The sequence below is a fragment of the Mustelus asterias genome, chromosome 17 (assembly GCF_964213995.1).
Source record: "Mustelus asterias chromosome 17, sMusAst1.hap1.1, whole genome shotgun sequence".
Lineage (NCBI taxonomy): Eukaryota > Metazoa > Chordata > Chondrichthyes > Carcharhiniformes > Triakidae > Mustelus > Mustelus asterias.
The window spans coordinates 79298410-79359357 of NC_135817.1; the positions used below are offsets into that span (position 1 = coordinate 79298410).

General features: G+C 43.4%; 2 protein-coding genes across 2 annotated transcripts in view; both read left to right on the plus strand.

The window, feature by feature from the left end:
- The window catches only part of adamts1 (ADAM metallopeptidase with thrombospondin type 1 motif, 1), a 10029-nt gene extending 5236 nt beyond the window's left edge, over positions 1–4793 (plus strand). Inside the window, exons 6-9 of the mRNA XM_078233021.1 lie at positions 27–213; positions 384–562; positions 1127–1302; positions 2238–4793. Of these exons, the coding sequence (XP_078089147.1) occupies positions 27–213; positions 384–562; positions 1127–1302; positions 2238–2976 (1281 nt within the window). The 3' untranslated portion in view covers positions 2977–4793. The remainder of the gene's footprint in view (positions 1–26; positions 214–383; positions 563–1126; positions 1303–2237) is intronic.
- Positions 4794–27734: 22941 nt separating this feature from the next.
- On the plus strand, positions 27735–60646 carry cyyr1 (cysteine/tyrosine-rich 1). Its single transcript, XM_078232070.1, has 4 exons — positions 27735–28206; positions 29051–29153; positions 50341–50498; positions 60061–60646. The coding sequence occupies exons 1-4, from the start codon at positions 28143–28145 to the stop codon at positions 60195–60197; spliced, it is 462 nt and encodes a 153-aa protein (XP_078088196.1). The 5' UTR covers positions 27735–28142; the 3' UTR covers positions 60198–60646.
- Positions 60647–60948: the final 302 nt, after the last annotated feature.

Sequence of the window (60948 nt, forward strand, 5' to 3'; positions counted from 1 at the left end):
CTAATCTATTTATCCAATTTTTCCAGACTCCAGTGCATGGGAGTTGGGGTTCATGGGGACCCTGGGGTGAGTGTTCAAGGACATGCGGTGGAGGAGTGCAGTATTCATTTAGGCATTGTGACAGTCCAGTTCCACAGAATGGTGGAAAATACTGTGAAGGAAAGCGTGTGCAATATAAATCATGCAACATCATGGATTGCGCAGCTAACAATGGTAAGATCCATAAAATAATTTACTATAGCCAGCAATTCCAGCTGAGAGGGATTTATCCCTTTCACAGACTTGAGAAATTGAATACTTCTTTCAAATTTATCTTTTGACTTTGATGTACTACCTGAATTAGTTCAATGTATTTGATCTTCAGTTTAATGGCTTTGTTGCAGGTAAAACATTCCGTGAAGAGCAGTGTGAGATGCACAATGATCTCTCAAAGTCTACTGCCTTTGGAGGAATGCCTGCAGTTGAGTGGATTCCAAAATATGCTGGTGTCTCTCCTAAAGATCGATGCAAACTTATTTGCCGAGCAAAAGGCACAGGCTACTACTTTGTGCTCCAACCCAAGGTATGTGTTCCAATTGCTTAACAGTTTAATGGTTTTCTTCGTAGTTGGTTTGAGGGAAGGAAGCAAAAATCCATTGGGATCATGGCTTGAGCTCTTATGTTTGTGACCAATAGGAGCAAGACTTGTCATTATTACAATGGACAAAAATTCAAGAAATCTTCAAATTAAGAGTATTGTAAACATACACTCCAGATCTTTTCTATCTTTGTATTTGCCAGCCTGCAAATTGTGCTAATTTTAATGGGTTGAAAATTGCCAACTAATAGGCACATGGGCAGACAACCCACTCATGGACTGGTTCATCTGCTATAGCTACTAATTAATTATCCCTACTTATAAACTTTCTGTAATATGATGCATTATAGACACTCTCCCTTTGAAATTTACATTGATTAAAAATCAGGGAAAATACTCATGCCCAAGAACATTAATATTTTATCAAAATTATTCTAATATAAACTGCAAGTTTCTGTTTAGTGCTCCATTCCTATGCAGTGATTGTTTTACCATTGGGATACTTTTTTCTCCCAGGATTAGTAATATGTATAAACCTTTTCTTCACAGGTTGCTGATGGCACTCCATGTAGCCCAGACACCACTTCTGTCTGTGTTCAAGGACAATGTGTTAAGGCTGGTTGTGATAGAGTCATCGGTTCAAACAAGAAGTTTGATAAGTGCGGTGTATGCAAAGGCAAAGGCTCAACTTGCAAGAAGATTGCTGGTTCTCTTGATCGTTCAAAGTAAGTACGAGCTCCTTGTTTATGCTACCGATATTGGTTAAATGTAAAAGATCCAGTTAGGATTACAGTAGCATCACAAGTACTAATGTTTAACCTGTTTGTTTTAGTAATTTGATTGCCACTTTACACGCCAAGCTAAATTGGTATCTTTCATTATTTCAGAAATTTATTCCAGATACCACACTAGTTTGGATGTAGAGCATTAAACTGTTTTTAGGCAGTTCAGTAACTCGAGCAGGACAGCACCTTTTGAAATTGCCTGCCGGTGCTATGGTTGGACTGTCTAAAGAATATCTATTGTGTCAGATAGTAGACCACTAAACTCATAATCAAATAGCTAGCTTTAAATCAAGGACTTGTCGGATATTCAGACTACCTCAGCTGCCACTTTGGGGAATGTTGCTAGTCTTCACTACGCTTGTACGTTGAGAACCTCATCCAGGCAAGAGACAGGAAATGATAGCTTAATGAGCAAATCATTATGAAAACCTGTCCAATCTCTCAAACGAGGGGGCTCTTTTTGACTGGAAAAGTGACATTGGTATCATTGGACAAAGGAAAGGAAAATAAATAGCCAGACTTCTCGCTGTTGACTGCCATTCAGAGATGGCTGCTGAAAACTGTATTTGTTGTGGGTATCACATAAGTCAAGACAGGACTCTGCTTTGATGTGCTTGTGTGATTGAATAGCTTATAAACAGTCACAGATGAAAAATTACTACATGAATAAGAGTGCCCAAGGACCACGGATACCTATGATAGATACATTTTGTAGGATATAGCTTTCTGAAAACAGAGGAAGAAAGTTTGGATGTTTGGTAGCACGGAAAGGGAACATTGTTGACTGATAAGAGCTCATGCTTCAATTGCCATGCATTGAAACTGAAAGCCAACAGATTAATTTGATCATTTTTTCTTTCCATCTGTTTCAATAGACCTGGATACCAAGAGGTTGTTATCATTCCAGCAGGGGCAACCAACATTGACATAAAGCAACGTAGTCTCCGTGGCATAAGACATGATGGAAACTATCTGGCATTGAAGAAAGTTGATGGCACATACCTGCTCAATGGAGAGTACACTTTGTCAACACTAGAACAGGACATTTCATATCAAGGCACGATCTTGAGATACACTGGGTCATCAGTGTCATTAGAAAGAATTCGTAGCTTTGGTGCCCTCAAGGAGCCACTGATTGTTGAGGTACTCACAGTGGGAGACTCTTTGCGTCCAAGAATCAAATTTACATTCTTTGTGAAGAAGAACCTGCAGCATCAGCCAACTAAACTCATTCCGAAAAAAGAGTCTTTTAATGCCATCAAGGAAACAGTAGACTCTGAATGGGTAATTGGCGAATGGGGAGAGTGCTCCAAATCATGTGGCCTTGGGTGGCAGCGCAGAGCAGTTGAATGTACAGACACCTATGGGAGGCCAGCTACTGATTGCGTGAAAGAACTGAAGCCTGACGACCTCCGATTGTGTGCAGACATCCCCTGCCCACGATGGTTGTTGGGAGAATGGTCAGCCTGCTCCAAGACATGCGGGAAGGGCTTCAGGAAAAGGTCTTTGAAATGCGTCATGCGTGATGGCCAGGTGCTGCCACAGGAGCGCTGTAACATGTCAAAAAAACCAAAACATTTGATTGGGCTTTGCACCATACGGGCTTGCAGTTAAGTAACCAACATACATGAAAGACAGTTCAGATATGTTTTTTATTCAAACTAAATGCACTGAAAATAAGGGTTTCCCAATCCATTTGTCATGTGACACATGATAGTCATCTGACCCATTTTTTCCCTTTGACCATGAATGTTTGATTTAGTCATTACGGTTCAGTAGGAGGATAAAGTTTGGAAAAGGAGGAGCGGATTGGGGTGGGTGCGGGGTGGGGGTGGAATTAGGGAACTCAATGCTAGCATTGTTTATCTCTCAAGTCAGTAGTCGTGTTAGTAACTAGGTGTTTTTTTAAACTGAGAACATTCACTGTTGACAGTGAAATCAGAGGTTTTTCTCATTCTTTGGTAAGCATGTAAGACCCTAATTTACAAGGTGCTGCTGGCAAGATTAGATGTAACCTCATTTTGTTACAGATGAAAGAATACTGTCTTGCTGCAATGAGACATTCTGTGATTCTCTGAGAGGAAGCAGTCCCTGGAAATTGCAAGGAACGTTCTGTTTTAGATTATTTCTAGAATATTCTGCTGGTTCACAAGTTGTTATTGTGGGTTGAATTCTTACACCACTGGGTGTTGTTTCCTCTACAGAATAATATCTAATATTGCTATTGGTACTAAGAGGGGAAAAAAGCATCAGTCAATTGCTGTGCCTCAGATTGGAAGCTGAAGATTCCAGTTTTGCCGCTGATTGATTATGCCCTTCATCCTGTGCCCCATTTTCTTTCAAATCAGAGGAGTCTGCAATTTCATGCTCCCAGGGAATGTGGGTCAGAGAAATGTGGCCCAAACGTGCCAACTCACTGAGTCTGTGAGCTAGACTCCCATCTGGTTTTGCAGAATCATCATAGGCCCAAGATCAGTTTATTTTGCATGTGCTGACTTATCCATGACATTGCCAACTACTGCCTTAAGTCTTTGCATGTAACATGGGTATATAGTTGGCATTAGCTAGAACACTGAAAAACCATGAGGTGGGTACAGAACCTTGGAATGAGAGCTCTAAAAAAAAAAGCAAATATTTGTTTCATTCCCATTCTGTATTGAGTTAGGTCAACTGGAACACCTGTGAGGGCTCTATATTTGTTCTTGCATCTTAGGCTGGGCTGGGTATAGGGGAAGTCATCCAGAATTCCCACTCATTACTTTCCAACGATTTGTGTTGCAAATTTCATAGATATGAGGACAGGACTAGGCTCATTGTGATGTTCCCACAATTAGAATGAAAAAAGGCCACAGAGCAAAATGATGGAAAACCCTGTCTGCCAACAAGGGCCAATGCCTTTGGACAAAAAGGGTGAATTTGATTAGGGAAGGGTGGTGGGGAATGGATTTCTTGTTATAATATCCCTGCTTCAAGGCATTGTCAAATAATATCCTACGGTCCTGACACACAGGTTGATACTGTTCGTTGTTCCAGCTTCTGACAAATTCAGTCCCCACCTACCTCAGTGATGAAGGGCAAGATTTATTTTATTAAAGAGAGAAAATAAAACAGCTTAAACTATGCTATACAAAGGCTGCTATTAATACAAAGCTACAGATTTGAAATCCGCAGAGTTACATGAAGAATGTAAATATTAAACTAGCACCAAGGCCAACGAGGTGTACTTTATAAGTAAGAGTATTTAATTCCTTCTGTGAAGGACTTAGCATTTTGTACAGATTTCAAATAAACTTATTTATTTTTGTAAAGCTTTGTATAATATAATCATTAAGTTATCGCTTTTTTAAAAAGGAACAAAGAACATTTAACAAGAATAGACTATTTATACAATATAATGTGTCACTAGGAGTAATAAAAATGATTGAATTCTCAATTTCTGTGTCTTTCTTGTGTTTGCTATGTATGTTGGATAGAGATGCAAAGAATCCTGCAAAATATTCAATCTCATGAACTCAGTAGCTTTCTGATTTTAGTAGTTTAGTAATTGGACTAAAAATCCCATTACACTATTGAAAATGAGCACATACTAACAAGGAGTAGGCTGTTCAGCTGCTTGAGCCTGCCCCTCCCAGTTAATAACATCATGGCTGAACTGACTTTCCACCTACTCTTATCACCCCCTTGTTTACTAAAAATCTATTCACTTCTGCCTCAAAAATATTCAAAGACTCTGCTTCCACAACCTTTTCAGGAAGAGAGTTCCAAAGACTCATGACCCTCTGACTGAAAAGAATTCACCTCATCGTTTTAAATAGCCAACCCCTTATGTTTAAATAGGGAGATCTCCCAGTGTCTTGGCCAACATTCTTCACACAATCAAAAACAGATTAACTGGTTATTATTTGTGGAATTTTGCTAATATAAAATGGCTGCCTCGTTTGCCTATTTAACTGTCACTGAACGGTAAAGAGATTTATTGTATGAGATTCATTACCCTATCAAAGACTTATCTTACACTCTTCACCCCAGTTCTTTGAAAACCTGATGACTTTACATCATCTCCCTCTTTTCAAAACTTTCTCTAAAAACAGCAAAGGCAGGATTTTGCGGCCACGCTCGCCCCAAAACCAGAAACTCCCGCCCGAGGTCAACGGACCTTTTCATGATCGGGCCCTCACCCCACCCACCTGCTACGTTTCCTGTGGCTGGCAGGATAAGGGAAAATCCCCCCCCCCCCCCCCCCCCCCGGGTTTCTTGATTTGTCCTGTCTTCTGATTGACACCTGCCTTTGACCCTTGTAAAGTATTCTGGTACTGGAACTAGATTTTAACTGCATGTCCTTACCCCATAATTTCCCTGAGTAAACACAGTTATCAATGTGAATATGCTACCAAAAACAAAGTGAGTTCACAGCAGCAATCAAGGGCCTGAAGTAATCTCAGGGAAATGAGCCAATAAATACTTTTGTGACATGGTGAGGAGGGGTGAACTGGCTCTCCTCTATTCAACCTCCTTGTTTGGTCACAGCAAAGATTTAAGTTTATTTTTTTTCATGAGAATGTGCCTTTTCCAAATCAGAATGTGTATTTAACTATTTAAGCTGTGAGTAATAAGTACCCAATCAAAAAAGATTTTCGAGTCCAAGAAAAAGCAAATTTATTAACCATAAACTCCAAAGAAATTGTAAAAACACAATATCAAACATTTGGCAGTCATGCCATCATTTGGGCCCCACATGCTCACAGATGCGTGTATACACACACTCACACATACATACACACACACACACACACGTATCAGAAGGACAATAAAAAGGTAAAATGTACAATTAAGTAACCTTTGATCATTCTTGAAGCATAGATTTTAAACACTGCAGCTGATTTAGATTAACTGGTTTCTTGGATGCGGTCAGATTGTTGGTAGGTGTCTGATAGAGTTGGCTTCTCAAACTGGGCAATATACTTATTCAGAAAGGGAGAGAGAACAGCACTTTATCTGTTTCCTCTGCTGAAGATGTTTTTTGACATTGCCTGTGTCATTTGTAATCTCATGTGGCTGGGCTGTCTTGCCTTATTTTTAAAATGTATTGGCTGTGTCTGTCTGTGGCAGCCATTGTTTCAATATACTGTAGTTTGTATTTTTAATGTCTCTTACTTAGGCAGTTACATGTTTCAACGGGTATCTGGATTATAGGAAATGTCTCCTCCCAATATCCCCCTCAGGGTAATTTATTTATTTCTCACCTTCACCTTTGAATGTGGCCTTGCGTTTTTAAGCATTTCTCTCTGTCTCAGTTTAAATTGAAAAATATCCAGTCAGATTAAGGTTGAAAAATCATATTTTCAAAAAATAAAGAGGCATGGTCTTGTGACACCTAGTCATCACAAAAAACCCTTTCATTTCATTGCAAGTATAAAAGCACAAAATAAAAAAAGCACATTCATTTTTATTCACACGCTTGGCCTTGCCAAGTCTGGGTTATCCCATCATTTCTAACTGTGTCTCTTTAACAGGACATCTGCAATCACATTCAAATTCCCTGCAATGTGGCTGATTTTTAGGGATATGGTTGGAGAAACAAACTCCAACAGAATAATCTTGTATTCTCAGTATTGAATTAAAGGTCAATGGGTTATGGGCTGTATAAACTATGGTCTCTTTGCGTCCATATCTCAAAGTGTCTGAGAGTCATTAATAAACCGAGGGTTTCTTTTTCTACTGTGGAATACTATTTCTGATATTTGTTCTGTGTTTTGAAAAAATGCCTGATTGACCCCTGTATTCCTAATTCAGTCTCCTGGAGAAGGACAGCCTACCCCGAGGTCACTAGCATCGATGGTTACTTTAAATATTACTTTAAAGTCTGAAGCTGCTGGCACTGGTTCATTTATTAAAATGGCATTCAGCTTCTCAAAAGCTGTCCAGAGTTTCTTGGTCCATACTACTGTTTTTTTCTGTAATAGGTCAGAGAGTGAAGCATTTCCCATGGGGAAGGTTGGGACAAACTTGAGATAGAACATACAAATCACTAAAGATATCATGATTTCCCATTTTGTTGTGGGAATGGGAAACTATACTATTCGGGTGATTGAGAGCATCCCGGTGGGTGTGCCCCTACACAACAAGTACTCCTGCCAGAGTACTGTTGGGGGGGACAGCCCATCTGGGGGAAGCAGCAGTGGCTGTGTCTCCGGGGTGGAGTCCGGCCCTGTAATTCAGAGGGCTAAGGAAAAGAGGAGGAAGGCAGTATTAATCGGGGACTCGACAGTCAGGGGGACGGACGGGCAATTTTGCGGAGGCAGGCGGGAGTCTCGCATGGTGGTCTGCCTCCCTGGGGCTGGGATCCAGGATGTCGCTGGGCGAGTCCCAGAAATCCTGAGGTGGGAGGGAGAGGAGCCGGAGGTAGCGGTACATATTGGTACCGCTGATGTGGGTAGGAAGGGGGAAGGGGTCATGAAAAGAGAGTATAGGGAATTAGGGAGACAGCTGAGAAGGAGGAAAGCAAAGGTAGTAATCTCAGGATTGCTGCCTGTGCCACGGGAAGGTGAGGACAGGAATGGAGTGAGGTGGAGGATGAATGTGTGGCTGAGGGACTGATGCAGGGGGCAGGGATTCAGGTTCCTGGACCATTGGGACCTCTTTAGGGCAGGCGTGACCTGTACACAAAAAACAGGTGGCACTTGAATCCCAGGGGGACCAATATCCTGGCAGGAAGGTTGGCTAAGGCTACTGGGGAGAGTTTAAACTAGATAGGTTGGGGGGAGGGGATCAAAATGAGGTGACTGAGAGTGAGGAAGGTAGCTCGCAAACAGAGAAGGGTTATAGGCAGTGCAAGAGGGCAGATGGACAGGGAATAGAGAAGGGGAGAGGTCAGACCAAAGGATTGAGATGTGTCTACTTTAATGCCAGGAGTATAGTGAATAAAGGGGATGAGCTCAGAGCGTGGATCTATGCCTGGAAGTGTGATGTGGTGGCCATTACGGAGACTTGGATGTCTCAGGGACAGGACTGGATACTCCAGGTGCCGGGATTCAGATGTTTCAGGAAGGACAGGGAGGGAGGCAAGAGAGGGGGTGGAGTGACACTGCTGATCAGGGATAGTGTCACAGTTGTAGAGAAGGTGTATGCTGTGGAGGGATTGTCCACCGAATCTCTGTGGGTGGAAGTTCAGAGTGGGAAGGGGCCGGTCACTTTGCTGGGAGTTTTCTATAGGCCGCCCAATAGTAACAGGGAGGTGGAGGAGCAGATAGGGAAACAGATCCTGGAGAGATGCAGTAATAGCAGAGTTGTTGTGATGGGAGAATTTAATTTCCCAAACATAGATTGGAATATCCCTAGGGTAAAGGGATTGGATGGGGAAGAGTTCGTTAGGTGTGTTCAGGAGAGTTTCCTGACACAGCATGTGGACAAGCCTACAAGAGGAGAGGCTGTGCTTGATCTGATACTGACCAATGAACCTGGACAGGTGTCAGATCTCTCAGTGGGAGAGCATCTTGGGGATAACGATCATAACTCTATCTCCTTTAGGCTTGCATTGGAAAAAGAGAGGATCAGACAAGCTAGGAAAGTGTTTATATGGAGTAAGGGGAAATATGAAGACATTAGACAGCAAATTAGAGGAGTAAATTGGAAGGAGGTATTCTCGGGGAAATGTACTGAAGAGAGGTGGCAGTTTTTCAAGGAATGTCTGTCTAGAGTCCTACAGGACAACGTTCCGAGCAGACAGGGAGGTGTTGGTCGGTTAAAGGAACCGTGGTGTACGAAAGCTGTGCGGATCCTAGTCGAGAAGAAAAGGAAAGCGTACAAAAGACTCAGAGAGCTTGGCAAAGATAGGGATTTAGAAGAGTATACGGCTTGTAGGAAGGGACTAAAGAAGGAAATTAGGAGAGCTAGAAGGGGTCACGAGAAGGCCCTGGCAGGTAGGATTAAGGAGAACCCCAAGGTGTTCTATAAATATGTGAAGAGTAAAAGGATGAGACGTGACGGAATAGGGCCTATAAAAGGTGAAGGTGGGAAAGTCTGTACGGAACCAGTAGAAATGGCAGAGGTGCTCAATGAGTATTTTGCCTCGGTTTTCACAGAGGAGAAGGACCTGGGTGGATGTACTGCGGGCGTGCGGTGGACTGAAAGGATTGAGTATGTGAACTTTAAGAAAGAGGTTGTGCTGGAATCTTTGAATGGCATCAAGATACATCCAGATGGGATGTACCCCAGGTTACTGTGGGAGGCGAGGGAAGAGATTGCAGAGCCTCTGACGATGATCTTTGCGTCGTCGATAGAGACGGGAGAGGTGCCGGAGGATTGCGGATGTGGTTCCTATTTTCAAGAAGGGGAATAGGGATAGCCCAGGTAATTACCGACCGGTGAGTCTAACCTCAGTGGTTGGTAAACTGATGGAGAAGATCCTGAGGGACAGGATATATGAGCATTTAGAGAGGTTTAGTGTGCTCAAGAATACTCAGCATGGCTTTGTCAAGGGCAGATCGTGCCTTACGAGCCTGGTGGAGTTCTTCGAAAATGTGATTAAACACATTGACGAAGGGAAGGCGGTAGATGTGGTTTATATGGATTTTAGCAAGACGTTTGATAAGGTCCCCCATGCAAGGCTTCTAGAAAAAGTGAGAGGGTATGGGATCCAAGGGGCTGCTGCCCTGTGGATCCAGAACTGGCTTGCCCAAAGGAGGCAGAGAGTGGGTATAGATGGGTCTTTTTCTAAATGGAGGTCGGTCACCAGTGCTGTGCCCCAGGGATCTGTTCTGGGACCCTTGCTGTTTGTCATTTTCATAAATGACCTGGATGAGGAAGCGGAGGGATGGAGTGGTAAGTTTGCCGATGACACGAAGGTTGGTGGGGTTGTGGATAGCCTGGAGGGATATCAGAAGTTACAGAGGGACATAGATAGGATGCAAGACTGGGCGGACAAGTGGCAGATGGACTTCAACCCAGATAAATGCGTCGTGGTCCATTTTGGTAGGTCAAATGGGATGAAGGAGTACAATATAAAGGGAAAGACTCTTAGTACTGTAGAGGATCAGAAGGACCTTGGGGTCTGGGTCCATAGGACTCTGAAATCGGCCCCGCAGGTGGAGGAGGTGGTTAAGAAGGCATATGGTGTGCTGGCCTTTATCAATCGAGGGATTGAGTTTAGGAGTCCGGGGTTAATGATGCAGCTATATGAGACCCTCATCAGACCCCAGTTGGTGTACTGTGCTCAATTCTGGTCGCCTCACTATAGGAAAGATGTGGAAAAGATTGAAAGGGTGCAGAGAAGATTTACAAGGATGTTGCCAGGATTGAGCGGCATGCCTTATGAGGATAGGCTGAGGGAGCTCGGTCTTTTCTCCTTGGAGAGACGAAGGATGAGAGGAGACCTAATAGAGGTGTATAAGATGTTGAGAGGCATAGATCGGGTGGACTCTCAGAGGCTTTTTCCCAGGGTGGAAATATCTGCTACGAGAGGACACAGGTTTAAGGTGCTGGGGGGTAGGTACAAGGGAGATGTTAGGGGTAAGTTTTTCACACAGAGGGTGGTGGGCGAGTGGAATCGGCTGCCGTCAGTGGTGGTGGAGGCGAACTCAATAGGGTCTTTTATGAGACTCCTGGATGAGTACATGGAGCGTAATAGGATAGAGGGTTATAGGTAGGTCGAAGGGCCTGTTTGTGCTGTAGTTTTTCTATGTTTCTATGTTCTATGTTCTATTGCTTGTACCTTTGCAGATCAGGGCAGTGCTTTCCTTGACTCACCATGTGGAGTTTCACGTTCTCCCTGTGTCTGTGTGGGTTTCCCCCGGGTGCTCCGGTTTCCTCCCACAGTTCAAAGATGTGCGGTTAGATTGATTGGCCATGCTGAATTGACCCTTAGTGTCGGGGGGACTAGCTGGGGTAAATGTGTGGGGTTACGGGAATAGGGCCTGGGTGGGCTTGTGGTCGGTGCGGACTCGATGGGCCCAATAGCCATCTTCTGCACTGTAGGATTCTATGATTCTATGTGTCCTAGGTAGGAGCATTAGTGAGCTCGCTTTGAGGTCAGTTAACTGTAATTTCTGGAAGAGAACTTCTATTACTGTGCGTTTCCCAGTTGTCACTGTATGCTAGAAGTGTCTAGGTTAACTACCCAGTTGGATAAGCCTGCCATCACCTAGTCGTCAGCCTTTGAAAGATGGCTAGAGCATTTCTGAGTCCAAATGATATGACTCAAATTGGTACAATCCATCCAAAGTTACGAAGGCAGAGATTTCATTTGTGTCGATAGTCAAGGGAACCTGCCAGTATCCCTTGAGTAAATCTGTCTTGGAAATGTAGACTGTGTTACCTACCATAATAATACAATCTTCCAGACAGGGGGATGAGTGGAAATTGGCTCAGGTCACTGCATTAATCTTTCGATGGTCAACACAGAGTCTTGTGAAGCTGTCTGGCTTGGGACCAAGCCCAACTGAGAAGCTCCAACTACTGCTGCTAGGCTCTATTAGGTTCCAGTGTGTAGTCAATCTCCTCCCAAGCATAGGCCAACCTTTCTGGACCTAGAGGGAAGGGATGCTGCCATATGGGGGCGGGGGGGCCTCTCTTACATCCAAATCATGTATAGCTGAAGTGGTGCAGCCTGGCTTGTTTCCTAAGATGTTTTTTAAATGAAGTGAGAAGCCTTGTCAGGTCTCCTTCATTTTCTGCACTCAGGTGGGTGAATATGGTCTCCAATTTCAATAGAATTTCTGTGTTTGCTAACCAGTAGGGAGTTCAATCTGGGACTTACCCATGTCTCCCTCCAATTAATCCTCACTATTCCTCTAGTCCTCCAGATCTGTTGTTATTGGACAGACCATTACTTGTTTGTCTCCTTTTTCACTGTGATATTGTTTAACATGTTGACATGACACAGTATGGGACTCAACAGATCTGGCAATATCTGTAGAGAGAGAAGCAGAGTTAATGCTCTGAAGAAGAGTTATACAAACTTGAAATGTCCACTCTTGTTTCTCTCCCCGCAGATGCTGCCAGACCTGCTGGGTCTTTCCAGCATTTTCTATTTTTATTTCAGAGTTCCAGCATCTGCAGTATTTTATTTTAATTTTAATGTCCGTTAGATAGTTTATCTCCCCATGATTCTTTGTTACTCTGCACAGTATTGGTAAGAACATTAATATGTAGACCACTGGCTGAGAGGTTCGGGTCCTGGCATGTTTGTCTGCCTGCTTTTTCATAGATGTTTGGGAGATTCTTCAGTGTTCTCGAGCCACATCACAAGTTGTTGTTAGCCACTCATGGAACACAATTACGCAGTCTAACATGGAGACTTCCTCATTCTGTTCTAAAACTCTCTCCCTGATTAGTTCCAGAGGATCTCGTGCTTGGTATCTGTAAACCGTAAAACTAGTGGACTCATTGGGTGAGTTGCTGGTAGCAAACAGAAGAAAACCTTGTCCTTTATCCCAGTCATGGAAGTACTCGTGGCTGTATGCTGTGATGTTTTTAGGGTCTGTTGGTACCATCCTAGTGCCTGCCCCCTGATACAGCAGGTGATAGGCTAAGGGCTTCAGTTGAGCCACACCCAGGTTACCCATGATTTCCTGGGTTAGTTCCCCCACCACTATTTTGGCAGATATGGTTCTCAAGGGAATGACTCCGGGAAGAGGATAGCCACATCCATGATGATAAAGATAGACTGGTGACCCCCTCTTGTTTTGGGCAGTGGCTCCACACAGTCCACTAGCACATTGATGGATGGTTCCCCAAAAGCTAGCATGGGATTCATATTTTCAAGTTTTATTGCAGGCAGGGGTTTTCCCACAACCTGGCAGATGTGGCAGGTTCTGCAAAACCTTATGACATTCTTATGGAGTGTGGCCAGTAAAAATGTTGACCGATGCGGGCTTAGGTTTTTCAAATACCAACATGCCCATCCATTAAAATTTTTGTGGGCTAGCCTTAATATTTCCCCATGGTACCTCACTGCACCACTACTTGGCGGATCCACTCCTCATTTGCAGGTCTGTGAGGGGGTCTTCACTTCTTCATCAGCATCTCATTTTTAACGTAGTAACATTCAGGGATTGCCTCTCCCTCAGCTTCAGTTTGGGCAATCTGAGCTAACTTTTTTTAACAACAGGTCAACTTGTTGAGCTGCAACCAAGGAAGACCTTCATAGCATCCTCTACATTCCTGAAGCAGGTCTCAGATAACCAAAGAGAAGGGTCATCTGTGTGCAATGACACTTCAGCCTCCTCTGATAGAGTTTTTCTGGTGATAGACTGGGTTACCACATAGTCAGGAAAAACACCGGATACTTTCTCTTGCAGCTGTTCTGTCTGCCTGATCTTGGTCGGCTTTTCTCACTACTGGGAATGCTATCACTTTTCATCCTGTCAGATCATTGCTTAGGAGCAGGTCAACCCCATCCACAAGCAAACTATGGATGACACACAATCTCCAGTCCTGACACAAGGTTACACTCCAGGTGCACCAAGTACCAAAACTTTACCAAGGGGAAGGCAGGATCAGGATACTGAATTTTGATGATCAGCCATGATCAAAATGGCGGAGCAGGTCTAAGGGCCGAGTGGTCTACTCCTGCTAGCAAATTCTATGTTTCAATCTTACCTTGGCACTTACTACACTCCCTGGTGGAAAGGTCATTCCCTTTCCCAGGAGTAGAGTTTGGCTGGCCTTTGTATCCCTCTGTATCACTATAGGCCTACTCACCTTGCTCTTGGTCAATATGGCCACTCTTTTTTTAAATATAAACTTCTTGGAACTATCGGGGTTTTTTTAAACAATCACAGTAGTGTCTAAGGGGATTTGTTTCTGTGGTTGGATCCATAGCCTGGTTTGCTATGGTATTGTCTGACTCCCATTTTCTACAGGGGTATTTATGTGCCCCAATAAATCCTGTAACCTTCAGCAATCAGCACCGAGGTGTCCTACCTTGTAGCAGTTAAAACACACAAGCTTCTAGAGCTCACTCCTCTTCTCAGCACCTTGTAAACCATGCTTTTGCCACTTCTTCTGTTTTACTTTTGCGCCAGATAGGAATAAACAATTGTTGCAGCTCACCATGCGGTCTCTGACTGCTTGCCATTGCCGATCCACCATTATCTCTTTAAGAGATGTTTCCCAGTCCATCATAGCCAACTCATGCCTCATACCATTGTAGTTTCTGTTATTAAGATTCAGGACCCTAGTCTCAGAATCAACTATGTCACTCTCCATCTTGATAAAGAATTCTATCATATTACTGTCACTCATCCCCAAGGGGTCTTGCACAACTAGATTGCCAATTATTCCTTTCTCATTACACAATACCCAGTCTAGGATGGCATGTTCTCTTGATGCAGAAAACCATCCTGTATACACTCCAGGAATTCTTCCTCTATGGTATTGTGATGAATTTGATTTACCCAATCGATATGCAGATTAAAGTCACCCATAATTACATGTTCCTTTATCGCATGCATCTCTAATTTCATTGCTTGCATCTAGCCCAGCATTACCCCTCTCACAGGTTGGTATGCAGGCATGGCCATCGTGCCCTCTTGAGTGCAACTACAGTATTCCCTTCCAGGCATATGTTGCATGTCAGGGACAGACTCCTAATTATCACAAGATGGGTTCCCATTCACTGCAGAGTATATGCAGTTTGAGAGTCAATGTTAACCTGAACACCCCTGTTGGAGCACCAGCGCTTGAACTGATTAGCCCTCAAGCAGCACATGGTGCACTTCCCACCCCCTTCCTAAAACCCAGCACTCAGTCCTGTCCCCACCACACCTCACACCCAGAACAAACGAACAGTACAGTGGCTGCAGAGAGCAGCCTGGCCAGCAATCCATTAAGGGCCCTACCCCAACCCACAAGGCCAGGGCACAGCATCTGAACATCCCCAGGAAGCTCCCCACAGCAAGCAGCAAATCTCCAGGCCCTGCCTCCAACTTCCCCAGCACTCCAGGGGCTGCAGCTCCATAAAACTTACCTCTTTACTCCTGTTCAACTTTGCCGCGCCAACTCCCGACTTTTATATAGCAGTTGTAAACCGCACCAGAGTGACATCATGCCAGAGAGGTGGGAGACGCTAATGAGGGTGGAGATGGCTGTCGCGGACCTGGTAATCAGATGGTAAGGCATGTAAACGCATGCAAATGTCTGTTATGCTGATTTTCAGCGTGGTTCCATCAGCACAAAAAACTTGGGTTGGGAGACACTTTCGGGGCGGAAAGGCATGCGTGAATCCCACGAATCAGCTGACGTGAGAATCTCCCGGCCCGCTGCGTTAAAAAATTAGCACAGCAGGATGGAAGAATTGCCCGCAATATCTTTCCTCATTGTGTTAATTTCCTCTTTAACCAGCAATGCAACGCCACCGCCTTTTTTTTTGTCTGTCCTTCCTAAGTCCTGAATACCTCTGGATGTTCATTTCCCATTCCTGGTCACCCTGCAGCCATGTCTCCGTAACCTTGACCACATAATACCTGTTTACATTTATTAATTAATCAACATTATTGCGAATGCTCTGTACATTAAGACACAAAGCCTTAAGGATTGTCTTTTTAACATTACTTGTCCCGTTCACACTATTTTTCACTGTGGCCCTGTTTGATTCTGGCCCTTGATTCCTCTGCCTATCACTTTTCTTATTCCACTTACTGTCTTTTGTTCTTGTCCTTGATCCCTCCTCCTGACTACTTGCATAGGTTCCCATTCCCCTGCCATTTTAGTTTAAACCCTCTCCAACCACTCGAGCAAATACTACGCCCTAAGACATCAGTCCCAGTCCTGCGCAGGTGTAATCTGTCTAGTTCGTTCCACATCCCCAGAATCGGTCCCAATGCCCCAGGAATCTGAAACCCTTGCCCTCACACCATCTCTTCAGCCAGGTATTACATAAAACAGTACAGCACAGTACAGGCCCTTCGGCCCTCGATGTTGTGCGATGTTGTCCGAAACCAAGATCAAGCTATCCCACTCCCTATCATTCTGGTGTGCTCCATGTGCCTATCCAATAACCGCTTGAAAGTTCCTAAAGTGTCCGACTCCACTATCACAGCAGGCAGCCCATTCCACACCCCAACCACTCTCTGAGTAAAGAATCTACCTCGGACATCCTTCCTATATCTCCCATCATGAACCTTATAATTATGCCCTCTCGTAACAGCTACATCCACCCGAGGAAATAGTCTCTGAACGTCCACTCTATCTATCCCCCTCATCATCTTATAAACCTCTATTAAGTCGCCTCTCATCCTCCTCCGCTCTAAAGAGAAAAGCTCTCTCCCTCAACCTTTCCTCATATGACCTACCCATCAAACCAGGCAGCATCCTGGTAAATCTCCTCTGCACTCTCTCCAATGCTTCCACATCCTTTTTATAGAGAGGTGACCAGAACTGCACACAATATTCTAAACGTGGTCTCACCAAGGTCCTGTACAGTTGCAACATAACCCCACTGCTCTTAAACTCAAACCCCCTGTTAATAAACGCTAACACACTATAGGCCTTCTTCACGGCTCTATCCACTTGAGTGGCAACCTTCAGAGATCTGTGGATACGAACCCCAAGATCTCACTGCTCCTCCATATTCCTCAGAACCCTGCTGTTGAACCTGTAATCCGCATTCAAATTTGTCCTACCAAAATGAATCACCTCGCACTTATCAGGGTTAAACTCCATCTGCCATTTTTCGGCCCAGCTCTGCATCCTATCAATGTCTCTTTACAGCCTACAACAGCCCTCCACCTCATCCACTACTCCACCAATCTTGGTGTCAACAGCAAATTTACTGACCCACCCTTCAGCCCCCTCCTCCAAGTCATTGATAAAAATCACAAATAGCAGAGGACCCAGCACTGATCCCTGTGGTACACCACTGGTAACTGGTCTCCAGTCTGAAAATTTTCCATCCACCTCTGTCTTCTATGAGATAGCCAGTTACTTATCCCATCGGCCAAATTTCCCTCTATCCACACCTCCTTACTTTCTTCATGAGCCGACCATGGGGAACCTTATCAAACGCCTTACTAAAATCCATGTATACGACATCAACTGCTCTACCTTCATCTAACACACTTAGTTACCTCCTCAAAGAATTCAACCTAATTTTTTAGGTAAGACTTACCCTTCACGAATCCATGTTGACTATTCCGGATTAAGCTGCATCTTTCCAAATGGTCATAAATCCTATCCCTCAGGACCTTTTCCATTAACTTACCGACCACCGAAGTAAGACTAACCGGCCTATAATTACCAGGGTCATTCCTATTTCCTTTCTTGAACAGAGGAACAACATTTGCCACTCTCCAGTCCTCTGACACTATCCCTGTGGACAGTGAGGACCCAAAGATCAAAGCCAAAGGCTCTGCAATCACATCCCTTGCCTCCCAAAGAATCCTGGGATATATCCCATCTGGCCCAGGGGACTTATCAACCCTCAGGTTTTTCAAAATTGCTAATACATCTTCCCTCAGAATATCCACCTCCTCCAGCCTATCAGCCTGTATCACACTCTCATCCTCAAAAACATGGCCCCTCTCCTTGGTGAACACTGAAGAAAAGTATTCATTCATCGCCTCTCCTATCTCTTCTGACTCCATGCACAAGTTCCCACCACTATCCTTGACCGGATATTCTTCCAATATATCTTGCTAATTCTACTCTCACCAGCACATGGCACTGGTAGTAATCCTGAGATTACCTTTGAAGTCTTACTTTTCAACTTACTTCCTAACTCCCTATATTGTGCCTTTTGGACATTATCCCCATTTTCACCTAGGCGTTTGTACCAATGAAGACCATGACCATTGACTGTTCACCTGCCTCCTTCAGAATGTCCTGTCACCTCTCCAAGATATGCTTGACCCTAGCACCAGGGAGGGAATATACCATCCTGGAGTCTCATTTGTGGCCACAGAAATGACTATCTATTCCCTTTACAATTGAATCTCCTATAATTATTGCATTCCTACACTTTTTACTCCTCCCCTGTGCAACAGAGCCAAACATGGTGGTATAAATTTTGCTGCTGGTGTTATCTCCTGAGAGTGTATTCCCATCAACTGTATCCAAAACGGCATAACTGTTTCCCAGGGGAATAGCCACAGCATATTCCTGCACTGTGTGCCTAGTCCTCTTGCTCTGCCTGTTGGTCACCCTTTCTGCCTGTGGAGTCTGCATTTGCGGTGTGACCACCTCTCCATACACACTAGCCATGATACTCTCACTTTGTGAGTGCTCCACAGTGTCCCAGGACACAAGTTCAGCCATGAAACTCGGGAAACAGGGGAATGAGACAGGGGAGAGAGTCAGGGGAGAGGGATAACGGGGAGGGACAGGGAAAGACAGGAGAAAGGGACAGGAGAGAGATACAGTGGAATAGAACTAGGGAGAGGGTCAGCAGAGAGAGATCAGGGAGGACAGGGGAGAGGAACAGTGGAATGAACTAGGAGAGGGATGGGGAGAAGGACAGGGGAGCAGGTCACCAACACACACACATGTACTAATGGCACTGAACTCTGAAATGCTGACGTTATTTTGGTAATTGCTTTGCACGTAACACATGTATTACTCTTACAAACTTTGCAACAAGGCATAACGAAAGGTTATATCATTTGGTTATAAAAGCTGTGGAAGTTCAATCACAAAGATTGAAAATATGTGGAATGCAAGTGGTTGGTGGTCCCGTGATTACATCAAATTTTGTTTGCCAGCTGAAAAGTCATCCCGGAAATGACTTTTTTCAGAAATTAAATGCAATTTTTACATGTACCTACATTTGACGAAACTCTTTTCCAAATTTTACAGAGGGTGACACAGTCATTAGCACTGCTGCCTCACAATGCCAGAGACCCAGGTTCAATTCCCGCTTGGGTCATTGTCTGTGCGGAGTGTCTGCGTGTGTTTCTTCTGGGTGCTCCGGTTTCCTCCCACAGTCCAAAAGATGTGTTGGTTTGATTCATTGGCCATGCTAAATTCTCACCCAATGTACCCGAACAGGCGCCAGAGTGTGGTGGCTAGGGGATTTTCACAGTAACTTCATTGCAGTGTATATGTAAGCCTACTTATGACTAATAAATAAACATTTACATTAGTTCTGAATGATTTCTGATATTGTATTAGTTGTAATAGTCATGAATGACTGTCAGAAGTTCCTTATAATGTTTAGGCTACTATTAAATTTACAATCAATTATCCTGTCACAAGTGTCAGAACATTTGTGTCCAGAAATTAGACAAAGTTCACCTAACAACAGGAGTAGGACTACAACCTAGAATTATTATTGCTCAATCAACAAATGGAAAAAGGTAAAGGTTTCTTCAACTTCCATGTTTGTACTTTAATCTCTATCAAAATTGCAGAGCATGGCGAAGTAAAGCAAAAAAAGTAAGAGGACATGTCCAGCAGGATGCTCTCTTTCTCTGCCCTGTGATGACTTGGGGGAAAGAAAATGACTTGTTTCGAACTCTATCACTTTGTTTGTAGATTACTGAAGGGTTTTGGATGTTTGTGGACTGTATCCCGAAGTGAGTCAACATCTTCTTGAGCGGATAGGCTAAAACTGAAGAAAGAAACTACTTACCTAATTGTTTTGATTAATTATCCTTCAAATATTCTGCTTTTTAAACTGAATTATTTCCACATGAATTGAAAGTGGAGCTATTATCCTTTTCAAGTATAAAACTGAATGTGGGCAGACTTTATTCCCTGGAGCGTAGAAGAATGAGGGGAGATTTGATAGAGGTGTATAAGATTTTGATGGGTATAGATAGAGTGAATGCAAGCAGGCTTTTTCCACTGAGGCTAGGGGAGAAAAAAAACAGAGGGCATGAGTTAAGGGTGAAAGGAGAAAAATTTAAAGGGAATATTAGGGGGGGCTTCTTCACGCAGAGAGTGGTGGGAGTGTGGAATGAGCTGCCGGATAAAGTGGTAAATGCAGGGTCACTTTTAACATTTAAGAAAAACTTGGACGGGTTCATGGATGAGAGGGGTGTGGAGGGATATGATCCAAATGCAGGTCAGTGGGACTAGGCAAAAAATGGTTCGGCACAGACAAGAAGGGCCAAAAGGCTTGTTTCTGAGCTGTAATTTTCTATGGTTATATGGTTCTGACTGATTATGAATTTAAGTTTGCTTTGTTATTCTCTTCCTTTCTTTTAAATGAAACATTGTGAAATTGCCTTGTCTTGGTAGATTCTTGCCTTAGTGGGTAAATGAAACATCCATTGGAGCACAAAGCAGACAGATTAGAAATTTGCAATATTCAATTACCGAGTCTGTGCGAAATAAACTGGTTGTATCTAAGGTAGGGAGGAGCAAAGCCAACCTGAGAACTTGGTTGAATACAAAGAGACATAGATGTCCTGCTTTGTAAACAGAGACTTAAGATAAATTTGGGGGCGATTCTCCCAGCCCATTGCACTGCTCTAGCAGCACAGCGAGCCGGAAAACTCAAGCGGAGGTCATGTAGCGGGCTTCCCGCTGGGTGCCACAGCCTCCGCGTGTTTCTGGCCACCGGATTTCCGGCGCCGTCACCGGGTTGGGCTGGGGTGGGTTGGGGCTGGCCCGAACACGTCTGGGAGCCCAGCGATCAGGGGCTGGGGGGATTGGAGGAACAACATTGCAGGGTCATGGGGCTGGCCAACGATTGAGCTGGCCAGCAATTAGGAGGCCAGCAGTGTGGGGCTACTGCTCATGTGCCAATCTCGGTGCTGACAGTTTGGCGCATGCACAGTTGCCCACTCAGTGCTATGCTGCTGGCCACTCCAGTGGGAATAGGTCCCGCCCACTGATTTTTAATGAGATTCACACTAGGGCACTCTGTAGTGCTCAGAGTGTGGGAGATTCATTTTGAAAAACTCTAGTTTTTATGCAAATTCGGCACTTAGAATTTTATTGGGAGAATCCCACCCAAAGTTCTGCAAATGCCTCCAGTTACTCACTCAGTGTAGTAGCTCCCTCTCCTGGCTATTTCACTGATTGCACCAATGAAGATTTTGGCTCCAAAATAATGGGGAGGCAAGAAGGCATGTGATGTGGATGGGGGTGGGATGGGGCTCAGAGTTGTAGGGAAATGCAAAAATGTGAGCAACATGGAGGGTCTGACAAATGTTGGACATCATTTTCAATTGTTTCCTTTGTTCCCTAGCAGGCAGTCAGCCAAGCTGAGAAGAGAAACTGGCCAGTTATCAGGCAAGAGACCACAGCAAGGGAATAGAGAGGAGGTAGAGAGAGATCATGGGTCAGCCTTATGGAATGCTGTAGGCAAGGGCATCGATGGATGATTAAGTGGGGGGGGGATGGTTGTGGGAATGTCAAGGATGGAAGGTCAGAGGAAAATTGTAAGTAAAGGGAAACCAGTCACAGGAAAGGATACAGGTTTGCTTGAGGGTTGGGAGAAGCATTCCCACTCCTCCTGATCCAGAACTTGTGTTAGAAAGGCATTGACTTATTGAATCCAACACTTCTGACTTCCCATCAGCTGCCAGGTTTCCTGAGCCCTCGAAAACCTATACTTGATGCAATTGTAAGTCTAAATAGGTCTGTAATTGTCCACGTTCCTGCATTAATAATCACACAAACTCCAGCGAATAAGTTACTTGCAAGCAGTTAAATGTTCCTCAGTTAAACCCAGAAGTGCTCTGCTCGGTTGTGGTCGCACTTTATTTTTCTCTGAAATTATCAATGCAAATACCATGCAAATCACCCATTCTTGGATGTTACAATCCTTCCCACTGTCTCCCCTTTCTTTCCATCGAAGGAAGAAGAAAACTTGTAGTTATAGAGCATTTCAGGATGTCTAAAAATATTTGCTTTTGAGAATACAAGTGGTTAAAAGTCCTATTCAACTGTACAAAGCCCTGAAGTTAATAGGAATCGGAGGGAACACTTTCCATTGGCTGGAATCAAATCTCGCACAAAAAAAGATACTTGTTGCTGGAGCTCAATCATCTCTGCACCAGGCTAGCAGTGCTCAAATATCAGCTATTTCATCAATGAGTTTCCCTCAATCATAAGGTCAGTAATGAGAATGTTTGCTGACAATTGTCCAGTGTGTAGTTCCATTCGCCACTCCTCTGATAATGAAGCTGTCTGTTCCCCCATGCAACAAATCTGGACAACATTCAGGGTTGGGCAAATATTTGCGCCACACAAGTGCCAGGCAATGACCATCTCCAGTGAAAGAATGTCTAACAATTATCCCTTTACATAGAAACAGAGAAAATAAAAGCAGAAGTAGAGCATTCGGCCCTTTGAGCCTGCTCCCCCATTTGGTAACCACGGCTGATCATCAGATACAATATCGTGACCCCACCTTCCCTCCATACTCCTTGATCTCTTTAGTCCCAACAGCTATAGATTTCTAGCTGTTTTTTTAGCGCAGCGGGCCAGGAGAATCCTGTGGCAGCTGATTTGCGGAGTTTGCGCGAGCGTTCACATCCCACTTGCGTCTCTCAACAACGGCTTTCCGGCGGCATCTCCTCCATGCTGCAAATTGGCGGGGAGATGCAGAAATGATTTAAATAATTATTTCCCTATAATTTAAATAAGATTAGCGGGCCTTGGACTGATGTCTCTGGGCCTGCTAGCCTATCCCACTCCACCAGAGTGTTTCACTCCAGCGGGGATTATACTAGGGAACTAGCGGCCCGACCCCGCTGGAGTGAAGGGGAGCAATCTGGGCCCTCCCAGGGGGTCGGGCAGTGGAGGCGGTGCCCCCTGGGCATGGGCACCCTGGCAGTGCCTGCCTGTGCCCACTGGCACTGCCCAAGGGGCAAAGTGTCAGTGCCCAGGGGCTACCTAGGCACTGTTCATTGGGCAGTGCCAAGAGGGAAAGGCCTAGAGGCAGGGCCTAAGGATGGGGCCTAGGGGGCAGGGCCTGATGGGGCAGGGCCTAGGGGTGATCGGTGGGGGTCCTGCTGCCACTCTGCATAGGGATCAGTCAGGGAAGGAGGGAGGCCAGCAATGGGGGGGGGGGGGGGGAGGGGGCTGGGGTTCAGCTGGTGGGTGGGGTCAGCCTGCTGGGAGATCGGGACTGTAGGGGGGGAGGTCTGTGGGGGGGTTAACTGTTGGGGCTGGGGAGATTTTGGGGGGGCCAGAGAGATCATGGCGGGCTTGGAAGTCTGGGGTCAGGGCTGGGCCCAGGAATGGTCGGGGGGCCAGCAATCGGATCATGGGGGGCCGGAGGGCCAGCATTGTGGGGCTCTTGGGTCTGGGCAGTGATTGAGCTGGCCAGCAAAGTGGGAGGCTGTCAGTGCGGGGCTACTGCCTATGCGCTGATCTCGGCAATGCCAGATTGGCGCATGCGCAGCTGCCCACTCAGAATGTTGATTTCACCCTCTCCAATGGGAACAGTTCCCGCCCCCTGAAATTTCATGATATTCACGCTGGTGGCCTCTGCAGTGCACAGAGTGTGGGAGATTCTTCTCTGAACTCCCACTGAAAAAAACAATGTGAATTACTTCAGTTTTCACACGAATCCGACACTTAGAATTTTTGGTGGAGAATTCCGCCCCTTACTCTCTCCATCTTCTGCCCTTACTGAAAACTTCTTTTTTTTAACTTATCCCTGTTTTCTTGCCTGGTTATCCTCTTCCTGTCTCTCTCGCTTTTCCTATGGTTTTTGCTCCCTTTTTGAGTTTTCACTTTCTATGCACGTGCATGGGACCTTTGTCTTCAACTCCAATTCCCATTGGTCATGCGTATGGGCCTGACCAACATAAAAATCAAATCACACATGTGCGGTCCTTTCCCATCCAGGGCATGCGCAGGAGGCCCAAGATTCGTCAGGTCTTGGAGATGCCAACCACAGAGCTAAAGACAAAGGTTAGTTTTGATTTCATGATATGAATTTTGAATCATTTCGAATCTTTTTTCAAGGCACAATTGATGGTTCTTAACCACTGGTCCATAACATGCTGCTTCCACTGTTTAACATTTATATAGTTGTAGCTTCAGCAGGTTGGCATCTCATTTTAGGTATACCTGGTGCTGCACTCCTGCACTCTTCATTGAACCAGGTTGGGCCCCTGGCTTGATATAATGGTAGAGTGAAGAATATGCCAGGCTATGAGGATGGATTGTGGTACACTATTCTGCTATTGATCATGTTCCACAGCACCTCAGGGAAGCCCAGTTTTGAGCTGCCAGATTTGATGTTAATCTATCCCAGTTAGCACAGTTGCAGTGCTACACAACACAATGGAGGTCACCCTCAGTGTAAAGATGAGACTTTGTTTCCACCAGGACTGTGCAGCAGTCACTCCTACCAATATATTGTTTTTATTCAAGGGATGTGGGCTTCGCTGGCTAGGCCAGCATTTATTACCCACCCCTAATTGCCCTTGAGAAGATGGTGATAAGCTGCCTTCTTGATTTGCTGCAGTCCATGTGATGTAGGTACATCCACTGTGCTGTTAGGGAAGCATTTCTAGGATTTTGACCCAGTGACAGTGAAGGAACAGCAATAGTGTTGCAATAGGAAGTCAGGACAGTGATAGTCTTGAAGGGGATCTTCCAGTTGATGGTGATCCCATCTATCTGCTGCCATTGTCCTTCAAGATGGTAGTAATCGTGGGGTTCGAAGATGCTGCCTCAGGAGCCTTGGTGAGTTCGCGCAGTGCATCTTGTAGATAATTTATTTACACTGCTATTCTGCATTAGTGGTGGAGGGAGTGAATATTTGTGGATGGGGTGTCAATTAAGTGGGCTGCGTTGTGCGGGTGGTATCAAGCTTCTTGTGGATAAATGTATATGTGACAGATGGGCTGAAGAGTACAAAGTCAAATAGTTTATTTCCTTGTGTTCGTTCTCTCACCACTGCCACAGGTCCAGTTTGGCAGCCAAGTCTTCAGAACTCAGCCAGCCACCAAGCCACTTTTGATAATGGATATTGAGGACTCTACACAGAGGGGATACCTTGTTACTCTCAGTGCTTCTTTCAAGTGGTGACCCATCAACCGTGGGATGGCAATAGGTGGCAATCAGCTGAATGTTTCCTTGTCCATGTTTGATCTGATGCCATGAGACTTCACGGTGTCTGGAGTCAATATTGAGAACTCAAAGGGACACCCATTAAGTCAAGGTAGACTTGAGGTGTCAGTTGTGGAGAACTCATTAGCGGGTATCTCAACTAGCATACCGAGAAAAGAGAATGGTTAGACTGCCTACCTTCACTAGTTAATGTAAACATTAACATTTGCATCATCACATGCTGTAATATTGGTCTTATCAATTTTGTAAATAGGATCCTAGCCATTTGCACGCCTTGCAAGCTTGATGCAGCAACAGAGTGTATCAAATTTATCTCTATTATATAAAGCTTCGGTGAGACCACACCTGTGTGCAGTTTTGATCTCATTAACTAAGAAAATAGATGCTTGCCATAAAGGGAGCACAACAACAGGTCACCTAATTAATTTCTTGGATGGAGGGATTGTCCCATGAGGAAAGAGTAAGTAGACTGGGTCTTTATTTTCTGGTGTTTAGAAGAATGAGAGGAGATCTCATTCAAACATACAGAATTCTTACAGGGATATGCTTCCGTTGGCTGGAGGGTCTGGAGCCAGAGTACATGATCTCTAAGTAAGGGGCAAGGCATTTAGGACTGGAATGAGAAGGAATTTCTTCACTCAGAGAGTGGAGAATCTTTGAAATTCTCTGCCCAAGACAGCTCTGGAGGCTCAGTCATTGAACATGTTCAACTCTGAAACCAATAGACCTCTACATAGTAAAAACATCAAGCGATATGGGGATAGTGCAGGAAAATGGGTGAGGTAGAAGATCAGCTAAGATTTCATTGAATGGTGGAGCAAGCTTGAAAAGCTGAATAGCTTACTCCTGATACAATTTCTTTTATGTTCTATCCTAGAAAGGTGACTATCATGATAAGATAATTGTTTGTTGTGTATCATGCAAACTAGCAAATGGGTCAAAGGCCACCACTTCTGGATCTGAAAAGTGCCTGGCCTACCCCAAATTACCCTGGAAAGGCAAAGTATCTCAAACATTTGAAAAAGAGGGGAAGCGGTATTTTCCACTAATAGAATGATGCCATCAGTTCAAAAAGACATTCTGCCTATCATACAATTGAGGAACGCCATGTATGAATTTAAGTGCTGGTGCAATGGCAGGTTCGTAGTCCATATGTTGCAATGATTAGTTAATTGAATCAAACAGCATGTTCAACAGTTGTTCATAACTGGCAGAGGACAGACCATACTCAATGAGCTTGCACTTGCAAAACCTGAAAAAAGGTCTACTCTTAGATATGATTATCTTATTGAATAATCCTAAATACATTAATAGCTGCACTAACATCCGATTAAAGATAATAAGTCAAGTTCATAATATGGCTCATTTATGCTTACTGGAAGCAACATATACTTATACGCTGTGACCCATTCTCTGCAAACAAAAGAATATGTTCAATCTTTGCACCTTTTTTGAATTACTTGGGAGATTGCAGAGCTCATTGCTTCTTCATAACAATGCCATGGCCAATCAGAGTCAACTTGCTAACCAATCAACACTCTTTTTTCCTATGGTATAAATTGTTGTGATAGTTTGAAATTTGGCTCTTGCGTTTGTCATGATGAATGCAAAATGAAAAGCTTCAGCAATATTCAGGTTCTGCATTACCAAGCGGCTTTTGAGATAATGGCTTTGATTTTCCCAATAATTAGTTGGAGGCAATTTCTACTTACAAATAGCATAATTTAGAGATAGTAAGCTTATCCAAATTCCACTGTCTGCTTTTAAACTGCACCAAATCCTGCTCAACTGTCAATCTTACTGACCCATTTGGCTCACCGTCCACTGATGCTGTAGTTTTAAAACTCTTATCCTTGTTTTCAATCCCTCCATGGCTTTGTCCCTCTTTATCTTTGTAACTTCCTCCAATCACACAACTCTCCAAGAACTTTGCATTCCCCCAAATCTGAAATCTTGTGCACCCTCCACTTCTTTCATCACACTATTTGTGGTCAAGCCTTAAGCTCTAGAATGCATTTCCAAGTCTTCACATCCCTCCAACTAGTTCTGGTTCATTCAGACCCTCCTACAAACTTATCTTTTGACCAAGTTTTTAATCACATATCCTAATATGTCCTTCATTGATTGTGAGTGTTTTTCTTATGAATGCTTGTCTCTTATAATGTTTGAAATGCGTTGTAAAAATACATGTTATTGTTGAATACCTTATACTAACCGCAGGCGTTCTATAAATTGTTGAAATTTACATCATGATTATAGATTAAGATTTGGGTGGAAGAACGTTTAATTTTTTTTTGTCGAGCACACATTAGTCCTTTCTCCTTTACTAGTGATTTGATTTAAATAAGGGTTTATTGAGCGTCGGCTGCACCACCCAGCTTCCTTAATGCCACCCACAGGGCTGTAACTTGAGAATGCAGCACAAGCCTGGAATTAGCAAAGAGCACGAAAACCGCAGAGCTGACAAAGAGCAAAAGGCGAAAGGCTTTGGGGATTTCGTTTACAGAAATTCGAGCTTAATACCAGGAATAAGAAAAATAAATAAAATTAATACTTAAAAATAACTCCAGCAAGCTACCAAGATTGAAAGGTCGGTCATGGAAGATGGCTACGGAAGAAGAATGTCCAAGGGTTAGATGGAAAGGAAAGTCTTTCCCTTTCTCTCTTTTATCGTGGTGGATCTTAGATCCGATCACTGGTCAGAACATCTGCTGGAAACGTGCGCCAAGGAGGCACGACCGACTAAACGACTCGATAACTTTTAAAAAACTGGGATAAAAGAAGAAACAGCCCCGAATTAATCGTGAATGGACGTCTTGAGGACTTACAGAATCAATTACTTCCTTGCGTGTCTTCTCAACGCATTTTCAGGTGGGAAACAATAATAGTTTAAGAAACTGTATTCAGAAATAGTGCTTGCCTGAACCTGATAAAAGTTGCATTGAGTAGAAGAGGGAGGAGCTTTGAAAAAAGATCAGCCATTAAACATTTTCAGATCAAAAAGAAATTTTCAACGGGAACTAAGTGGGACAACAAAATGGTAAATGAATATGCTGACCATAAATAATACCTTAAATTCAAACAGAAAAGTAGAATTAGTAATATTAAACTTAAATTACTTCGCAAAAACAGATGAGGAAGAACTTTGTTGACAGTGATATTGCAAATATTGTACCAGATGAGGTGGCATCGGTAGTAACAGTAAATGTATTTAAAGCGTAGTTCAATACAATAGTAGAACTATTTCCACCGGAGCAAAGAAGGCTGAGGAAGAAGTTTATTTTTATTGTAAAGGGCTTTGATTTGGTTATGTCGAAAAACTTATTCCTCTAGCTTAGGATCCAACAATGAGGAGTCATCAATTTAAAGAAGAGTTAGGAGAAATGTTGGAATACATTTTTTTAGCGGAAGGTTTAGTGTGGGATGTTTTACCACAGGGATGGCTGAGGTCGAGACTGTCTATATCCTTCAAGGAAAAAATGGGTAAATATTGAAACAGAAAAATGGGATGCAAAGAACTGGCACAGATACAAATGGGCTGAATGGTCCCCTGCTGTGTTGTAAACCTCAATGGTTCAAATTGGATAGTTGGAGTGTGAGAGAAATGAACCATTTGGGTCTAAATGGTCATATGTCTTTTCTAACGGGTGGGAAACATTCATTTAGATAATTTCATGTGTTTTACCTACTGAGAATGTGTTTTTGAATGATCCAGAGTGTTTCTGTGCACAATGTGAAGACTGCAAATCTTCCTACTGCTGCAGAGGTTCCCCTCCGTACTGCTGCTCATACTACGCCTATATCGGGAGCGTCTTATCGTAAGTTTTCTAACTGTTATTTTCAAAAGTACAGGCTCAAAGAATACCAGAGCACTTCTTCCTGTCTTGCGGGAATCCCATTCTTAAAACGTGCTAAAATAAATTGAAGCAGGTTTGGAGAACATGGTCAAGAATAATTCCAGAGCTCTGTTATGAGCAAAACGTGCAGAGCCAGAATACTTTCATTGGGAAATAGAATATTGAGGAAGATGGGTAGGGTGGGAAGTAATTAACATTTTAAAATTCTGAGTTATAGATGGTTTAGATTACTTGATTTAGACTGTTAGTGCCCTTTCAATTCCATTTACACTGATAAAAACAAGTTCAGTTCTGCATGTACCTTCTCATTATTTAGCCTAATGTCTGCAATCATCCTTTTCACTCTTCTGTTAGATTGTAGTTATTTTGTCATCAGTTTGTAGTTATTTTGTCATTAGATTGTAGTTATTTTGGAATCAGCCTTAAGTACAGAGTGGATGGGAAGCTCTTCAACCTGAGGAGACTTCAAGCTATTACCAAAGTGAAGGAGACTGTTCTGAGAGACTTCTTCTTTGCCGATGACTGCGCCCTGTATACTGGCTCAGAGCCAGAGATGCAAGTCGGTATAAACAAATTTTCCATGGCTTGTGACAACTTTGGACTCACCATCAACATTAAAAAGACCGAAGTCATGCACCAGCCTGCTCCTCATGCACCGTACACAGAACCCATAATCACAATCAAAGGGCAGAAACTACAGGCCATGGACCAGTTCACTTATCTTGGCAATACCCTCTCCCGAGCTGTGACTATTGATACAGAAGTTAACTGCAGAATAGCAAAGGCAAGTTCTGCTTTCGGTAGACTGCGTCCCACTGTATGGGAACATCGAGGAATCAGCCCAGCAACAAAACTGAAGGTCTACAGCGCCGTGGTACTCACTACCCTCCTGTATGCCTGAGAAACATGGACTGTGTATCGAAGGCATGCAAGACAGCTCAATCATTTCCACATGACTTGTCTTCACAGAATATGACACATCAGATGGCAAGACAAAGTACCAGACACTGAAGTTCTCTCTAGAGCAAGTCTATCATCATAAGAACATAAGAACATAAGAAATAGGAGCAGGAGTAGGCCATCTGGCCCTTCGAGCCTGCCCCGCCATTCAACAAGATCATGGCTGATCTGAAGCGAATCAGTTCCACTTACCCGCCTGCTCCCCATATCCCCTAATTCCCTTATCGATCAGAAAACTATCTACCCGTGATTTAAACATATTCAACGAGGAAGCCTCCACCACTTCAATGGGCAGAGAATTCCAGAGATTCACTACCCTCTGAGAGAAGAAGTTCCCCCTCAACTCTGTTCTGAACCGGCCCCCCCCTTATTTTGAGGCTGTGCCCTCTAGTTCTGGTGCCCTCAGTCCACACACTGCTGATGAGAGCACAGACCCGGTGGGCAGGTCATGTCATCTGTATGCCGGACGAGCGCATACCCAAGCAGCTCCTTTTTGGGGAACTCTCTGCAGAAAGACGCTCGCATGGAGGACAGAAGAAATGGTACAAAGACACACTCAAGGCCTCCCTGAAGTCAGCTGACATAGAACACAACCACCTGGGAAACGCTGGCACAAAACCGCCCTACCTGGCGCTGCCTCATCCACAAGGGCTGTCAAGCTTATGAAGCAAGATGCAATGCTGAAGCACAACTTAAGCGCGAGCTGCGCAAGTCCAGAGCCACCAGCGCAACAACTACAGCGCCTACACAAGTTTGCCCAATATGTGCCAGGACATTCCGTGCCCGAATTGGCCTGATCAGTCATCTTCGGACACACCGCATCCAGCCTCATAATGACTAATGGTGTCGAGGTCCTCATCGACAACGATTGATTGAAGTAAGAAGCCCCATTTTGGACTTGAATTTACAATCCAAGTTAGTTCTTTAGTATTACTATTGAAGGAGTACTTTACTATTGGAGCTGCTTAAACCACCCATCATCTTCTGGTATTATTTGAAGTAGAGTACAGAAAACAGTTCATGATATTCTAGGATGTATAAGGTGCTACATAAATACAATTCCTTTCTTCCTGTGACTCCTCTCTAACTTAATTTGAAGGTCATCAGGTGCTCAATGAATCTCATCAAAAATCTATACAAAATTAGAAAAACTTACTTTGATTAAAAGTCAAATTCCCTTCTTGAGTTTGGCATATAGGCAAGGGGAAGAACTGTTAAGTTAAATATACCTATTATTGTTATTGCATGAAGGAATCGCCATCAAGGCTCATATAGGTGGCACAGTGGTTAGCACTGCTGCCTCACAGCGCCAGGGACATGGATTTGATTCCCAGCTTGGGTCACTGTCTGTGCAGAGTTCTCCCCGTGTCTGCTCCGGTTTCCTCTGGGTGCTCCGGTTTCCTCCCACTGTCTGAAAGATATACTAGTTAGGTGCATTGGCCATGCTAAATTCTCGCACAGGGTACCCGAACAGGCGCCGGATGTGGTGACGAGAGGATTTTCGCAATAACTTCATTGCAGCGTTATCGTAAGCCTACTTGTAACACTAAAAAATAAACTTAAACTGACACAGTGGCCTCCGTTCTTGGCACCTATATGCAATGATCCCCTATGACTTCAGTTGAAGCAGCATGGCTGTGTTCTCCATTCTCCAATGGGAACAATCAACAGCTGCCTCTGTCTCTCTTCCCTTTTCCTACTCACTCATAATGTGTTGTTCACCCAGTGCCACCCTATCTGCACACATGCAAGGACCCACTAAGTAACTGTATCTGCTCTGATGGATGGTGCCTTTGTCAGATATAGTGGTGCTTTCTCTGATGTCTCTCTCTGGTGGAAGAATTTGTCCATTGCAGACAGGAATCTGACCATTGTCCTCAACATCTGAACTTGTGGGAGACATTATGAGAACTAGCATTGGAGAGTAGAAGACTTTTCAATGTTGAAGCTTCCTGACACAATTGATTCTTTGGATTTTTGTTGGACAAGGTGAAGTACAATCCTGCATTCACCCTCTTTTACCAGGGATGCTCATTTTGCTGTCCCTGACTTGCTCTTGATTAGTCACCCTTGCATCTTCTATTGTTCCCTCCTCCATGACAGTCAAGATGTGGAGGATGGGCACTACTTCTCTGGTCTGCACTCTTTCACGAGCATCTTCCCCTGCAATGACAAGACAGAGGGAGACACAGTACTGCTGTGGCTAATGCAATTAGTGCATTGATTTAAGAAGCTACTAACAGATCCTCAACAACACTATGACACTGAACCTAGCTGAGGGATCAGTAAATACCCTGGGCACACATTTCTTCTGTGTTCAGGAGTAGCATGCTTCCTCAGGCTCATCAGCTGGAGGTTGAATACCCAAAGGCCTGTTTTGAGGATCTGATGTTGCACTACCATGAATAAATTTTTAAGTGTATCTTCACGCACACTTTTTCCTCTTTGGGAACAGTGGGGAGGTCGAGGAAGGATTCCCAGATTGATTATCAGTTTGTTGAACTATGTCATGAACACTCCTTCCATGATCAACCAAATCCTGATGTGGGACTTGAACCTACGGATTCTGGCCTAGAGTTAGGGACACTACCACTATGCCACAAAACCTCCTGCCAGAGTGAATAAGCCCTTTGAAACAATTTGATCACTGCATCCTGTTCCTCCAATCCACAGACCATGTTCTCAGTCACTCCCAACAATGAGTTCCAACCATATTGGTTTGGAAGGATGGCTTTGCCCCATTACCCTCTAAAAAGAGGACCTCCAGATCGGCATCTGTAGAGTGAGCGGTAACCTTGCCCTGGGTTCCAGTCTTCTGCCTCCCTGTTCCATGCTGGCTGATGCAATGAGTACAAAGGCTGTCAAAGTAATGGCTGAAATCATCTGTTTCAAACGGGCCAACACTCCTTCAATCCCGCTTCCATTTCTGCCACTAAATATTTCCCCCCACAGTCCAAAGATGTGTGGGTTAGGTTGATTGGCCATGCTAAAATTGCCCCTTAGTGTCCTGAGATGTGTAGATTAGAGGGATTAGCGGGTAAAATATGTAGGGATATGGGGGTAGGGCCTGGGTGGGATTGTGGTCGGTGCAGACTCGATGGGCCAAATGGCCTCTTTCTGCACTGTAGGGTTTCTATGATTCTATGAAATAGCAGCTCAACCTACCTTTCAGCCAATTAACAGGCTGCTTCCATTAAAAACAGGGCACATGACTTCTTCCCCCCTCCTCCCAAAGCAGGATCAGGACCTAGAAACAGTCCTGTTTCCTGACCCTGGAATGAACATCAGGCCCTGTATGACTGACTAAGTATGGGAAGATAGGATATGGCAGCAGCTCCTCAAGCCTACTCTGCCTTTTAACTCAATCACAATTAACTTCTACCTCAACATCATTATCCCACATCAGCACAATATCAAGAAATCTATCTAGAATCATAGAATCCTACAGTGCAGAAGGAAGCCATTCAGCCCATTGAGTCTGCACAAACCACAATCCCACCCAGGCCCTATCCCCATTACCTCATGCATTTACCCTAGCTAGTCCCCCTGACACTAAGGGACAATTTCTATAGAACATAGAACATTACAGCGCAGTACAGGCCCTTCGGCCCTCGATGTTGCGCTGACCAGTGAAACCAATCTAAAGCGCCTCTAATCTACACTATTCCAATATCATCCATATGTTTATCCAATAACAATTTGAATGCTCTTAATGTTGACGAGTCCACTACTGCTGCAGGCAGGGCATTCCACGCCCTTACTACTCTCTGAGTAAAGAACCTACCTCTAACATCTGTCCTATATCTCTCACCCCTCAATTTAAAGCTATGTCCCCTCGTGTTAGCCATCACCATCCGAGGAAAAAGGCTCTCACTATCCACCCTATCTAATCCTCTGATCATCTTGTATGCCTCTATTAAGTCACCTCTTAACCTTCTTCTCTCTAACGAAAACAACCTCAAGCTCCTCAGCCTTTCCTCATACGATCTTCCCACCATACCAGGCGACATCCTGGTAAATCTCCTCTGCACCCTTTCCAACGCTTCCACATCTTTCCTATAATGCGGCGACCAGAACTGTACGCAATACTCCAAGTGCGGCCACATCAGAGTTTTGATTAGCACAGCCAATACACCTAACCTGCACATCTTTGGACTGTGGGAGGAAACTGGAACACCCGGAGGAAACCCACACAGACACGGGGAGAATGTGCAAGCTCCACATAGACAGTGACCCAAGCCGGGAATTGAACCTGGGTCCCTGGCACTGTGAGGCAGCAGCACTGACCACTGTTCCACTGTGCCATCCTAGATTCAATCTAGGTTAAATAAATTCCTCATCTCAATACTTAAGGCCTACACTTATGTATGCCACAATATTTGAACAGCTATATCTTTGTTGGGGTTTGAGTGCTACCATATTTGAGTAACTGAGTTTGACTTTGTATTTAGCATTGACTATTTCTGTGCTGAGTGACTGAATGCTGGCTGATTGGACATCTGAGTAGTAATGTGGTTCAGTATCTTTGTTTAGGTGAATGTGCATGTGATTAGAAGTTTCAGTGGTTGTGTGTTTGACTGGTGCTGCTTTTGATTGACAGTATTTAACTGGTTGGATATTTGAATGGCTGCATATGCTGTGTATTTGGAGTTGTTCAGTAACTGTATTTGAATGGATGTGTGCTTGAGTGAACTTGTGCTTGAGAGCCTGAGTGGTCGTGAGGTTGAGTGGTTGTATTTGAATGGCTGTGTGCTTGAATGGTTATGTGTATTGTATGTTTTGAATAGCTGTTTCTGAGTTATGTGTTTAGCTGGTTGTGTGTTTGACATGCTGTGTTTGAATGGCTGAATGGTTAACTAGTTGTGTGTTTGACTGGCTATATGTTTGAATGGCTGCACATGTTGGTTGCATATCTGAATGGTTGTGTTCAGATATGTGTTAATGTGATTGTGCACTTCAGTGGTTGTGCATTTCAGTAATGTTTGTGATTGATTGTTTCTGCAGTGTACATTTAAGATGTAATTTGGTTTAATGGTTCATCCAAGTATGCTGGATTTGCCAGGTTGTGGTTAATGAATGATCATCTCTCCTTTAAATCAACTACTTCTACATTAAATATATAAAACATTCCAAAAAAGAGCAAGTGGTTCTGCCTGGCATCCTGGCCAACATTATACTCGGAACTGTTTCTACCAAAAACATATTAATTGGTCATTCATCTCATATGGGATATAACTGTCTCCAAAATGTGACTAGTATTTGTTTACATAGCAATAATTATTGCAACTCAAAGGAATTAATTACTCATAAATTGATTTCAAACATTCTAACAGATTTGAATGATGTAGATCTTGGTGTGTATGGGGACAATTTTTGCGGATGATACAAAACTTGGAAGTAGTGCAAACTGAGGAGGACAGTGTAGAATTTGAAAAGGACAAACAAGTTGGTGGATTATGCAGTTGGTGGCAGATGATGTTCAAGAAGTGTAAGGTGATTCATTTTGGTCGGAAGGACATGGAGAGACAAGATAAAATAAGGAGTATAATTCTAAAGGGTGTGCAGAAGCAGAGGGACCTAGGTATACATGCGCTTAAGTAATTAAAGGTGGCAGGATAAAGCATACTGTATCTTAGACTTTATTAATGGTGGCATAGAGCACAAGAGCAAGGAGGTTATGCTGAACTTGAATAAGACACTAGTTGGACCTCAGCTCGAGTACTGTGTTCAGTTCTGGGCGCCACATTTTAGAAAGGATATGAGTGCATCGGATGATGTACGGAAGAAGTTACGAAGTTCCAAGGTTGAGAAATTTCAGTTATGAAGATAGATTGGAGAAGTTGGACTGTCCTCCTTGGAGAGGAAAAAGCTAACAGGAGATTTTATAGAAGTGTTCAAAATCATGGGAGGGTTTAACAGAGTAGATAGGGAGAAACTGTTCCCACTCATAAAAGAATCAAGAACAAGCGGGCACAGATTTAAAGTGATTTTCTACACAAGAAAATGCGACATGGGAAAAAACTTTCTTATACAGTGATTGGTTTGGGTCTGGAATATACTGCCTTAAAAGTATGGTGGAGGCAGGTTCAATCAAGGAATTCAAGAAGACATTAGATGATTATTTGAATAGAAACAATATGCAGGGTTACAGGGAAAGGCAGGAGAATGGTACTAAGTCATAATGCTCATTTGGGGAGCTGGTGCAGACATGATGGGCCGAATCGTCTTCTTCTGCACCATAATAATTCTGTGATTCTGTGAAAACACTATAAATGCAAGAATTTTTATTAAATTTTCAAAAGCATTTTGTGTATGCATTGTGAACTGGGATTATAGTTTGTTTCGGATGCATTATTCTGACCATACATACTCAGTATTTTGTTTACAATTGTTGACATTTTAAAACTAGCATCCTTTTATTTTGCAGACTCTCACATCAGTTGATGAATTTGCAGGTTTCCTGTATCTAAATATCCTATGATGTGCACAGTAGATTTAAAGGCACCTTTGTTCATAATGATAAACCACTGATCCAATTTGGATTTCACTTTTGGGAGATTATTGAGAGAATAAAAAATGAGAAACGGTTTCATGGTCCATAACAGATAAAGACAAAGCCAAAGACAGGTCTTGCTCCCAAAGGTGAATCAGCATTGATCATTCCTATGATAGCCAAGTCTTTTCCAATGCACAGTCTTACACAACCTCGCTGCTTCCATTCCAAGGCAAACTAAACAACATTAACTGCAATAAATAACATGGCTTAAAAAGGATCACTGGTTCCTTCTCCCTCTACATCATTTACAACACAATAATGTCACCTCTTTAACAACATTGGTTGGATGTGATTGGATTTATAAAGTTTGCATATTCTTCCATCATATTTCTTCTACTGTTGCAAAGGATCCAAGACAATCTTATTGTCTATTGGGCAAACTTTCTTTCACATCTAGCTGTTAATCTCAGTCTATAACAATTTTTCTGTTTACAATCTTTTCTATATGTATTAATAAGAGGCCATTTCATTCCTGTGTACTTGCATGTCCTAGGCCGGTACAGCAGAGCCTGGTCTCCAGTCATCTTGGATTCCCTTGCCACTGGCCCAAGGCCCTGCTCTGTCAAGCCCCTGTAGTAGCTCGTGTGCAATAGCCACCCCAAGTTCAAATAACCGTCTCACAGATATCTTCCACCCCTTAAAATAAAGTTTGGGACCTGGAACGTCAGGACTCTCATGGACAACCCCAACTGCGACTTTGCATCTTCCTCACAACATATATATCCACCTAGCTTTGTGTCATCTATGAACTTGGAAATTTTTTTTTATACTTTTCCAATTCAATCAAATCAAGTCCAATTCAGAGTCTCAACAAGTTGAGACATTTCCGATCCAAGCTGACAAGACAGGGTATGCGACCCTTTACCCTGTCTTGGGCCTGATCTACATGAGCCAAGCTGATTGGAGTAGGCAGGCATCTCCGCCCCCAAGGCTTGATCTCATTTGCATCTTAGCCAAAAGGCCGAGATGCCGCTTTTGAAAATTGCTTCATATGAAAATGAAGCTTAAAAGCAACCCAATGGCCACGACCAAGTGCAGCATTGGCAGACTACACTTGATCTTAGCCAATGAACTTGTGTCGTCTATGAACTTGGAAATATTACATTTGGTCCCCTCATCAAAATCCTTGATATATTATGAACTGCTGAGGCCCAAGTTTGATTCTTGTGGTACCTGCTAGTCAGTCTGCCAATTCAAGAATGCCCAGTTTATTCCTATTCCCTGCTTTCTGTCTGTTATCCATCCTTAATCAATGCTAGTATATTGCTTCCCACCTCATCCGCTTTAATTTTGCTATCCAATCTCTGGCGGAGGATTTTATCGAAAGCGTTCTGCAAATCCAAGTCTACTATGTGCACCGACACCCCTTGATCAATTCTGTTAGCAATGTCCTCAAAAAGTTCCAACGGTGTCGTCAAATATGATTTCCCATTCACAAATCCATATTGAATATGCCCAATCAGATCATTATTATATGTGTCCATTTATCACATCCTTTTAACATATTCCAGAATTTTCCCCACTACTGATGTAAGACTAAAAGGTCTGTAGTTCCCCATTTTCTCTCTGCCTTCCTCATTAAATAGTAAGGGGACATGAGCTAATTTCCAATCAACAGGACCTGTTCCAGGATCTATAGAATTTTGATAGATGATCACCAATGCATCCACTAAACTAAAGTTTATTTATTAGTCACAAGTAAGGCTTACATTAACACTGCAATGAAGCTACGGTGAAATTCCCCTAGTCGCTACAGTCCGGCGCCTGTTCGGGTCAATGCATCTAACCAGCACGTCTTTTAGAATGTGGGAGGAAAGTGGAGCACCCGAAGACATGGGGAGAATGTGCAAACTCCACACAGTGACCCAAGCCGGGATTCGAACCCGGGTCCCTGGCGCTGTGAACCAGCAGTGGTAACCACTGTGCTACCATGCCGCCCCATCACTATCTCCATTACGACCACTTTCAACATTCTGGGATATGGAGTACCAGGTTCAGGGGGCTTATTGACCTTCTGTCCATTAATTTCCAGATACAACCTTTTTACTAATACTAACTTCCTTCAATTCCTCAATCTCCCTAGACCCTTGGATCTCTAATTCTTGGAGATTCCTTGTAGCTTCCTCAGTGAAGATAGACACAAAAGAATCTTCAGCTTCTCTGCTATTTCTCTATTCTTCATTATAAATTCTACTGACTTTGCCTGCAATGGACACACGTTTGTCTTAGCTTAGTTTCCTTCCTACATACCTAAGGAAGCTTTAACAGTCCTTTTTTTGTTTTTTTTGCTAGTTAATGTACCTATTCTACTCTCCTTTTATCAGTTTCTTCGTCCTTCTTTGCTGTGTTATAAAATGTTCTCAATCCTCAATTTTATTGCTATTTCTGGCAATATATATGGCCTTTTCTTTTAACCTGATACAATCCTTAACTTCCTTTGTTAGCCATGGCTGACTGACTTTTCTTTTTGTATTTTTGTGGCACCAAGGAGTGTGAAATTGCTGTAAACTATGTAATTGTTTTATTTACGGAATATGGATGACCAGCAGTTATTGGCTATCCCCAGTTGCCCTTGAGCAGGTAGTGGTGAGCTGCCTTCTTGACCTGCTGCAGTCTCTGATGTGTAGGTACACCCACAGTGCTGTTTGGAAGGGAGGTCCAGAATTTTGACCCAGCTACAGTGAAGGAATGGTGAGATATTTGCAAGTCAGGATGGTGAGTGACTTGGAGGGAAACATCCAGGTGGTGGTGCTCCCAGATATTTGCTGCCCTTGTCCTTCTAAAAGGTAGCGGTTGTGGGTTTGGAGCCTTGCATTGTACCTTGTAGATGGTACACACTGCTGCCACTGTCCGTTCATAGTGGAGGGATTGGAAGGGGTGCTGTAATAATTCAACCAAATGCCAGTTTGTCATCACCAAACACCATTCATTGTGCACCAAAGAAAATGGCCGCACTTGTGGCTTACAGCTAAGCAGTCTACACCTTAAGACCTATAACACCAGTCCAGGTTGAGCGGCATGTTTAAAAAACCCCGCTGACCGCTTCTCATTGAGTTAGCCTCCCCCTGTTCAATAAGGAAGCTTGTACTCCATGAAGCCCAAGGGGAGATCAATCGATGATCCCCCATGGCCTTTGTGGCCATCATAATAGATGCCAATCAAATGGACTGCTTTGTTTTGTATGATGTTGAGCTTCTTAAGTGTTGTTGGACTCTCCAGGCAATTGGAGAGTATTCTATCACACTCCTGATTTGTGCCCTGTCGCTGGTGGACAGGCTGGACAGGCTTTGGGGAATCAGGAAGTGAGTTATCTGCTGCAGGATTCCTTGCCTCTGACCTGCTCTTGTAGCCACAGTAAGTATATAAAATCATAAAATTCCCACAGTACAGAAGAAGGCCAATCGATCCATCAAGCCCGCACCAACAACAATCCCACCCTATCGCTGTAACCCCACATATTTACCCTGCTAATCCCCCCGAAACTAGGGTCAATTTAGCATGGTCAATCAACCTAACCCACACATCTTTGGACTGTGGGAGGAAACCAGAGCACCCGGAGGAAACACACAGGGAGAATCTGCAAACTCCACACAGACAGTGACCCAAGCTGGGAATCGAACCCAGGTCCCTGGTGCTGTGAGGCAGCAGTGCTAACCACTGTGCCACCATGGCACCCCATATATGGCTGGTCTAGTACAGTTTCTAGTCAATGGTAATCCCCAAGATGTGGATAGTGGGGGATTCAGTGATGGTAGTGCCATTGAATGTCAAGGGGCGATGGTTAGATTCTCTCTTGTTGGAGAAGATCACTGCCTGGCACTTGTATGGCATGAATGTTACTTGCCTTGTCAGTCCAAGCCTGGATATTGTCCAGGTCTTGCTGCATTTGGACATGGACTGCTTCAGTATCTGAGGAGTCGCAAATGGTGCTGAACACTGCGCAGTCATCAGCAAACATCCCCACTTTTGACCTAATGATGGAACGAAGGTCACTATTTACTGACGATCCATTGCCTGTGTACTATCATACTTCTTAAATTATTTCCCCAATCCACCTCAACCAATTTGCCCCTCATACCTTCATAGAACATAGAACATAGAACATAGAAAGTCACAGCACAAACAGGCCCTTCGGCCCACAAGTTGCGCCGATCACATCCCCACCTCTAGGCCTATCTATAGCCCTCAATCCCATTAAATCCCATGTACTCATCCAGAAGTCTCTTAAAAGACCCCAACGAGTTTGCCTCCACCACCACCGACGTCAGCCGATTCCACTCACCCACCACCCTCTGAGTGAAAAACTTACCCCTGACATCCCCCCTGTACCTACCCCCCAGCACCTTAAACCTGTGTCCTCTCGTAGCAACCATTTCAGCCCTTGGAAATAGCCTCTGAGAGTCCACCCTATCCAGACCCCTCAACATCTTGTAAACCTCTATCAGGTCACCTCTCATCCTTCGTCTCTCCAGGGAGAAGAGACCAAGCTCCCTCAACCTATCCTCATAAGGCATGCCCCCCAATCCAGGCAACATCCTTGTAAATCTCCTCTGCACCCTTTCAATGGCTTCAACATCTTTCCTGTAATGAGGTGACCAGAACTGCGCGCAGTACTCCAAGTGGGGTCTAACCAGGGTCCTATAAAGCTGCAGCATTATCTCCCGACTCCTAAACTCAATCCCTCGATTAATGAAGGCTAGTACGCCATACGCCTTCTTGACCGCATCCTCCACCTGCGAGGCCGATTTAAGAGTCCTATGGACCCGGACCCCAAGGTCCTTCTGATCCTCTACACTGCTAAGAATGGTACCCTTCATTTTATACTGCTGCTCCATCCCATTGGATCTGCCAAAATGGATCACTACACACTTATCCGGGTTGAAGTCCATCTGCCACTTCTCCGCCCAGTCTTGCATTCTATCTATGTCTCGCTGCAACTTCTGACATCCCTCCAAACTATCCACAACACCACCTACCTTGGTGTCGTCAGCAAACTTACCAACCCATCCCTCCACTTCCTCATCCAGGTCATTTATGAAAATGACAAACAGCAAGGGTCCCAGAACAGATCCCTGGGGCACTCCACTGGTCACTGACCTCCATGCAGAGAAAGACCCCTCCACAGCCACTCTCTGCCTTCTGCAGGCAAGCCAGTTCTGGATCCACAAGGCAACAGCCCCTTGGATCCCATGCCCTCTCACTTTCTCAAGAAGTCTTGCATGGGGGACCTTATCGAACGCTTTGCTGAAGTCCATATAGACCACATCCACCGCTCTTCCTTCGTCAATGTGCTTGGTCACATTTTCATAATTTCCTTTGTTCAAATTTAACACCTGGCTTCAGATTGATGTACCTCGCTTTCAAACAGAATGTAAAATCCTATCATATTATGGTCCCTCATCCCTAAAGATTCCTGGAGGCATGATCAATTGAGGCTTTTGAAAGGGCATTGGATCATTATCTGAAAAGGAAAAAATTGCGGGGCTATGAGGAAAAGGAAGGAGGATGATACAAGGTGAATTGCTCCTTAAGATGGCCAGTACAGACAGGATAGGCTGAATGGCCTCCTGCATAATAAGCATTCTGTTAAATAGCCTTTTCCATTACATAACACTGGATCGAAAGAAGTTTGTTCTCTAGTCAGTTCCTCAACATACCGCTCTAGAAAACCATCCGTTAAATTCTAGAAATTCATCCTCCACATCATTAGTGCTCATTAGATTTATCCAGTCTATGTGCAGATTGAAGTCACCCATAAATGCTGTTATTCATTCTACATGCTTCTTTGATCTCCTGATTAATACCATGTCCCACACTACCACTACTGTTGGCCTTTAAACAACTCCTAACTATGTTTGTTGGCCCTTGCTGTATCTCAGCTCCACCCAAACAGATTCCACATTTTGTTCTTCTAATCTGATATCCTCCCGTGCTAATGTATTCAGGTAGAGTGCCCTTAACTTTGTCTTTTTAACATTATTCTACATTCCAAGCCTAGTTGATGCTCACTTTCTTTTCGCCGGCCTTGTAATTTCACTGATACTTTTCTACTTCCTTCCAATTTGAGATACCCCTCAAGTTCCGATCCCCATTACGATCTAGTTCCAACCTTCAAAACTCCCTGCAAGAATATTAGTCCTGGTCCTGTTAAGGTGTAATCTGTCCATCTTGTACAGGTCCCACCTGCCCCAGAACCAATCCCAATGCCTCAGGAATCTGATGCCCCCCCCCCCCCCCCCCCCCCCACACACACCAATTCTGGGTGCAGTGAATATAGTACACCAAATTGAAGTAGATGCAAGTGAAATGCTATTTGGACAGTGAGGAGGCAGGAAGGAGTAGATGTTGCACCTTCTGCGATTGCATGTGTTCATATTCACTGCTCCCAATGCAGTCCCAATTTGCTTTCTTTGATGCTCCCATGCAATTTCCTCTACATTGGAGAGACTAAATGCAGTCCGCAAGAATGATTCCCAACTTTCCTGTTTCTTGCCATTTCAACTCAGCACCTTGCTCTCATGACCTCATGTCCGTCCTTGGTCCATGACAATATTTCAGTGAAGCCCAACATGAACTGGAGGAACAATTCCTCATTTTCCTTTACAGTATTCTGGACTGAAAATTGAGTTCAAAAACTTTAGACTGTGAACTTTCTCCTCCATCTTGACCCTTTTTTGTGTTCTTTGCTTGTCCCATTGCAACCTTCCCCTCCCCCACCACCACCACCCCCTCACACACAATGGGTTCTCCTGTTAATACATTCTGCTATCTTACCTATATGCCACTATTATCACCTTCTTTAGTCCTTAATGCTACCATTAACACTCCTTTTCCTTTGTGTCCATGACATCTTTGTCAATCTCTCCTAAGCTCTGAGCTATCCCTGATCTTCTATTCTGCTCCACCTTTTCCATCCCTCTCTCCAGCTGTATAATCCATCACATTTTTACCCCTCTTCAGTTCTGAAGAAGTCATACGGACATGAAACATTAACTCTGTTTCTCTTTCCACAGATGCTGCCAGACCTGCTGAGTTTATCCAGCATTTTATTGATGATAAATAGGCAGGTTTGTTATTTGTTGTGATAGAAATGATGCACAAAGCATCTAATTAGCACTCATTGAAAAGCAAATTAAGATATAGGACAAGCCACACATTGGATGAATCATTTTTTTCCTTCCCTGTTCTTATGTTCTGCTAATTAATTGTGAACTTTATACCATTATTGTTCATTGTGTGAAAAGTCTAAGAATATTGTCCACTGGGAAGGAAGTATAATTGGTTTAACAGTATTATTTTCGGTCTTTGCTCAGTTTAATATCTACGTTCTCACAGAACTCATCAGGGGTGGCACAATGGTTAGCACTGCTGTCTCACAGTGCCAGGGACCTGGGTTTGATTCTTGGCTTGGGTTACTGCTTGTGCGGAGTCTGCACATTCTTCCCGTGTCCGTGTAGGTTTCCTCTGGCTGCTCCGGTTTCCTCCCACAGTCCAAAAGATGTGCTAGTTAGGTGCATTGACCATGCCAGTTCTCCCTCAGTATAGCCGAACGGGCGTCAGAGTGAGACAACTAGGGGATTTTCACAGTAACTTCATTGCAGTGTTAATGTAAGCTTATTTGCGACACTAATAAATAAACTGAAAAAAAAACAAGTACTTCTGTACCATTTACAATATCCTGAACTACATTCTGGAAGGCTACTGAGTTAAAAGCTAAAATAGAAGATTTTTATCTTAGAGATTGTTGTGTACCAAGGTAAAAGATAATAGGACTCTTGAGAACCTGCTTTCAAAGTTTTTATATAAGGGGAGTCCTGGGTTTGGTGTGGATAATATACTTGTCCATTTTCTGTCATTAAAATGGAACAAAATATTTGAATGAACCTTAAAAAAGGTCATTTAGCAGAACAGTATCTCTCACTAAATGTGATCAGTGCTTACATAAATAAATATGCTCCTGTTTAAAATGATTTATTTTTATAGAGGTTATTTCTAATGGTCTTCATTTGCAAGTTCCCTCAGATAATAATTCATTCTAGGAATAGACTTTAAGGAAAGGAAATTAGACTGATATAATGCCATGTTACATCTTTCGGAATATGTCCCTTATAATTAATTACTTTGGTTATCCAATTAACCAAATTCACTCCTTTCCAAGTATCCAAACTCTAGTCAACCCATCTCTTCTTTGGGATTGTACTTAAAGAATCTCTACTTGACTCCAATAAGCAATTGAAAAGCCAGTGTGTTTTCCCCTGAAAATTTTGAGTAATGTGCCAATGAAATATTGGGTGAAGAAGAAACAGGGTAAATCTAGGAGTAGTCATGAGGTGATAACAAGCCAAAGGAAGAGAATGAATTTGAAGGGCAATGTGTTTTGAATTTTAATTTCTACATAACAAGTTTTGGAAATTAATGAATAGCATGTTTGATATTTAGAAATTTGGAGGACAAAAATAAGAAACTTCTGGTGTATAGTGATCTTATGCTGATGGCAAAGGTTAAAAAATGAAAAATCACTGTTATAATCAGAAATTGGAGGCTAGAGACAATTCATCCTCAGAAGATGCATGGGAACACCACCATCTTCTGGGTTCTCTCCAAATTACACACCATCCCAAATCGGAATTGTATTGCCATTCTTTCATCATCACTGGATCAAAATCCCAGAACTTCCTACCTAACAGCACTATGGTTATATCTACACCATGCAGACTGCAGCAGTTTAAGAAGTAGTTCAGCATCATATTTTCAAAGGCAATTAAGGATGAACAATATATGCAAGCTTTGCCAGTGAAGTCCATATCCAATCAAAGAATAAAGAGAAATAACTGAACGTAGTCCTGTTTTCAAAGATGCTACAATTGGCCTTAGTTATGGCATCTTTGCCATCCTCACTGAAGATCTGGAACTGAACCTGGAATCTTCTGAACTTTATAGATTAACTTACATTCTGAAGCATGCTTACCAATTAAACCATCAAGAAAACCATAACAATTTCATAGATGCCATACAAATTGGGTTCTCCAACTTTTTTTTGCATCTGCCAAGGCTTATCTGCCCTGGAGAACACTTTAATAAGATATTACTGTTCCACATTATAATGTATCCAAACTCTAGTCAACCCATCTCAGTTTCAGGACTTCTTGCACAGCTTTCACGGGGCCACACTTCCAGTTTAAAACACACAAATTGATTAGTAACTGCAATTTATTGCGGAGCTGTTGCTGATTCTGTATTATACATTATAGCCACCAGAGGGTACTGCTAACTACTGAGCCAAGTCAATTCTTTTGATTTGATTTATTATTGTCACATGTATTAACAGACAGTGAAAAGTATTGTTTCTTACACGCTATACAGACAACAACACTATGGCTACAACAGCACTTCATGGCTATACAGACAAAGTATACCATTCATAGAGAAGAAAACGAGCGTACAGCTAATAGTTAAAGTTAAAGTTTATTGATTAGTCACAAGTAAAGCTTACATTAACACTGCAATGAAGTTACTGTGAAATTCCCCTAGTCGCCACAGTCCGGCGCCTGTTCGGGTCAATGCACTGAAACCAGTGCGTCCTTCAAAATGTGGGAGGAAACCGGAGCACCCAGAGGAAACCCATGCAGTCATGTGGAGAACGCGCAAACTCCACACAGTGACCCAAGTCGGATCTGTTTGGACTTTTTTGATTGGTCAGCTATTGATCTAGTCAAATGTTGCACCCATGGGATAATGGTTGGCTAAATAGATATTGGAACATTTTATTGCAACACTAAAGTACTGTGAGCACTGAGTGTGACAAACTCTCCCACCTGGTTTTCTCTTCCCTCTGCCCATATCTCAGCTAGGAGACATTTCAAATTTTTCCGATGAACATCAGCCAAATATCAGGAAGTGTGACAAGCGGAGCTTGAAGCTGTGTCTACCATGCTCTTTGACACCACATCGCAAAAGAAGCCTTACTTTTTCTGTGAGCTTTAATTAATGATCGTTGCCTTGAGGTGTAGCTGCTCTGATGAGGTGTCAGCTGGAGCACGTGAGGCACATGTGGCTGCCGACAGTTGCTAGCAGTGCAATGGCAGGGTGGAGGGAAGTTAGTGGAGATAAAAAAAGTGGAAGGTAAGAGGGTTAGACAGGGAGGGAGAGTTGTAGGGGGGAGGGTTGTGTGTGTCCGCGGGGTTGTTTAAATAGTTACCCTGGAGTTAGAAGTAATTTTTTTCCCTTCTAACTCTTTCAGAATACTCTTTCAGAGTAACGATCAGGGTAAAACTGCCAGAACGATCCGAAGTTAGCAATTTAAGTCTCTTCAGTCAGATGGTTCCCAGCCGAGCGCAGTTGTCCAAGGGAAGTTAGCAGTTCTGGGCAATTGCCAGGTAAACCCTTACATGAGAACGTTCTGGAGGGATTTCCCAACACTTCATTGAGGTACATTGAAATACGACGCCAGGGAACCAGGTAGTTATGGGCGAATGTAAAAAGAATATAAAAACTTAGCTTCTTGATCATTTCTTTAAGTTTAGAAATATCATAGAAATATCGTAGAAACCCTACAGTACAGAAAGAGGTCATTTGGCCTATTGAGTCTGCACTGACCACAAACCCACCCAGGCCCTACCCCCATATCCCTACATATTTACCCACTAATCCCTCTAACCTACGCATCTCAGGACTCTAAGGGCAATTTTTTTTAGCATGGCCAATCAACCTAACCCGCTCATTTTTGGACTGTGGGAGGAAACTGGAGCACCTGGAGGAAACCCACGCAGACATGAGGAGAATGTGCAAACTCCACACAGACAGTGACCCAAGCCGGGAATCGAACCCAGGTCCCTGGAGCTGTGAAGCAGCAGTGCTAACCACTGTGCTACCGTGCCGCCCATAAATATATAATAAATTTATCAATATTAATGAGTTAAAACAAGAGTCAATTCTCATTTATGCCATAGAAATAGAAAGAATTTAAAAGAAATATAATTGAAATGCAATTTTTCTAATAAGTATGCATTACCATTCACAATGACTTGACAGGGTAAAAGGCTTTTTGATTTGTTACCATTTATAATATGTTCACTAACTTCTAGATAAATGTTTAGTTGGAAAATGTCCAACTGGATTTAGCAAAACTGGAATCAATGGGTATCAGGGGACAAACTCTCCGCTGGTTGGAGTCATACCTGGCACATAGGAAGATGGTTGTGGAGGGTCAATCATCTCAGCTCCAGGACATCTCTGCAGGAGTCCCTCAGGGCTAGGCCCAACAATCTTCATCAATGACCTTCCCTCTGTCATAAGGTCAGAAGTGGGGATGTTCGCCGATGATTGCACAATGTTCAGCACCATTCGTGACTCCTCAGATACTGAAGCAGTGCATGTTCAAATGCAACAAGATCAAAAGAATATCCAGGTTTGGGCTGACAAATGGCAAGTAACATTCGTGCCACATAAATGCCAGACAATGACCATCGCCAATAAGAGACACTCTAACCACCGCTCCTTGACATTCAACGGTATTACCACTGAATCCCCCACTGTCAACATCCTTGGGGTTACCATTGACCAGAAACTCAACTGAACTCGGCACATAAACACAGTGGCTACAGGAGCAGGTCAGAGGCCAGGAATACTGCGGCGATTAACTCAGCTCCTGACTCTCCAAAGCCTATCCACCATCTACAAGGCACAAGTCAGGAGCATGATGGAATACTCCCCACTTGCCTGGATGGGTGCAGCTCCAACAACACTCAAGAAGCTTGATACCATCCAGGACAAAGCAGCCCGCTTGATTGGCACCACATCTACAAACATTCAATCCCTCCACCACTAACGCTCAGTAGCAGCAGTGTGTACTATCTACAAGATGCACTGCAGCAATTCACCAAAGATCCTTAGACAGCGCCTTCCAAACCCACGACCATTTCCAACTAGAAGGACAAGGGCAGCAGATACTTGGGAACACCACCACCTACAAGTTCCCCTCCAGGTCACTCACCATCCTGCCTTGGAAATATATCGCCGTTCCTTCACAGTTGCTGGGTCAAAATCCTGGAATTCCCTCCCTAACATCATTGTGGGTCAACCTACAAAACATGGATTGCAGCGATTCAAGAAGGCAGCTCACCGCCACCTTCTCAAGGGCAACCAGGAATGGGCAATAAATGCTGGCCAGCTATCAACAACCATGTCGCACAAATGTAAAAAAGAATTATATTTGGAAAATTATGTTAATGGATTTGCCAGCAAAGTTGAAGCCCATGGAATAAAAGTTACAGTGGCAGCATGGATTTAAAGTTGTTTGAGTGACAGGAAATAGGATTGCCTTTTTTGGAGACGCTTAGGGTTAGGAAACTGACAACTGTTAAAGTGGTAGAGTGACAGATACATAATGCCCTTCCCATGGCGAGTTTGGAGTCGGGAGGGGAAGGAGGCATTTAAACTTAATTGCGTGTCTCTGGTGAATGAGGTTGCAGCTCTAGCGTCACAACACAAGAGGGAGACAGAGAGAGAGAGAGAGTGGGAAAGGAGAAAAAAAGAGACAACCTGACAAATTAGAGAGAGACAGAGTGGGAAAGTAGAGCAAGAGAGAGTCATGGTAGGAAAGGAGAGAGAGTGGGAAAGGTCAGAGATAGTGAGAAAGAGTAGAAGAGGGACAGAATGATTCGGTAGCACAGTGGTTAGTACTGCTGCCCACAGCGCCAGAGGTCTGGGTTCAATTCCTGGATTGGGTTACTGTCTGTGCAGAGTCTGCACGTTCTCCCCATGTCTGCGTGGGTTCCCTCCAGATGCTCCGGTTTCCTCTCACAGTCCAAAAGACGTGCTGGTTAGGTGCATTGGCCATGCTAAATTCTTCCTCAGTGTAACCCGAACAGGTGCCAGAGTGTGGCAACTAGGGGATTTTCACAGTGACTTAATTGTAATGTTAATGTAAGCCTACTTGTGACACTAATAAATAAAGAGAGAGAAAGTGTGGGGAAGGAGAGGGACAGGGTGGGAAAGCAAGCAAAATTGAGCTGAGTTCCAGGAGTGTTGTGGATGAGACAGAAGCTGTGCTACTCGAGGCTTGTTTGGGTGATTTAGCGTTATCTAATTTCAATGTACATGGTATTTGTGTTATATTCAGTCATTTATTTTATTTTTGAAAGCTAGGAATGCAGATTGCTGCACATTTACGGTATAGTATTTCAACTTCTACATTGCTTTTTCTGGGCAAGAAATGCCCAAAGGAATCTAACTCCGGCTTTAACACTGATTTCAATTTATGATTCACATCAAGTTATTTCACTTAAAATCGCGATTTTCAGGAACTCAAATAACTTTTAATGAAGATCTACTGTAATTAATTAAATACTTCTGGTACAGTCCCAGCTGACATCAACTAATTTGGCACAAATTCGTAACTAAACCTGAAATCTTCTGGTTCCATATAGTTTAATATTCACAGTGCATTATCCCACCTAGCTGTTAATGGAGCTTTTAAATGAATTTTAACAAGCTGGCCAAATTTTAAAAATTGTATTAGAACCAAAATACTAACCAATATTTTTGTTGAAATTGTAACAGTTTGATATTTAATGATGCAATTACATTTTCAATGGCATCTCCACTATGCGGTAACTATTCTTTCTTTTACAGAGGCACAGCAATAGCAGGTGTCGTATTTGGGATTGTCTTTCTCATGGGAGTGGTTGCTGGAATAGCCATTTGTATCTGCATGTGTATCAAAAACAGTGGGAGCACACGTGTGGGTGTGATGCAGACATCTCATATCAATACTGTCAGTCGATTCACTGGTAAGAAGCAAAAGCATCAGCAAGCAGAGTTTGGCATGAATAGTCATTTCTTGAGCCTGATCACTCACTTTATCAATCTAACTTTTTCTGGTCACTGCCTCTCTCTCCATTAATCCATCTCTATATATTGAACCTCCACTCCCTTTCTTGTTGAACTCTCTTAACCTATCCTTTTCTTTTTGGAATTGAATAATTACTAGCTAAAAATAAAACAAGTTTATTGAGTTGCCTTCTATCATCCCAATAGTCATGTGATACAACAGTAACGGGTGTATTAGCTAATCATGGCAATCAATCACTTGTTCTAATTATGAGGGTTATAAGATTGTTATGTTTGGAATTATGTCTTTGATTTAAGGTAAAATGAGGGGATGAAAGGAGTCATATGACCTGTTCTGAAGTCGGCCTGACAATAAGCCTGGATTGTTTGATTGATAGAGAACAAAGGAAAACTTTAGATTCTTTTACTGAGAAGAAAGTGTGAGGTATTTATGCTTGAAGCCAATGGCAGTAGCCTGTGTGTTAGCAATGAAAAATGAGTCTCACAAAAGTCCCAGAAAGATGTTGAGAATGTTTGATCATAAACAATTGTGCTTTACACTGTTGATTTACTTCTAAGATGAAAGCGAGTTGGGGGTCAAGAATAGCTAATCAGCCTTTTTAACTGGATGCAAGACAAATGTGTTTCATAGTGCCATGGAGAAGTGCAGAAAAAGAAATTGAGATCAGGCTACAGGTTTCCCTACAAATCAATGAATTTCACAGACAGACAGCAGTTTCATGTAGTCAACAGAAAGAAGAGGCTGCTTGGCTTTGTAAACTAGCACAAGAAGTATATGGGAAGGAGACAGTCTCTCGTTAGAGATGAATCCCACAGCCATCTAAGGATTTGGAGAGATTTGTCCTGGTGGACCAAGGGGCAAGAATCATTCAACAGTTTTACTGCTACCAGTGAATTTAGGAAACTCTCCAAAAACTAAGGGAAGTACCTGAGACAGTCATTTGAAGTTATTACTTGATGAAATAGGGAAACGTGAACCGATGATAAGCTGGGAGCAACCGTGGACTGTTTGCCTTAAGGACTGTTGTTCTGTGGAGAGCACAATGTTCGTTAAGTATAAAAGATGAATGTATTTTTCTCTAGTTTAATGTATAAGTTGCCACAAAAATAGTTTCGTTAATAGCGTTTTTATTCATTTGTCACAGGCCAAGAAAAAGCAGAAAAAGCTTATGGTAGTCACATAGAACATGGAAACTAGAAGCAGGGGTAGGCCATTCGGCCCTCCAAGCCTGTTCCGCCATTCATCTTGATCATGGCTGATCATCGAATTCAATATTCTGATCCCCCTTCCTCCCATATCCCTTGATCCCTTGAGCCCCAAGAGTTATATCTAATTTCTTCTTGAAATCAGACAACGTTTTGGCCTCAACTTCATTCGGCGGTAGTGAATTCCACACATTCACCACCCTCTGGGTGAAGAAATTTCTCCTCACCTCAGTTCTAAAAGGTTTACCCCTTATCCTCAAACTATGACCCCTAGTTCTGGACTTCCCCACCATCGGGAACATTCTTTCTGAATCTATCCTATCTAACCATGTTAGAATTTTATAAGTTTCTATGAGATCCCCTCTCACTCTTCTAAGCTTCAGTGAATGTAATCCTAACTTAGTCGCTCCTCATATGACAGACCTGCCATCCCAGGAATCAGCCTGGTAAACCTTCACTGTACTCCCTCTATAGCAAGGAAATCCTTCTTCAGATAAGGACACCAAAACTGCACATAATACTCCAGGTGTGGCCTCACCAATGCCTTATACAATTGCAGCAAAACATCCCTATTCCTAAACTCAAATCATCTCACTAAGGCCAACATACCATTTGCCTTAATTACTGCTTGCTGTACCTGCGCGCTTACTTTCAGTGACTGATGCACGAGGACTCCAATGTCTCGTTGAGTATCCATCTCTCCCAATTTACATCCATTCAAGTAATAATCTGTCTTCCTATTATTGCTACCAAAGTGGATAACCTCACATTTATCCACATTATATTGCATCTGCCATGCAAATGCCCACACACCCAGCCTGTCCAAATCATGCTTAAGCATCTCTGCATCCTCCTCACAGTTCAGCCTTCCACCCAACTTTGCATCATCTGCAAATTCGGAGATAATACATTCAGTTCCCTCTTTCAAATTATTAATATATAATATGAACAGTTGGGGTCAGAGCACAGATCCTTGTGGCACCTCACCCATCACTGACTGCCAATCAGAAAAAGATCCATTTATGCCAACAAAAGACTTTACTGTAGAAAGCTAAGAGGAGTATAGAAAGTACAGGGGTGGATCAAAATGGAAATTAGAAAAGCAAAGAGAAGATATGAAAAAATATTGCCAGGTAAACTCAAAGAAAATTGTAAGATGTTTTACCAATACATTAAGAACAAGAGAATAACTAAGGAAAAGTTAGGGTTTGTCAGAGATGTATATATCTTGTCGGTTGATAGAGAAGATGTGTGGGTAGGGCTCTCAACAAGTACTTTGTCTTCACTAAGAAGAGAGATGATGCAGACGTTCTAGTTAAAGATGAGGAGTGCCAAATATTAGGTGCAATAAGCATAGTGAGAGAGGAAGTATGGAAGGACTGGCATTTTTGAAAGGTGGATAAATTGCCAGGTCCAGATGAACTTTATCCCAGGTTGTTGAAGAAAACGAGGGAGAATGCTCTGATGAACATTTTCCAATCCTCGCTAGACATGGACAACGTCCCAGAGGACCGGGGTCTATGAATGTTGTACTACTATTTAAAAAGTGTGCGAGAGACAGGCCAGAAAATTATAGGCCAGTCAGTCTGGCTTCAGTGATGGGTAAATTACTGGAAACTATCCTGAGACACAAGATGAATTGTCATTTAAAAAGGCACGGATCGATCAGGAATATTCAGCATGCTTTTGATAAGGGAATATCGTGCCTTACTAAGTAAATAGAATATTTTGAGGAAGTAACAAGGAGGTAGTGTAGTGGATGTTTTCTACATGGATTTCAGTAAGGCATTTGACAATGTCACACATGGCAAACAAGTCAGAAAAATAAGATCTCATGGGATACAGGAGAAGATGGCAGGTTGGATACAAAATTAGCTCAATGACAGAAAACAAAGGGTAATGGTCGATGGATATTTTCACAAATAAGGTATTCCACAGGACTCAGTGTTGAGACTCTTGCTGTTTGTTGTACATATTAATGATTTAGACTGAAATGTGAGACACATGATTGGAAAATTGACACAAAAATTGGCTGCGTGGCAGTTAGTAAAGAGAATAAATGTGTACTCCAGAATGATATCAATGGTTTGGTTGGATGGGCAGAGAAGGTGCAAATGGAATTCAATCTGGAAAAGTGGGAGGTAATAGACTTGGGGAGGGCAAACAAAGCAAGGGAATACTCAATAAATGGGAAGATATTGAGAGGGGTTCAGGAAGTGAGAGACCTTGGAGTACATGTCCATGGGTCTTTGAATGTGGCCGGACAGGTGGACAAGGCGGTCAAGAAAGCATATGGAATGCTTTCCTGTATTGGACAAGTTACTGAATACTAAAGCAGAGGCGTAATGATGGTAGTGTATAAAATGTTGGCTAGGCCACAACTGGAAATTTGTCTACAGTTCTGATCACCACATTACAGGAAGGACATAATTACCCTGAAGTGATTGCAGAGGAACTTTCCAAGAATTTTGCCAGGGCTTGTAAGTTGCAGCTATAAAGAGGGCTTGGATAGGTGTGATGTACAAAATTATGAGAGGCCTAGATAGGGTAGGCAGGAGAGACTTTTCCCTAGCTCAGGGGTCAATTACCACGGAACCTGATCAAGTGCACCCCAGGACATCGTGGGAAGTTAGAGAAGAAATTGTGGGACCCCTAGCAGAGATATTTGTATCATCGACAGCCCCGGGTGAGGTGCCGGAAGACTGGAGGGAGGCAAATGTTGTGCTGTTATTCAAGAAAGGGCAGGGCAAAACCAGGGAACTACAGACCAGTGAGCCTTACGTTAGTTGTTGGAGAGGATTCTGAGAGACAGGATCTACATGCATTTGGAATGGCAAGGGCTGATTAGGGATAGTCGGCATGCTTTGTGCATGGGAAATTTTGTCTTACAAATTTGACAGTTTTTTGGAGGGTTGACCAAGAAAATAGATGAGGGCAGTGTGGTAGACATTGTCTATATGGACTTTATCAAGAACTTTGACAAGGTACCGCATGGTAGGCTGGTCAGTAAGGTTAAATCACATGGGATCCAGGGAGAACTAGCCAATTGAATACAAAATTAGCTTACTAGTAGGAGACAGAGGGTGGTGGTAGAGGGTTCTTTTTCAGACTGGAGGCCTGTGACCAGCAGTGTGCCACAGGGATCAGTGCTGGGTCGACTGTTGTTTGTCATTTATATAAATGATTTGGATGAGAATATGGAGGCATGGTTAGTAAGTTTGTGGGTGACACCAAAATTGGTGGTGTAGTGGACAATGGAGAAGGTTATCTAAGAACACAACAGGATCTTGATCAACTAGGCCAGTAGGCTGAGGTATGGCAGAAGAGGTTTAATTCAGATAAATGTGAGTTGTTGCATTTTGGTAAGACAAACAATGCAGGATTTACACAGTTAATGGTAGGGTCCTGGGAAATGTTGTCGAACAGAAAGACCTAGGGGTGCAGGTACATAGTTCTTTGCAAGTGGCGTCACATGTAGACAGGGTGGTGAAGAAGGCGTTTGGCATACTTGCCTTCATTGGTCAGAGCATTGAGTACAGGAGTTGGGATGCTATGTTACAACTGTACAAGACATTGGTATAGCCATATTTGGAGCACTGCATACAATTCTGGTCACCCTACTATAGGAAGGATGTTATTAAACTGCAAAGGGTGCAAAAAGATTTACAAGGATGTTACCAGGACTGGAAGGTTCGAATTATAAGGAGAGGCTGGATAGGCTGGGACCTTTTCCCTAGATTGTAGGAGGATGACAGGTGATCTTATAGAAGTCTATAAAACCATAAGGGGCATAGATAAGGTGAATAGCCAAGGTTTTTTCCCCAGGGGAGGGGAGTCCAAAACTGAAGGGCATAGGTTTAAGGTGAATGGGGAAATATTTAAAAGGGAGCTGAGGGGCAACCTTTTCACATAGAGGGTGGTGCGTATATGGAATGAGACGCCAGAGTAGGTGGTAGAGGTGGGTACAATTACAACGTTTAAAATACATTTGGACAGAAACATGGATGGGAAAGATTTAGATGGATATGGGCCAAATGCTGGAAAATGGGACTAGCTCAGTTTAGGAAACCTGGTCAGCACAGATGAGTTGGGCCAAAGGGGCTGTTTCCGCGCTGTACATCTCTATGACTCAATCTATGGAAATTGTTAGAAGGGTTAGAGAGGACATAAGAAAAACCTTTTTTCATCCAGAGGGTGGTAGGATCTGGAATTCACTGCCTAAGTCAGGGGTTGAGGCTGAAATGCTCAAGTCATTTTAAAGGTATTTGGATCTGCATCTGAAGTGCTGTAACCTACAAGGCTACAGACCAGGGGTTGGAAAGTCAGATTAAAATGAGCGGTTAATTTCTTTTTCCTGTTTTGCCCAGTGCAGATACAATGGGCTGAATGTCCTCTTTCTGCACCGTAGCATTTCTATGGTTCTATGGTAAAAGTCTTAAAAAGTGAATTCTTGTTGTGTCATCCTTTTTAGCTATTAGCTGGAAGTTTAAATTTTTACATGGTATTGGTCTCTATAAAGCTCATAACATTTGATTCTTTTGTCTACAAATGACTGAGAGGAAACCCACAGTGGTGAAATGCTTTAGGAATCATAGGACGAAAGTTGCATTTCCTCGCTACCATAACACAGTTATCAAATGTAATTAATGTCTTAAATTACTCATCCCACAACGTCTTCTGAAATGTATCCTTATGGGCACTTGAACAGGTGCCAGAGTGTGGCGACTAGGAGATTTTCACAAGCCTCCTTGTGATACTAATAAATAAAATTTTTAAAATTTAATTTGCCTCTCAATGTCCAATTACCCACCACTTCAGTCAGCTCTCATACTGGCCGGGCAAACGATGACTGTGGGCACAAAATGCCAGAGGAGTCAAAAAACAAGAATCTTACCAGCGAAATCCTGTTTTCACATTTTCCCCACTCCTCCACCAGTGATGTAATGAGGTTTCCAGATAGGAAGGTCGGGAACCTCATTTCAATACATTCATATTTCATTAGCAGAAAACCTCGCCAGAACTCCCCCCACTCTCCGTCCCCCACCCCTGCCCACCCCCCATTGTATATTCTAACTCCGTCACGTCAGCACAGTTCACGACAGGTTTTTAACAGTAAGTTCAAGGAAGAGAGGGCACCTGAGAGTTCAGGTGGGTGGATGAGTGGGCAGATAAGATGGTCATGAATTTGGAGGGGGGGGAGTTACTCACAGGTCAGTGGGGGGGTGGGGGTGGGAGCGGTTAAGGGGTGCCCATCAGAGAGGGGCATGGAAGCCAGAGAGTAAATGCCAGTCCTGGGGTTTGCTGGAACTGGTGGGGGAGAAGTGGGGGAGGCAGTTGATACCACTGTCAATGTGCAGCTTCATGGAGGAAAGAGCACAATCTTGAGGAGGAAGGGGTGGCAGCAGGGGTGAAGGCTATTTTCCTAGGTGAGGGTGGAAGGCAATTTGTGGGGGAAGGGGGGGGGTGGAAGGGGGCACCATCGGGATGAATCTGCTGAGAGGGCCGTATGGTTTGGCTCCATAATGGTGGGGGGACATTTTTAATGAGAAGGCAATGAAGCCACAGTGAGGCTGGAATCCACAGCTGATGGGCCTTTGTAATCTCAAAGGATCCTGGCTCTGGGCCAGGAAACCTGGGCAGCATTCCCACAATACAAGGCTTGAAGGAGCCACAACTTTGCGGGGTGCAGGGTAATCTGATCCTGTTAAGTTTAATATGGAGTCTTGACAACAATGAGTTTATCCAGGAGGTTTATTTTAGAATTCAAATTTAATCATTTACTCTGGTGGGATTTGAATCTGAAATCCCAGACATTGTTCTAGGTTTGTGGTTTACCAGTTCAGTGACCTATACCACTAGGCCACAGGACGAACCCAAAATAGTGCCATAGGATCTTTTACATCCAGCTGAGGCCTGGTCTAACATCATAACTGAAAGACTGCACTTCCAACATAGCAATGTTCACTCAGTACTGGATTATAGTGCCAGCCTGGATTTTATGCACTCAAACGCTAGAGTGGGACTTGAACCCAGGACCTTGTGGTTCAGGGTGAGATTGCTACCATGTGATCCACAGCTGACACTAAAAGAAATGCCTGCTTCAAGACAGGTTTATCCCGTTGGCCAGTATTGGGATCAAACCCACAAACTTGGTGTCATTAGCACTACACTCTGATCATCTGAGCTAACTAGCTCCCAAAATGATTGCAGCAGGATTCCTCCCCATGGACATTGGAACACCTAGCGTACAAGAGGAAGACCCCAATCCTTGCATGCAGAGGGGACCCACCCACCACTCAAAGATCAGGGCACCCCTCCTACACTACAAAGAACATCAAGGTGACATGACCACCCACGCTCTCAGCTGGCATTGGGGCAACCACTGCCCCCTCCCCCCTACCAGTCTCTGGGCCCAAACCACAGTCTCTGCCCTCTCCCACCCCAATTCAGGCATAAGCCCCCTCCATCAATAATCGCCCCCCCCCCCCCCCCACAAATAAGGCAGAGTGCTTGCCCATGGCAGTGCCAACCTGGCACTGTCAGCTTGGCACCTCCAGGGTGGCATGGGGCAATGCGAGGGGACTGTTCAGCCATGTCCATCAACAGCCAGGGACTGTTCTCAGTTCAGTGTCCCGGCATGGTAATCACGACTGGTTTCCGTTTTCAAAAAACAGTAGTGATTCATGACAGTGGGTGGGAGCATTCAATGGGGCCAGATTCCACGGCATAAATCCGTTTAATAAGATTTCTATATGTTTAAATTAATGCTAATCAGGTTCTGGGCGTGAACCTGATTATATCGCCGGAAGGGGGGCCAAGGAAGATCTCAAACCAAGATCTCAGTCTCGCCCACAGTATCCAACATTAGATGTGATTCTGCAATTGGACATTTGCCAAATAATCTTCAGTGTGCTAAAAATTATGCTGACAAACAATTTAAGAGTGTCAGTCAGACTCACAGTGTAGTGCATTTTCACATACTGGAAACTACATGTATTAATAAATAGGGCCCTATTCTTCGCAGCCAGAAAGAACTCGTACACACATTGCACGAAACAAAATAAGTGATAGCTACTCTCAGGTTCATTCCTCAGGACAATGCCTGGTTTAATTTTTCAAACAATGCTTGGCAGTTAACTGTCAGTCACCATTAAGCCACGTGGACAGGACTGAGGCACAGTGGTTAGCACTATTGCCTCACAGTGCCAGGGTCCCAGGTTCGACTCTAGTCTTGGGTGATTGTGTGGACTTTGTATTTCTCCCCATATCTGCATGGGTTTCCTCCACGTGCTCCAGTTTCCGCCCACAGTCCAAAGACTGACCCTTAGTGTCAAGGGAATTAGCAGGGTAAATATGTGGGCTTACGAGGATATGGCTTGGCTGGGATTCTTGTCAGTGCAGGCTCGATGGGCGGCATGGCCTCCTTCTGCACTATAGGGATTCTATGATTCTATTAACTCGTGAATTCTCCATGGCAATGCCTCTACCAATCAGAGTCCACTTGCCAACCAATCAGCACTCTCTTCTCATACCTTTAAAGTTGTTGTTTTCCCTGACATTGGTATTCTTGCGATTGTCCTGATGAGTGCAAAATGGCAAAGTCTATTATAAAGCAGTAATCAAGCATAGTGAGCATAGATCAAACAACAGACACACAGGGCGGGATTTTACGGCCTTGCTCATCCCAAAACCGTAAAATCTCACCCGAGGTCAATGGACCTTCCCATTGTCCGCCCCTCGCCTGCTCCGATTTCTGTTGTGGGCAGGCCGATAAAATTCCGGCCACATTATTAAACATAGAACAATTGAACCATTGAACATTACACACCAGGGAATATCCTGAGGAATTTCTTCTTAATTTAAGGGATAAAAAATTATCATATGGTGGAGACACTCTTCATTAGTGTTTGTTTGGAAGAAACATAGGTAGCATTATGATCACAAGAATAAGCACAGCTTTTGGTGAGTGTCTAATAGTTCTATAAGACCTTCATTGCTTTGTGTCATCTGGATAATTGTGAAGCTGTGAGCAACATAAAATTCTCTCATATCAGGAATGCAAGAAAAACATGCCCTAGTTATTCAATTTAAGTGTGATATAATTTTACAGGTTATTATTGGGAAAGTTAAATAAAATGTTATGTGTGTAAATGAGTGCTATCTAATGATTTAATGTATTTTTTGCTGTAGACAATGGTTGAGAGAAGACTGACTTTATTTGTTCAATATTCCTGTCAACTCTAAATTTTGAATGCTGCCTCCTCAGTTTATTTATTTCTCAATTTTTCTTTTCAGTCCCGCCTCCTCCACCTTACAGCTACGACTATGAGATGGATTATCCTATGGATCTTCCCCCACCTTATACTCCCATGCCTCAAACTTCCCTGCAGTACACTCCACCCCCACCTTATCCAGGCTGCTCAAGAAAATAAATTCTCACTTGACGTTACTAAACGGAACGTTGGAAGCTGATTGTAACTACATCTCTCATAATAAATGAGAGTGGACTATGCCCAAAGCTGCAAAAGAAAAGCACAATTGTTCCTCTGATTTATTCTATCATTGCGCCCAGACAATAATTGTCTCCTCAGCTCTTTAGGCAATTTTCTTTCCTGCGATGCTATCAACGAAAGAGATTGGATTTTTTAAGATAAATTATTAGATTTAATGCTACAGTCATATGTCATAATAAATTATGAATCTACTGATTTCTCGATCAACATCCAGACTTTGAGCTGGCAGAACCCAACGGCATAACGCAGAGTAACTACTGAGGATCAGTATGTGAAACAAAATGAAGTGACCCATTTCAAAAAAAAGAAAAATATTATGGAAAACAACAGAACCTGTGTATAGAATAACATAAATATAATCCCAAGATAACAACTGGATCTATGTATATTGAAACATATTATCAAATAGAGCCTGTTTACAGAAAAACAAAAGTATCATCCCAAGATAACAACAAAGCCTGTGCATATAGAAACATGAATAATATCCCATGATACTTTGGTGTCCACACATAGGGAATTATAATTAATCCAGACTGGGGACTGCGTACAAAGTACAAATGTGTTCTGCTGAGAAACATGAATATTAAGGATTGTCAATTGCAATAGCTTCTCTTTCTGCTCTTGCATATTTGCATCAGGTGTCTCCAAGGATCTATCCTTGGTGCCCTCC

Excerpts from the sequence above, each read along its gene's own strand:
- cyyr1 (XM_078232070.1), top strand. The coding sequence starts at position 28,143 with ATGGACGTCTTGAGGACTTACAGAATCAATTACTTCCTTGCGTGTCTT. Across the intron at positions 29,154-50,340 it reads TATATCGGGAGCGTCTTATC|AGGCACAGCAATAGCAGGTG; the intron begins GTAAGTTTTCTA and ends TTTCTTTTACAG. Across the intron at positions 50,499-60,060 it reads TACTGTCAGTCGATTCACTG|TCCCGCCTCCTCCACCTTAC; the intron begins GTAAGAAGCAAA and ends TTTTCTTTTCAG.